The sequence below is a fragment of the Lathyrus oleraceus genome, chromosome 6 (genome assembly GCF_024323335.1).
Source record: "Lathyrus oleraceus cultivar Zhongwan6 chromosome 6, CAAS_Psat_ZW6_1.0, whole genome shotgun sequence".
Classification (NCBI taxonomy): Eukaryota; Viridiplantae; Streptophyta; class Magnoliopsida; order Fabales; family Fabaceae; genus Lathyrus; species Lathyrus oleraceus.
In genome coordinates, this window is record NC_066584.1 from 12,362,975 (window position 1) to 12,435,063 (window position 72,089).

General features: G+C 37.7%; 1 protein-coding gene across 1 annotated transcript; it reads right to left on the bottom strand.

Moving 5' to 3' along the window:
- Positions 1–24,597: 24,597 nt before the first annotated feature.
- Positions 24,598–25,395, bottom strand: LOC127097024 (MFP1 attachment factor 1). Its single transcript, XM_051035540.1, has one exon. The coding sequence runs from the start codon at positions 25,310–25,312 to the stop codon at positions 24,905–24,907; it is 408 nt and encodes a 135-aa protein (XP_050891497.1). The 5' UTR covers positions 25,313–25,395; the 3' UTR covers positions 24,598–24,904.
- Positions 25,396–72,089: the final 46,694 nt, after the last annotated feature.

Here is a 72,089-nt window from a genome sequence, read left to right on the forward strand (position 1 = left end):
TCCACCCTGAGAAACATTCTGCCCCTGACACTCCCACTGGGGGACGCGACGGCCTTCAGGCTCGCTGAGGAGGCACCGATCTCGGATCAGTCAGGGAGCCCACACTCTCAACCCACTGGGGGGAGATACGACTTGCTTGACAGGGATGTCGGTCGACTTGTCGAACACTGGTATTCATCATCCACCCACAGTGTCGACTTTCCTCTTTTAATAATTTCCCAGACTCATCTGGATTTTTCTGCTCCATCATCTTGCATTCCCGACTCGCCCGTACTTCACGGAGATCGAACTCCTGGAATTCCTACATTCTTTCCAATCTTCAGACTTTGAAGAGTCTTCTTGATTAACTTTCCAGGATCGTCGTCGTAATTCTGGCATGGTATTCTCACCATTCGTCTATCCCTTGCCCCTGATCAGGTTCTGCAGGGGTTTCTTGTCAAAAGGGTTCACATTACCACCGGCAAGTGAATGAAGATATCTAACAGCACCTGCACAAGAGATTGTTAGATAAAAACGTGCCCCAGGCGTTCCAATATTTCAACACTTAGGTCACTCAAACTTCCGAACAAGATTTCCAGATTTCAACCTCATAAGCATGCATCGGAAGGGACCTCTATGTTTCAAAATGCAAATATTCTTATCAACATAAACGGATGTTTTCGTAATCAAAGCGGTAATGACACAAAAACAAAATTTATTTGACTGAACACACACTTATTGACTGAAACAAAAAGGTGGCTCGGAACTGAGCAACACACACAGGAAGCAAACCCTGTAAAGAGGTGATTGCATACAAAAAGGAAAAAATCTATCCTAATGGCAATGTGAAACCGTGATCTCATCGGGTTCCAACTCGGTCACACCTCATATGTCCTCAAGATTTACCGCACTTTCTGTTTGCTGAACAAGACGCTTCCGATTGATCTCTGTCGGAGATTATCCAAGTGTATCTTCCAATATTTCAAACGATCATGCTGGACGCAGTTGTTCGTTCAATCCCTCTTTTGCCTGGACCGCCCTTTCGGGTTTCAGTCCACTGGGATACCCTTTTTTGCCCAAGTCGCCCTTGCGGGGTTTTCAACTTGCCGGGTGTACAAATTCTTTTCATTTTTATATCCCTAATTTTTGCCCGAACCTCTCTCTTTTTCTTTGGTTCGCCGGGATGCCCTTTTTTTGCCTGGACTCTTTTATTCTTTTTTGTCCAGCGGGTCTCTTTCACGAAGTATTTTTTAACTGCGTTCGCATTCATAGGGAATGGAAAATCCTCATCATCCGTGGTCGTCAACAACATGGCCTGGTCTGAGAAAACCTCCTTAACCACGAATGGACACTCATAACTGTTTATCCATTTGCCCCACGATCGTCTTGAGGAGGAAGGATTTTTTTCAACACCACATCTCTTCCATTCTACCCACGAGGTCGCACTTCTCGGTTAACAACACGCTTCATTTACTGGGTACAACTGCCCCATGACAAGTAACTGTCAGCCTCTTTTCTCAATCAGGCTCAACGTGTCATACCGAGTCCTCATCCACTCGCCCTTTTCTAACTTCTCGTCCGTCCGGACTCTCCACAATGAGATCTAGCCTCCCGCAGGCAATATCACTTCCATCCCATACTAAATGAGGAAGGCGTTGCCCCAGTAGATGCACGTACCGAAGTATGACACTCAGGATACCAACTTCGTACTCAGCCACCGTCGTTGGTGCATTCCAAATGTTATCGGGGAAGCACTAGCTCACTCACTTTAAACTCCCCATCAGACGTCAGAATCTGTTCGGATTCAGGGTCAGGCCCCTCCTCCGGGATCGGTCACTCTCAATCTTTTAATTTGAGTACCTCGAGATGTCCTCATCAGGGAACTCAGACTTCCTTGGTTGATAATCACCAATGGGTTGCCGGGCGAGATGATCATACAGTACACTTACCTTGATTGCTTTCTAGGAGGTATACTGAATATCGTATTCAGTCAACATCACTTGCCCTCTCGCAACCTGTCCGGTTCATGCTAACTTCTCAAGCACATACTCGATCAGATCCATTTTGGACATCCACAAGGTGGTATGAACCAGCATACTGTCTCAGTCGGCGAGCAGCCTATGCCAAAGTACATCAAGTTTTCTCGAGCAGTGAGTGTATTGTTTCACAGTCGATAAACTTTTTGCTTAGGTAAATTGCATACTTTTTTCGACAAGACCCGTCATGCTGACCCATACACACCTCATAAACCTCTCGAGGGCTATCAAGTACCAGATTAACACTTGTTTCTTCCACGGAATGTCTCAGAATCAGAGGTTCCTGCTACTCATTTTTTATCTTTCCACGCCCCTTGGCAGCCATCATTCTACCTGACCATTTGATTTCTTTCCCCCCTTTTTTTTTTTTTTTTTTGGTTCAGGCGTTTTTTTTTTTTTTTTTTGCAGTAGGATTGACCTCGATTCCTCTTATCTACTCGCAATAAGCCTCGGCAGCTTACCGGACAGCACTCCACAAGTGCACTCATTCGAACTCAACAGTATGAGTTATCTCAACCGGTCAAACATCTTGATCAAGTCCACCGGATGCCCCTCTTCTGCTTGAGACTTTGTCATCATGTCATCAACATGGCATTTGCTTTCACGATGAATCCTATACTGAAACAAAGTCACCCTTGACCTGTGATACTTGGCACCGGCCTTCTCGATATTGAACGACATCACCTTATATCAAGAAGGTGCCCCTTGTGTGATGGACATGGTTTACTCCATATCATCCGGCAGCAATTCAATCTGGTCTTGGCCAAGAAGCCATCCATGAAGGTAAACTGAGCATTATAATCAACCGACAATCGTTGTGACGTATCGGGAATTCATTTCTCGAACTAGCTCTGCTCACGTCTCAGCAGTCCATACACATTCTCATCTTTCAGCACCGGTTTCCGCTTCACTGGAGGACAGTCTTCTCTTAAGGGTAGCTTGTGCCCCACAACATTGGTATTCCACCCTGGTGTATCCTGATACAACCAGGCATCCACCTGCTCTTCTAACAGGGCTACCATTCTGTTCTCGACTTGCCTCTGAAGCGGCCTCAACTTTCACTTTCCCTTCTGACCTCGGCGGTACTTGGGATGACAATCTTGACTCGCTCCTCGTGCGGTTGAACCACCTTCTCCTCTTGTTTCGACAACCTGGCTAATCCCTAGCAGATCACAATCTTCTTCGCCATCTTCTTTGGCATGATAAATCGGATGGTCGAAGTCATACAGAGGTGTAACCAAATTGTTATCGACGAGATCAGGAGGATAAACACTTTTGAGATCGGAACGAGACAAGTTCAAAAGAAAAATGAAAAAACATTGCCATTTATTTGTTTTTAAAACTGCAAAAAGTGAAAAATAGGGAACATCGCTTTTAATCACAAAAACATCTATTTATTACTGATGCGAAATGTTGCACAATGAAACACATGAGATGGCCCTTACAATGGACCATCACGTTTCGGGCAAAACGTATGGCTTTCATGCAAACAAAAAATTGAAAAACAAAAATACTACTCTTCAGGATGGGTGACAGTGATGCTTTTGGAGTCCTTCCAGTTTCCTGGTACGCACGACCTTATCCACAACTCGAGCTCGCGGTCACAGTCGATCTCTCCACTCACTGAACAAGCGTGATCAGGATCCATCATTCCTGCACTGACAAAGGGGTACGGTGGACGACATCTTCTGTTTGGTCTAGACGACTCTTGATCCGGCTGATAACCGACCCCAAACATGTCTGTTTTGACCACAATGTCAATGATCCTTCCCCAACCTTGGGCCTCTCTACTCTTCACCACTTCCAGAGCTTGTTTATAAAAAGAAATGGACAACTTCTTCTCTTTCTCAGCAACAAGGGCATTCTCCATCTGGACGGTCTTAACTGCCAGACTGGGCGCTTTACATCTTACATCGTCCATTTCTACTTTCTTCATCTTCTGGGTCGTGTCTTTCATCAATACACACCCCTCTGTGGTGACGGTCGCACAACAAATATCAACAACAGGGAAAGCTCCATCCTTCATCAGAGATTTTGGGACCACAGACATTGGAACCTTTAACTGATTCTCCTCAGCCACTTCCATTCCTCTCTTGTTCTTTTTCACCATCTTTACCTTTGCGGGACCCTGCCTGGGTACGGGGTTGACATCCTCATTCATTATCTGGGCCAAGCTGATAGCCTTGGAGTCCACCATATCTTGGACGATATGCTTAAAAGCTCTACAACCCTCAATGTTGTGTCCGGGTGCCCCAGAGTGAAACTCACACTTGGCACTCTCATCATAGTTTGCAGGCATCCGCTGCCGTTCTATAGGAATCAAAATCCTCGGCCGGACTAACCCCAAATCCCTCAACCTCTTGAACAGAAGGGTATAAGCCACCGGTGGCTCCTCAAACTGACGATCCTCCTTCTTCTTCTTCACCTGGCTCTCAGCTCTCGGTGCCTCCTGTTGAGGTGGCAGTTGTTGCTGTTGAGCAGGTGGATTACTGACAGGGGTGGTTACAGTGGCAGCATAAGGGTGATAACGATCTTTACTACGTTCTTTCTTTGCTGGCACACCAACTGGCTCAACCTCCTTCTTGAATGGACCACCGTCGGAGGGTTTCTTTGCTACAATACCAGAAGGTTTGTTCACGTCGGAGGACGGAGCCTTCCCCTGAACTTTCTCCATTATCAGCCACTTCTCAATCTTTTCCAATCTCTCAGACATGGCTTTCTGCCCCAAGGCAAGCCCTTGCACAATACTGAACAAGTCCCTCATCATCTCTTTCAGTTCAAGGATGTCGGCGTTGGGAAGATCCATCAGCTTGGATTTGTTGAGTTTGGCAGGATGTCTGAGCAGACGGGCTATGCGCACCGGTTGGATACTAAAACCTACAAAACAGCAAATGGGTTAGTATGACTCACACATGCGATGTCTGTCCGTACTAGGAATATTCTGTCCTTTGATTCCGGTTTCATCGAGACAGATAAAATTTTATCAACAACATTCTGACATCTAGATGTCTCTCAACCTGAGTCTCAATTAAAAATAATGGACCCTGAGCACGGACAGACATGAGTTGAATGCAGATGAATGTGAAATGATATGATGCAAATGCATGAATGCAGGCCACTGTGCCACCAAGTCATCTATAGACCCATTAGGTCTCTGAACCAGTCACAGTTATCTGAAGGACTAGGTCACCATAAATCCAACTTGGGGAGTTCCGAAATAAACGGAACCGGAGATTACATCATTATCTTCACAGGAACATCCACTGAATGGATGACAAACGGATCCTCTGAACAAGTACTCTCAACTCAACCCGGGGCTCCGAAATAAACGGAACCCGCTGATAAACCACGGACAGAACTATGGCGTCCCGGAAATAAATGTCCACAATTTACAGTCACCATCAGTACCAAGAGTCACCAACAAGTCACCAACAACCAGCAACTGTACCTGTAATGATCATCGAAACTTCCCCACTCACGAGTGTCGTCTAGGCCAGGGTAAGGTCGAGAGAAACGCAGCATAAATAACCTTTCGCAGAGTACCGTCATATACACACCTGAAGTATGCAACGACAATATCCCACCAGGGTCTGAACTGCTCGTGATATCAATGTTCCGCTAAGTGGCGCAATACCACCCGTTTCCCATGAATCACTCTACTCCTAGGTATCCTAGATTTCACTCATGGCCTGGGTATTGGGCCTTTTACCTCGAGTAATCCCACCCCAAATAGAGAGACACAACACAACCAGCAGATGAATATGAACGAATGCAAACATTAATGCAAACAATAAATGCAAACGATAAATGCACATATATACAAATGAATGCAATAAATAACAGCACAAAGCAACCAAAACCCTAACCTAGAGAGCGCTAGGAGAGACTCGCTTAGGGAAGATGGACCAGCACAGGTCAACTTCTCTCAGTCCCCAGCAGAGTCGCCAGCTGTCGCATTACGCGAAAAACCGGCGGGAAAACAAGAACAAAGCCGCCACCGTGCGTTATTTATCCCAAAAGAGGGAAAGGAAACGCTCAGAGTAAACCTGGAAAAAGCATGGTCTCGCGACCAAAGAGAATGGGATCGGGAGTCGGTTATGCGAAGGGAAGGTATTAGCACCCCTACGCATCCGTCGTACTCGACGGGATCCACGCACAATCGGAAGGAAAATGGTTGCTAAAACACTGCTCAAACACACACACACTGGCTGGAAGAGACACAAGAAAACAAACAAGACTGACTCGGCAGGATATCGCACCCTGGGCCTACTTAGTCTATCAGGCATAGACATCAGAGTCGAAGTAGTTCGGACTGGGGAAACGACACATGCTCGCTAGGATATTGCATCCTATGCATACGTATCTCCTTGGACGAAGGAGAATCAGAGCATTCGTAGCTCGGCTAACACGCACACAAACAAACAAAGGCAAAGGCAAACGTGGAGCCTGAATGCCAATCACTGGACTTACATCAGCATCCGAACCAAACACACACAAAGAGTGTGGAGACACAAAGGTTAAAAAGAAAAGAAAAGGCGCCCGGAGAGATCAGCTCAATCTCCTGCCTACGTACCTCATCTGGTATGAGGATCAGGGCGACGTAGTTCCCCTACGGAGGGACACAGGACTAGCCTAACCAGATAACAGAGAGAGACACAACTAGGGAGACTACGACTCGAGCCTAGATGTTATCATGCAAATTCATCCCTAAGTTAAGGTTTCTAGCTAACTTGCACAGGAAGCAAGCCTATCCTAAACATGACTTGCACAGGAAGCAAGCCAAACCAAACCTAACTTGCACAGGAAACAAGCTAAAGCAAACACACAAGCACAAGTAGCACACACTATATACAAGCAATGGGCTCAATCAAGGTTAGGTTTTAGTCGAGGGGTCATATCAACCTCAACAAACAAACCATTGTAACAGGGTAGTGTTAGCTCTTAACCCTAACATTGAGAGTTAGGGTGAAGATGATGAAAGGTGAGTGAAGATGAGACTTCACAGCTCTTATCCCTGGCCTGGGAGAGCTTAAGACAAGAATGTGTGGGTTCAGAAAGTGGGAACCCTTCTACACATATGACACCGACTCAACTGTACAACTGTACAAGATCTTGGGTTAGTACCTGCAATGCATCAACACAGTGGTGTGAGCAAAGCAGATGACACACAGAATAACAGGGGATGGATTACACATCCCTTGTGTCTGCCAATGCCTCTTCACTTAGGAGGTCTTTGAGTATGTGCAAGGACAAAAGTAAACAGTCACAAACATTGCCTCTTAAGGAGGACTTCAGACAGGTGCCTGGCCAAGTAACAGGCCAGGTCTTCCAAACTACATGGAGTAAGGAAATTATACCTCAATGCAAATTGCTATCAAGCAAAGCAAAGCAAAGTTATCAAAGAACTACTAGCAACTAATGTACCTGAAATCAGTCAAACACAATTAGTATACCAGACACAAAGTCAAAACAAACAGCATAAACCAAACAGATAAACACAGTCAGTCATATGTGCAAAGCACAAGCTCAAGGCAAGTGAGCTAGGCAACCTACAAAACAAACAAGTTAGTTCATGATAAGCAATCAAACTCAATCTACTTGTATTGATCTCTTTGAAGCATTTGTTGCTTAACCTGAAAAACCAAACTTAAACATGAGTAACAAGACCACTAGGACAAGCCTAGGGTCAAAAGGAGATAGCAAATTTAAAACAGCAAGGGACAAGTGTCCAAAGTCAAGGCAAATCAATCAAGAAACAAACCCAAGTGGTTTCACATTCATATCATTCATCATCATCATTTCACAAACAAATTAGGTCAAAGCATGGCATATAGAACCTCAAAGAAGTCAACAGAATGACTCAACTCAAATCCAATCACAAACATTTCAATAAATCCTCAAATAAATCATGATCAAACATAATCTACAACATGATAGGCATACCAAATTTCAGCCTATTTGGATCAAAGGAAGTAGGTCAATGAAAATCAGAAAGTCAAAGCAAGTTCAAGCATTCTCATACAAAGCATCAAAACATGCACCAACTTCAATTAATCATAAAACAGAACCAATACATGATAAATGAATGGGACTAAAGCCATGATGTACTTCAAGATGTTCACAATGCACATGTCAAATTTCAAGTTCATCCAATTAAGCATGAGAATTTGACAAATCATATGGCATCATGTGTCACAAAAGTCAACAATTTGGTCAAACAGGGGAGAAATTATCAATAAAATAGGAAATGCTTTCAAAAATTCCAGAAAACTTCACACACATTCTTAACATCCATAAGCATGTTCATGCAAAAAATCAGACCATTTTGAGTTCATTAGGCATGGTAATTAAAATCATGAAGTTGGACATGCATGGTGTGACACAAATTGTCACACCCCTATTCAAAAAATCATATCTCCACAACCAGCAATGATAAAATCACAAACTCTACACCAAGATCACCATGAACATGTCTAGTTTAAGCACAAAAAATTTGGGAAGCATTGGATAAAGTATCATCATTTCACAAGCAATTTGGTAAGACATGCACAAAATGGACAACATGAGCAAACCCTAGCACATTTTAAAATTCACACGTGCAAAAAAATCTGGAAAAAATATCATAAAAAACTAGAGATCAAGAGAGGCAATCCCCAAAAAATCCCATGAAAATTGGATTAAAATTGAGTGACTTATGAATTTTGGAAGATAGCCATGCAAAATGAAATAAAAATTGAAATAAGAAATGATTTAAATAAATATTAAAACCGGCCGTGGCATTTTCGTAAATATTTGATCCCTTAAGTGAAACGCAGCGTTTCACTTAAGGATATGCCGCGTCCTGATTGGTTCATGGCAATGGCACAGTAACTCTCATGCAAAGCGAAAATCAAAACAGCCAAACACGAGCAACAGAATTCTGGGCAATGCACAATTAGGGTTTATGAGCTACAGTGTCGTGTTCATCATTTGGATGAACAAAATTCCCAGAAATTGGAATCCAGCACATCAATCAAACCGTCTCAACATGCTCATCATCAATCCAACATTCATTTTCACTAAATCATACTAACAAGGATGAATCGAGCAGAATAACATCTAAGCAACAAATTTCAATTCAACAGATCTCTCTTAATACTCAACCATTTTCCATGATTTAAAGTCCAGTGTAACCAGCATGAAAGGACCTTTCTAAAGCATAGCATGATTTTGAAAATAAAGAGATTCGAAATCTTACTTGATTTGGAGCACAGTGATGATACAGCGGTTGTTTGGTTATGATGAGCTGAAACAGATGCACAAGGAGGTTCCAGATGATGAATGGAGAATGAATTTTAGCTCAACAACCTTTGAAACAGCTCCAATCAAAATCTGCCATGGATGAAGCTTCAATGCAACAGTGATGGATTTGGCTTTACAGTTGGAATATGATGCTTGCAATGGCCCCAACAATGATGGTATATGATGGCACAAAGCACAGAAGCACGAATCCTTTGATAATTTTTCAGAAAAGTTCAAGTGGAAAAATGAGAGTTTTTTGAGAGCAAATGAGTTTTTGATCCGTTTTGGCAAAGTGTGCTAAGGTTTTTCAGACTGAAAATGAAGTATGTATACTCTGTTTAACATTCCTTAAGCTTGGTTAGTGGAAATGATAATCACAATTTGGTTAAATGAGTGTTTTGCCAATTTTACTAAAAACCAACCAATTTGCATGGGGTGCATGGCTAATGGACGAAAATGGGCCTTAAACAAATTCCAAATATGATTTCTGAACCTTTGTAATTGGCATAATGCATTGGAAATGAATTATTTGAAAGTCCATTTTTCAACTCACCTTTTTTTAATTCATGCCACTTGAAAAAGGCCATTTTGATTGGAAGATTTTTGATGAATTGTGATGAAAGATTTGGATAGAGCACATCAAATATGACTTGTAGCAAAAAACCCCACCCAATTTGGCCAAATGGTTTGGAAGTTATGGCCTTTTGAAGTTCAAAAATTCTTGAGAATGATTTGATCATAACTTGCCAACCACAAATGAGAAATGAGTGTTCTTGGACTTTTTGGAAAGGTGAGAGCAAGTTCTTCAACTTTCATGTTGGACAAAATTTCATTTGAAGCTTGTATGATGAAGTAAATTTGAGGAGAAAAACTTTCTATTTTTGGCAGTTTCCAATTACAGGTCACCTGCCATTTTAGGAAACTTTTTGTCTGACTTTATTTTCTCCAATCTTGATCTTTGAAATGACAAATGAGCCTTGTATGGACATGAATGAACCCTTTCAAACCATCTCCCACCTTGAAATCCATAAAATCAAGCACAGTTGACCACAGTTGGCCATAGTTGACTTTCTAGGGTTTCTGGTTGACTGGCCAATGACTGATGACTTCTGAGCACCCAAACCTTGACCAAACCACTTCCATGGGACCCCTAGGTCATGTGAACATGTTGGACCAACCCTAGGGCCTTGTCTCAATGAAAATTGCACTTGCTTGCTTGATTGACTGATCTCCTGACCAGTTTGACCTAATTTTGCCAGTTGAACTTGCACTTGGGCAAAGGACAATGCAATGCTATGCAGTGGACTATGTTATGTTAATGAACTAATATGAGAATGTATGTACAAAAGGTAGGTGCAAATTTGAGGTGCTACAGCTGCCCCTATTCAATCAACTGGGAACCCGAACGGATGAGAGCAACGGCTGTCAGACTTTCAGGGTAAACAGGGATTGAATACCAAGAACCGTAGAATTTGCACACTGCTGGGATTCACCAATGAAAACGTCCACTGGGATCTGATATTTATTACTGGGTATTATTTTTTTGGTTTTTTTTTCAAAGGATACGGCCACATCCAGACATCACAACGACGATGAATGGGAAAAGAAATCACAACTAGATGCCAACGGACAACTAGGAAAAACTCAACGTTTACCAAGACCAACGGAGAGGTAATCAGATATTAATGAATGACTGGAAGAGATACAACCATACGTCAACGGACGAAAATGGGAAAAAACTCAACGTTTACCGAAACCAACGGAGAGGTAAGCCAACTGGGGACGACCAGGAAAAACTCGACGTTTACCAAAACCAACGGAGAGGTAAGCAACTGGGGACGACCAGGAAAAACTCGACGTTTACCAAAACCAACGGAGAGGTAAGCAACTGGGGACGACCAGGAAAAACTCGACGTTTATCGAAACCAACGGAGAGGTAACCAGACATTTACTAATGAATGGGAGGACTCGACCAGACATCAACGGATGAATGGGAGAAAATTCGACGTTTACCGACATCGGAAGATGATGTTTACTGACACCAAAAAAAGATCGACCAGACATTTACTGATGAATGGGAAGACTCGACGTTTACTGACATCGAAAGATGATGTTTACAGACACCAAAAAAAGATCGACCAGACATTTACTGATGAATGGGAAAAAGAGAAATACAACCAGACGTCAACGGATGAATGGGAAAAACTCGACGTTTATCGACACCAACGGAGAGGAGGACTCTGAGGGGAATCATCTGGTATTACCAAATGATCTGCGGGGAATAATCAACTATACGTTATCGGACGCATAGGAAAAACTCGACGTTTGTCGACACCAACGGAGAGGAGGAAACTCTTCTGAGGAGAGTGAACACAACCGAATCATCAACGGATGATCGGGAAAAACTCGACGTTTATCGACACCAACGGAGAGGAGGATTCTTCACTAGGGAAGGAGGACGACGTTACGAACATCGAAAGATGATGTTTACAGACATCAAAAGCAGACCAGACACTTACGCATGACTGGGAAAGCACCGAAAGATGGTGTTTACCGACACCAAAGAAGACCAGACACTTACGCATGACTGGAAATCACCGAAAAATGGTGTTTACCGACACCAAAGAAGACCAGACACTTACGCATGACTGGAAATCACCGAAAGATGGTGTTTACCGACACCAAAGAAATAACACACGCGGGTGCTGACGGGATACTGACATCCACAAGGTGACAGGGCAAGGCTGAACACTTGCAGGGGGTCTCACTGGGGGAGAAGTAGGCTTTCCTTTAACCAACGGATGAGGAAATAAACCTCTGTGGGGATTAATCCTGAACGCCGTCAGGAGCAACTGTAGCAAACGTGCCGTACAGGTTGAACAAAAATCCGCCTCTACCGAGGATACGGTCTGATGGTTTTGAACACATGAATGCATATGTTTGAATTTTTCTATGGCGTAATGCTCCATATAAAATGGAAATGCTACGCATTTTTGAAGATGCAATGATTACTATATGCCAAATGCAAATGAACCCTGTCTGGGGGAGCCAAACTGATCAAAAACTCCAACTCTGCGTGGAGACTCTGCTTGAAGAATACTCTGCGGGGAGAGCCTCATCCGGGAATGCTTTGCGGAGAAAGCAACGACTTCTCACTCATGCTGGAGAAACACGACCGTTGCATAATGCATTGGAAATGAATTATTTGAAAGTCCATTTTTCAACTCACCTCTTTTTTAATTCATGCCACTTGAAAAAGGCCATTTTGATTGGAAGATTTTTGGTGAATTGTGATGAAAGATTTGGATAGAGCACATCAAATATGACTTGTAGCAAAAAACCCCACCCAATTTGGCCAAATGGTTTGGAAGTTATGGCCTTTTGAAGTTCAAAAATTCTTGAGAATGATTTGATCATAACTTGCCAACCACAAATGAGAAATGAGTGTTCTTGGACTTTTTGGAAAGGTGAGAGCAAGTTCTTCAACTTTCATGTTGGACAAAATTTCATTTGAAGCTTGTATGATGAAGTAAATTTGAGGAGAAAAACTTTCTATTTTTGGCAGTTTCCAATTACAGGTCACCTGCCATTTTAGGAAACTTTTTGTCTGACTTTATTTTCTCCAATCTTGATCTTTGAAATGACAAATGAGCCTTGTATGGACATGAATGAACCCTTTCAAACCATCTCCTACCTTGAAATCCATAAAATCAAGCACAGTTGACCACAGTTGACCATAGTTGACTTTCTAGGGTTTCTGGTTGACTGGCCAATGACTGATGACTTCTGAGCACCCAAACCTTGACCAAACCACTTCCAAGGGACCCCTAGGTCATGTGAACATGTTGGACCAACCCTAGGGCCTTGTCTCAATGAAAATTGCACTTGCTTGCTTGATTGACTGATCTCCTGACCAGTTTGACCTAATTTTGCCAGTTGAACTTGCACTTGGGCAAAGGACAATGCAATGCTATGCAGTGGACTATGTTATGTTAATGACCTAATATGAGAATGTATGTACAAAATGTAGGTGCAAATTTGAGGTGCTACAATGAGTGAGACTCAAACCTGGGTTTGTAACTAGGTGAATGAACTAGAAAGATAACTTAGGTTATGGTAAATAGCTTAGGTTATGATACTTGAATGTAAGATGTGCCTAGGTGTGCATCCATGAGCGAGTAGTCGCTAGAGTCGAGTCGTGCCATCCATGAGAATCTTGGCGGCTTAGATGGGGAACGATGTCATAGTTATGATTCAACAATTTATATGAAACATTTTATATTATATTATAATTATGATATAATCACATGGAACTGTGAGACTAATCGCGTATTCATAAATAACCTCTATTCGTGCTTGGCCTGAGTTCAAGACTTATATAGAGTGGTAACCGGGCAGGAAGAATCAGTGAGACCTATGATTGTAACTCTATTAAGAGTATTCCACACAGTGGAGGCTAAGAGCGTTGTTGGACATATCTGATGGATTGTGTATTCATTCAGTGAAGGTTAGGACTATTGTTGGCCATATCTAGTGGAAAGGGATTTTGTGCATTCCATTCAGTGGAGGCTAGGAGTATCATTGACCATATCTGATGAATTGTGTATCTATTCAGTCGAGGCTAGGATTATCGTTGGCCATATCTGATGGATTGACTATCACCACACAATGGAGGCTAAGAGTATCGATGGCCATATATGGTAGATAGTATATTCTACATGGTGGAGGATAAGTACTGTCGTTGGCCATATCCGGTGGTCGGTGTGTCCGTGCAGTGGAGGTCTAGTATATCTTTGACCATATCTGACAGATGGATTAGTAGATCCTTGTGATCGGTTTGGGATAATTACTCTTGTGTTACAGTTTGCATTCTCGACTGGTGATTCGTTGAGTTTTGTGAACTCATGTTGTGTGTTCGATAAGAAGCGTAATTTCCCTTAGACGCCTAAGTCCTTGTTCTATTGTGTAAGTGTACACAAGTAGGAAGAAGATGAAAGGCTTAAGTAAAGAATCGATAAGAGGTCCCTTTAGATCCGAGTGGGCTTGTAGGATAGGGGAACTCACTGAGATTATCATCTCACCCCACTATTGTTGTTGTATTTCAGGTAGTTGTTTGCAGGTTACAGGAAAAGACAAGGTTATCAGATGATGTTTCGAAGACTTTGTTATCATGATCTTACATTGTGGATTATGTGCAATGAGGATCTTGTACATAGACCTTAGTTATAGTTTAGCCACTATTGTATGTCATGTGTCATGCCTTGTATTTTACGTTATAGACATGTATATAATGATGTCATTAGACGCTTTTGTTGTATCAGTATCAATTAATATTTCATATAATATATTTTCTAGATGTATATTATACGGGGGTTACATTTTAAACATAATATGTTATGTAGCTTAGTTGACAGAAGGTTTTGCCTATGTCTTTTAGGTCATCGGTTCAAATCATGCCTACTTCAAGTTTATTTTTGAAGTTCTAAGTTTATTTAATTTCTCAAATTAATTTTCAAATACTATGTTTAATGTCCAAAAAAATTAATTAATTTCATTATTGTAAAAAAATATTTCAAAAAATATATATTTTTTAATTTTATTTGTAAAGTACAATTATTTTTTACTAAATAATATTTTAATATTAATTTATCATTTTATTTTCTATCCTAATCATTATTACCAATATTAATTAATATTTATTTTTTAGTTTTTTTTATCATTTTCATCGATGTCACGTTATCGCCACCTCTACGAATCTCAATGGAGAATTAAAAAAATCCAAAAAATGTTAAACATTGGGATAAAAAAATGATTTGTTTTTAAAAGGGACTAAAAAGTTATCATAATACATTTAAACCTATATTTTATTTCTAAAATATAGAGTTTTCTCCACATTTTTTATTTCGACAATGGGAGAGAAGTATACTTTCAGGGGGAGTAGAGTATACTCTCTACTTAATTGATGGAGAATTTTATCACTCCAAACACATATGTGTTATTTCTTTTACATGCATTGTCATCATCAAAAAGGGGGAGAATGTGGATTTATGTGCTTGCAGGTATAAAGTTGAAAATTTCGTAGAAGATCCATATGAAGTGTTGATAACGACAACGATGATTAAAGTCGATGACAATAGATTTCAACCTTGATGACGGTGATCTAACTAAAAAAACACCTCATGCTTCATCAACAAAAAGAAACTTAAGATCTATGTGCTTGTGTGACCAGAAGAAATCTAGCAAAGAATCTTGAAGCCTCTAACTAAGTTTGAAAGCTTGTCACGTCATGTTTGTTTGGTTGTCTAAGTGACTAAAGTATTGTAAAAGTAAGGAAGTAGTTTAGAAATATTAAGACAACTCACACGTACACACACCTAAAAACTTCTTTTCAAAATGTTTTATCTTGAAAATCATTTTCTAAACCAAGTCAAGATATTAAAAAGATGTCCAAATCTTTTCCAAATTATTTTTGAACTAACCAATCAATTGGTAAGTTGTGTCAGTCGATTGACAAAACTTTTATGAGCCATCAAATCAATTAGGGCATTAAGTCGTTCGATTGGAGAAGTGTTAATCGACTAACCAATCAATTATTAATGACTTGCAACGATTCTATATCCAATATTTCTTATTTGTGCTTGCTAATCAAATAAAAATAGGTCGGCCAATTGATTGGAGCTTTGTACCAATCGATTGGCTCATTAATTCCACCCATGGATTTTTTTTAGTTTATTCGAACTCTTATATAAAGGAGGTTCACCTCCTCTTCATTTTACACCATTTTCAACGATTTACATTTTCCTTGGTATTTATCTCTCTAATTTTTCACTCCATCTCTCTCCAGAAAATATATATATTTCACCTAAAATTGTCTTAGTGCTTGTGAGTGAAACTTTGTTTGTGAGGAAGAGTTTTATAAGTGGTTGTGTTGTTTGTTTAATTTTTGGGAGTGCAATACTCTTGAGAAGATTGAGTTTGATTCGTGAGATAAACCAGACATAAAATATTTGTTGTGGTTTATTGAGCTTTGCTGGAAAAACTTCTGCTTTGGTTATTGAGATCAGTCTGAAAATCTCTAAGAAGGTTCTAGTTTAGCCTGTGGTAAAAGTTATTTGTGGTTGGGGATAAGCCTATAAAAACTCTCAAGATTATCTTGTATAAAGTTTTGTGAGCTTAACCTTCAAAGGCTCAAAGTTTATAGTCAAACTCTCAAGAAGACATTTTGGGGATATGACTAGGCTAACATTCGGCCAAACCTATATAAATCTTTGGTGCAATCTCTTTAAACATATCCTTTTAATTTCTTATATTTACTTTTCATTTATTTTTGTTGCAATTTACAAAAAAGAAATTACTAACACAGTCTTAATTGAGAAAAGTATAAAATTAATCACGAAGTTTGATCAAAAGATATGTAATATCAAAGATATGTAATCAAAATATAAAGATTGTAAATGTGAGATTAATAAATTCGTGAAACTCATGTTTCAAAGGTTCAAGGAGTTCCTAAGACACGAAAAACAAACTTCAAGACTGCATAATCAAAGTTAAGAAAGTTCATTGTCCAATCCTACATATCATCAATGCGGAGAGAAAGGGCACAAAATACCAAATTTCTCTCAAAACCAGAATCAGAGAAGATCCAAGAAACCACAAAAAGAAGTTATGAGAGTCTGCATATCTTGGGATGTCAATGATGATAAGGAAGAAGTAAACCTTTGTCTCACGACAAATCGTCAAGACGATGAGGTAATCTCTCACTTTTCGTATCAATATTGATTTGGTATTGGTAAGAAGCTAACAAAAGAAACAAGTAAATTAGAACAAATCATATCTACCTCCAAAGACGTTATCTTTTCCCTTGAATTGAAGAATAAAAATATGCCAGAAGAAATAGAAAGTCTTAAGGAGAAACAATATGATTTAATCCAAAACTCTTCCTCATCTCATAAAGTCTTAGACGAATCTATCAAGCGTGATCAATGTGATATTTTGAAAAGTAAAATTGAAGATATTCAAAACACACTTGATAAATTCACTAAAGGGAGAGACAACTTGAATCTTTTGTTAGGTAACCAAAAGACGTCCTACAATAAATATGTTCTTGGAAACGAACCTAAGAACAATAGTAAAATTTTTAGTAATATTTGCATTGCCCAACAAAAATCTAAACGCAAAACCCTAAATGAAATTACTGCAACAAAGACGACCACATTGTCATATTTTATTTTTATAAAAAAAGTGTCATGTTAGTAAAGAAGGACATCTTCCTTCATACTTTTTTAAAGAGCATGTGAAATTAAAAATAGAAAGATATTGTCTCATAATATGTATTCCGCTAACATTAAAGGACCTAAAAATATTTGGGAATCAAAGGTAGAAAAGTCAACTTGTGATGTAGATGATGATACCAACAGTTGTTATTCAAGCTACACAAGTGAAGAAATAAATATGTTCTATTGTCCTACCCCTACGAGGGAAGAAATTTATTTGCCTAATAACAACAAGACAAGTTGATGTCGCCATCAAAATTCCTGATTTCGAGATGGTACTCGAAGCAATCTAAAATGGTGACACAAGATGGATCATATGGCATTCATCGAGTCAACATTGATGTTCCTGCATGTTAGACGATAGTACCGATCTAGAAGGGGGAGTTGAATAGATCAGGTATTTAAAAATTTACGTTTTCTAAAATTGTTTTTAAAGGTTGCGAAAGCTCCCTAGACCACGATTGTCTAAATGATTTGTTACTGGAAAGATCGGATATGCGTGAAACCTAATGTAATGACTAAGATAAACCTAATCAACAACAATCTTAATCAATCAATCAAATACACAAATTCTTGATATAGCTACCACCAATGATGAATTAAAACAATGAGAAAACAAGCAAAATATGGATAAACTTGTGTGAAGTTAATTTTAGCAAACACTTGGTGTGCACACTACACCAAGTCTTAATTTCACTAGAATTGATTGTGCGGAATTTTCCTTAGTTACAACCAAAGTGATTGCAACAATTGCTCAAATAGCTTTAGTGCACAACAATTAAGTGAGATGAAGTTTCCAATTAGTTCCAAACAAGATTCAATTTATGCAAAAATCGAAGAGTTAGAGAAAGAGAGAACAACACCAAATTTGTTTAGGTAGTTTCCCTTTCGTCCTCGCTTCGGGTACGTCTGCCCCTAATTCTAAAACTAAAATTGAGATATTTATTATCAATTGCAAAGTTTATACAAGAGAAGAAATAATCACCACCAAGCAAACCTAAGTGTTGTTGTAGATCATATTCACTTCTCTCCCCTTATTGCAAGAACTTCAAGTTCTCCATAACTCTAGCTCGACTGATTTCGATTGCGATACGCTTGAACCCAAACATATCTTCACAATCCTCCGATTACGGTTACTCATTAGAATGAACCTACTATTCTTCAAACCTTTCACCCGACTGAATCTATGAAGCAAAGATTTGTGCAAAAAACCCCAAATCTTAGAGGACAAAACCCTAAGATTTTATTCAATAAAAACCCACTAAAAACCTCTACCCAAACCAAGACACACAATCCTATTTGGACGTTATCACCACAACAATGCACTATGATCAACAAAAAATGTTATGTGTAGTTGTTGAAACATGTAATGAAGAATGAAGATGAAGAGTAACTCTAGTGTATATCTTTCACTTTTCTTGTTATTTTCCTGAAAATGAGACTCAAGAATATATATATATATATATATATATATATATATATATATATATATATATATATTATATATATATATATATATATATATATATATATATATATATATATATATATATATATATATATATATATGATGTATGGACCAAGTGAAAAACACAGCAGAAATTTTAGCAAAAATACACAGCATAAAAATGAGTGAAATCAGCGACCACTCGATCTGTTCACACTGGGGACTCGACCTGTTCAGACCTGCAGCAACACACTTCAAATAAAACATGTTATGAGTCGACTCATCTTGTTTTTCCATAAATGAGTCAACTCAAAGACTCGACCTGTTCAGACCCGCAGCTATACAATTCAAATAAAATAGGTTACGAGTCGAGCCAAACAGGAGATGAGTCGACTCATCTTGTTTTTTCAGAAATGAGTCGACTCAAAGACTCGACCTGTTTAGACCCGTGAGTTACAAAGAAAATGACATGCATGAATGAGTCGACCGCTCCAAAGCATGAGTCGACTCAAAGATTTTAAATGGTCAAAAATGAATTTTTAAGATGTATTTTGGTCAATCCAAATCATTCTCTTATGGACCTAAGGTACCAACAATGATCAAGTTCAATATTGACATATACGAGATGCTCCTATATGCATAGACATATTGAATTGATACTTTGAGCATGTCAAAGTACACATTATGAGCTAATAAAAGGTTTGACATCATTAAAACAAGGGCTAAGAACCTTTGCCCTCACACTGCAGCCTTAAGGTGTTTAGCACGATGAATCTATTGTAATTCAGTATCTTCTCATCTTACAAATTACATACTTGGTGTTTTTTTATGACCGTTACAATTGATGTTTTGATCAATATGACTTCATCCCCATTTTTTGCCAATGTATTTGCGAGAAGTTTCTGTTTTTATGAATGTGTGCAGGTCATTGTGAAAACTAACTTGCCAGAATTGCTTGTCAAGCCGACTTGCGAAATTAAACTCACCAGAACGTTGTTCTCTCAATCATTTCATTTACTTACTCCTTTTTTATCATTTCGTACTTCCGTATTTGACAAATGCTTGTTTCACAATGCATTGTCTGATTTGTTTTTTAGCCAAAACTCGATGCCGACAATTAAAGCTAAACAAGGCTGACTACGCTGAACAAATATCGCCATCATCGAAGCTTTAGCCAATGCTGATCCGAGTGTCTCCTATAATTTCAAATCCCTAACAAAGCTCGGGTTAGAGAGGAGTCATTATGTAGGGTGCTCGACAGAATGCCCGAGTGAAAACTAGAACAATTCCTCTTTATGATTTGAAGAACATAATAGATTTTTTGCTTTTACAGTCGTCGTCGGAAAGGATTGATGGATGTTATAGACAATGGTGAGGGTTGTCGATGCTATAGATTAATATTGAATACTATATGTTCATAGACAATGGTGCACTGCAGAAGACTATATAGATAGAATAGCCTTTCTTGCTTTTCAAGTCGGCAGAAATAAATCATTGATAGCAGACATGGTGAGTAACAATAGTTTAATTGGTTCGATTTCACCTTTCATAAGGAACTTAACAAACGTGAAAACACTTGAATTGTATCATAACAAGTTGCATGATGTTTTGCCTAAAGAGATTGGGATGCTTGGAATGATGGAAACTTTGTATCTTGATGATAATCAATTTTCGGGGAATATACTTAATGAGATTGGTAATTGCTCTCAAATTTGAAAATGGTTAATTTTTTTGGTAACCATTTTTGGTGGAAGAATTCTGATTACTATTGGAAGATTGAAAGATGATGAACATAACATATATTGTTCCTATTTCTTCCATTCAATCAATATTTCATGTATCTTTCAACGTATTATTATGCAAGAAGACAGATAAAATGATAGCAACGCATGTATATGAAGTAGAAACATCAGTGCCAGCCTTTGGGGTGAAGAAGATGCATGGAGAAATTCTATCTTAATATACCATTGTTCAGAGTTGCCTCATTACCTCATTAGGGATTCTCGCAAAAAAGAGGCTTATAAGTCGAGGAATTTTTCCCGCTAGTAGGTTAGTTTGTTGAGTTAAGCTCTCCATTATTGAAATGCGAGTTTCAACATTGGAAAACTTCCATAAAATTCCTTTAGTTATAAAGGAACTCAATTACTGGGTAAGCAATGCCAAAAATGACATGAACAAGTCAATGTAGAAAAATACAAATAAGGAGATCACAATTAAAATAAATGAATGGAGTACTGTCAATAGCTCACTACACTTTCTGCCTCAATTGAGAAGCATATGGAAATTCTAACTAAATCTTTAAAGAGTTACTCCTATGTTGCTTGATAGTTCATACAGTAGCAATAGGTGTTTTCATCCCTTTTCTTATCATTGGAACAATCTTCCATCATAAAGTTGAAGGATGTTTAGAAAACTATCCAAAGAAGATTTATGCCCAAAGTGTGCTGACGCGGGAAGCCGTAGGGCTTCTCCAATCCCTTACATAATTGGACCATTGTTTGGAATAGTGCAAAAAAAACCTCATTTGCATGATACTCTGAATCTTGCATGATACTCTGAATCTGATGGTAAAAGTTAAAAGATGGTAAAAGTTAAAAGATGGCTGAACGCCCAAAAAGAGGTGAGATGTGTCACATCTTGAATATCAAAATACGAGTTGTCAAAGCTAAATTTGAAAACACCGTTTTATCAAGCAAGATCATCGAAAAAACCAAGAGACTTGTCATATGAAACTCTATGTTTTACTTAAATATTTTTGTTGTTGGATAAGGCGAATTAATTTCTCAGTCGTTTGTAGCTAATGACCCGTTTATAAATTAATATAGGCAAAGGGTGTCTCTCATTTCCCATGCGAGGGAGGGAGACACCTACTCTTTTATAATTCTTAAAAATTATGCAAGGTAGTTGTCGGAAGAAACTATATCTTATCGAAAAGCTCAAATTTTCAGTAAGAAGGCATCAGGTACTATGACCAAAAGAAACCAAGTTGTCACACGAATTAAGTAATCAGAAGTTGAAGAAGAGGAGTCGGTTGACCTTGTCGGAACAACCATCAGATGCAAAGTTTGACATCACATTCTGAGTATTATGAATTATTTGTGCTTTTAAACATTTTTATGTAGTTCACCAGGTACAAAGTTCGAACAAAAGACTTACTCTCCAACAAAAGTAGAGAAAGACGATGACCTTCATTTAGAGTGTTTAACCAAAGACCTCCACATGGGGCAAGTCGGTCATGTTAATTAAAACCTCTTACCAGATCGAAAGGCAGTGTAAATGAGAATCCTCTAGTCGGGTCGTGTTAATTAAAACCTCTTACCAAGTCAAAAGTTCGTGTAAATGAGAAACTTTTGGCTGAGTTATGTTAATAAAATCTCTAACCTAAGTAAACAACAATGTAAATGATAACCTCTGGTCAGGTTAAGTTAATAAAACCTCTTGCCAGGTTAAGTTAATAAAATCTCTGACCTTAAATAATCGGCCATGTAAATGATAAATCTCTAGTCGAGTTAAATTTATAAAACCTCTGACCTTAAGTAATCGGTCACGTAAATGATAAACCTATGGTCAGGTTAAGTTAATAAAACTTCTTACCTTAAGTAATCGGACACGTAAATGATAAATTTATGGTCGAGTTAAGTTAATGAAACCTCTGACCTTAAACTAAATAAGAACCTTTGGCAAATCGGTCAAGTAAATAGAAACCTATGATCAGGTTATGTAAATTGAAACCTCTAACCTTAAACGAAAGCCTAAGTTAATATACGTCTGACATCCCGATCAAGCTAACATACTTCTGACCTTAAGTTGTTTGACTAACTTAGCCCTAGCCAAACGCCGATATGATCCACCCAGGGATTAACCGGTATGTGCTTAATGATGACAAGACCTATCAATCAGTAAAGTTTGGCTCGCTGTGACTTCAAACCTACACGGTACAAACGTCGGTTAAAGAAAAGCTAGAGTCCGCTTGGAGCCGGCCATTCTACTTGATTCTCATTCAAACAAATCAATTGTTATCAAAGAGATAAAGCCCATTAAGGCTATATAGCAATCCTAAAAGGAATAAACATGGTCACAACTAAATTTGACGAGGGCTCGAATACTATTGTTAAAGGATATAGAAAGCGTCCAAAAATTACAAAATGCATCCTCAAAGATGACTAATGACAATGTGATTGCGAGTAAATGAGAACGAACTATGACTTTAGTCACACCAAAGACTCTCTAGGGATCGGATCCCGGCACACCGAGTTCTCTAAAGAATGAAACAAGATTTAAATCGAGATTTGTCAACCTATATACATATAAGGATTTGGTTATTATTGGTAGTCGAAAGCCCACATGGGCCATTAGGAAAATCCTTTTTAAAACCTCTTTTCAAAAGTACCATGATTATAGAAGAACTCGTACATATTACATTTGGTGAATTAATCCTTAGTAGGTAGAAGTATAGGTTTTTACTTTTGTAGGTACCTCTTTAAATAACATCATTAAAAGATGACAATCAAGGGAAAGAAAAAGTTCAAAGTCCAAATGGAGAGATTCAAGTTAAATAAGTCAATTTAAGAGAATCAATGTCTAACTAAATAATAGAGGACCATTAAGAACCATCTGGTTCAGAATGTTAATGGAGATCCTTCTAAGGAAATTACATCTCTTAACACTCCCTTAGCAAGGTAGGTTAACCATATGGCTTTTGTTTTACAAATTGAGATAAAGAAAATTGATGAAATTATCATCGAAGAACATTGGTCTCCTGCTATGCAAGAAAAATTAAATCAATTTGAGAGAAACATTTAGGAACTCGTTCCTGAAGCTAATTGAGTGATTGGAACCTTATTGAATCTTTTGCAACAAGCTTGATATTTTTGGAAATGTTCTAAGAAGTAAATAAAACTTGTTACAAAAGGTTACAATCAATGGGGAGACATAGATCTCAATGAAACTTATGTCACTATAACTCGATTAGAAGCCATAATGACATTTCTAACTTTCTCATACATTATGTAAAATCTTACGGATGGAGGTAAAGAGTGCACTCTTGAGCTATAACAACCATAAAGAGGCGTATGTTGATAATTTTTTGAATTTTACAAAACTCTTCTTACTCATGAAAAGGGGTCTATATGATTTCAAACCATCTCCTTAAACTTAGTTTGAGATTCTAAATAATTTTCCGTTTGAATATAAGTTTCTAAAAAGGAAAAATGATACAACATTTTTCAAACCAAACATTATCTTCGTATGCATGGTTCGGTCTATTCGATACTACTAATAAATCCTTGAACAAAGATGTTTCTGAAATGTTCTGGGTTAAAATCGAAAGATAAGATTATATAATTCGTGCGATCAAGATTCAATGGCTATTAACGTTCTGACCACATGAATGCGGCTTTTTGGTCGACTGCATGGATTCAATTTCCTATTTTTCAAACAATAACTTCTCTTATACGCTAAAAATAACTTTCTATTCTAAATATGTTCATATAATCTATTAAGAACATGTCATATTTTCATAAACTCATATCTCCAATAAACCAGAACTAAAAAGAAATCAACATCACTAAGCACTGAAATATTTCACATCAAAGGTAAATCATCATAATGAGAACGAACAAATGGATTACACTTAGCATTCAATTTGATTTGGATGCAACAAATGTAGAACACAATAAGCACAATGGCACAAAAAATGCTATGAAAGTAGAACAAATACCATATTTCACACAAATTGGCTACTGGAGTATAACTCTACATACTCTGATTTCTCCAATTCTACAAAATGCAGATAAACGAATATTAGCAACATTGGAATCAAAGCATAACAGTAATACGAATCCTTTAACAATCAAACGATATAATGGTGAAATGAACGGTGTGATCAATTAAGAGTCCGAAAGAGCGACCGAGTGTCCGGCGGGGGAAGCAGTGACGGAGGTAGCATAACTGTCATCGGCGACATGAGATCTAGTTTTAACGGTTTCGATCATGCGTCTACTGATCTCTTTCGAGTATACCTCGAGGATCTGAATACTGTGGTCGTCGGGGGAAGAGGAAGCATCCGCGACGGAGAAGGCCTCGGCCTCGATCTGGCTTGCGGCGACGGAGGATTCGTCAAGCGACAATGTGCCGTAGCGTTTAGAGAGGACTGAGGGAGTGGAGAAGGTTTCGATCAAGCGGTTTATGACGGCCTCGCGAGTGCGTTGTGTGGGAGGCCATATAGTGAAGGAGGCGGAAAAGTTCGGTAGCGGTGGCGGAGCCTCCGTTGAGGGCGGTGTACCGGGTGAGGACATGGTGAGAAAGAGGGGAATTTGAAATTAATTGTAATTGTTATTCTTTTAGATTTTGTAGAGAAGGGAGGGGGAAGTGAAACGGTTTAAGTTTATTTATTTATTTATTTATTTATTTGGTGACATTAGTTTGGTGAGTGGGCTTTGGTTATGGGTTGCCTTACAAGCAAGAGTCTAGGGAATGGTCTAGAAGCTTCACTAGGAGTTTGAGACCTATGTTAACATTTTGAAAGATCATTATAATACATTGTCAAGATTATTTATACACATTACAAAAAACTTCTTTATAAACGACATTTGAAGCTACATTGATATTGTCTCTATTATCATATCTTTAAATCATACATTGATTTTATTATGAAATTATAATCTATAATTGATGATTGACAATATGGGAATACAAAAAAAAAAAAGGAAAAGATAATCTTGCATCGCATCAAAATGGTGTCAAAGACAATGTAGGTATAAATATTACTATTTGATATGACTTTTGTTTCCACGACATATTTACCCATCTTTAAAATTATAAGTCAAGTTTTATTACAAAGTCCTAAAGATTTGTCTATATTTAATATCAGCATTACTGACGAATTAACCTTGAGTCTCAATTTATGGTTTGGAAATTCCGAAGAAGTAATTGTGTTTAAAGTTTCTATAATGTGGACATCATCAACTGCATCACTATCTAAATTTTTCGTGTATGTAGTATCATAATTGAGATATATTTTCCCTTCACCAAGAAGCAGATTCAACATAATCATTGATCATGTCAACAATGGTATTTTTAAGAGCTAAAGTAGCCTTATTTTGAAAGATAGATATATCATCAATGTTATCTTTAGGTTTTGGATATATGGCTTCGACAATTCTTACAAAAGAATTGTTGATAAGAAACAAAAATATGTTAAATCGTAGACATTTATTAACTTATTGTTTACCGGTGTTTTTGGTAAACAATCACGAGTTTGAAAGTCTATGAGATTAACTCGAAAAATCTCCAAAGTAATTTGCGCAAATAATTTGAGTAAACGTGCGTGCGTGTGAGTTGAATGCAGCGTAACAGAAGACTTTAAATGAAGTTAAGTTATGATAAATGATAAGGTAAAATGCAGTAAATAACATTAAATAAAGCAAAGGAAAAGGTACATGTTTCGTTTAAGGATTCAAAAAAGCTTAAGAAAAAAAGGGTGGACGCAGACGCATACCATGTAGTTTAGTCGACTGTTCCTTTTTGATGGAATAAGGGTTTATGTCCACTGTCCTTCTCAAGATTCTTGACACATATTTGTCAATTGTCCTTTTTGAGGTTTTGGATATGTTTCCCAGCGACCTGGGTCTTGGGGTTATATCCTTAAGTCCTCTAAATCATGTCTCGCGGTGTCGACAACTCGGTCGATCCCTCATCGTTAGTTTGTCGACGAGTTACCATTAATGTTTCTTTAGAGACACTTTATTAATGTTTTCCCATAGTAAGCGTATTTTTATTGATATTCTTTGTTAACTTACTAGTAGCTGAAAATCCAAGTGCAACAGATGCCCCCAAAAATGTCAATGTCGACCCATGTCTGAGGGGAGAAAAGTGGAATTGTTTTAATTACTCTATCAATGTTCATATTATATGGCACATCACCTCAATCATGTTTGTTGTCAGTCATTATGACTAATTTTTCTACCAACACACACGTCAAAGACATACGTGTAAATTCATTATGACTACCTCTTATTCCCTATGGAGACTAAGTGAAATGGAAATGCTCTAACTTCAATTTTACTTTCCTCGTGGCTTTAAATGCCATTTGTCGAATCAACCACCATGTGGCCGATCTTTTCTTTGACAAAATTGAATTGTTTCTTGATCCGCTATTTAAACGTGTTTGTTCAAACACTTTCTAACTTCCTATTTCTGCAGCTTACCTCATGGAACTACAAAACCATAATTTTTCCTTCTTTCTAACGCCCTTACTTTAGCAAAGCCCATATCCTTCAATGGTACTTCTTGTACAACTGGCATGCGGGCCTTGCAGTCAAGATTGAGCTTCATATCATCGTGGAAGAGCATGCCTACGTACCGAAGCCTCTCTTGGAAACAGAACGCAGATAAACCTAGTATCGCTCTGCCTTCATCCCCTACGTGTTTGCTGGTAAAGTGCATACATTTATATGCCCCTTGCCAAAATATATTAAGAAGCCCCAACTGCTACAGGATTATTTCTGTATATATCGTCGATATGAACCACTGGTGTTCATTGATGAACCTTTGAAGTTCAACTACTTCAAGAACCGGGTCTTCTAATCTTCTAGATTTTCATATCCCAAAACTTTTCGTCCCCTTTTCATTTCTACTTAACTTTTGGTTTAAGATTCCATACGCATATCCATGATATCATAGTACATCCATTTGCATTGAGAAACGCAAAATCATATATTCAAGGGCCTTGATTACACAAAGCATGGAAGAGAGGTTGGGTCCCCAAGCTAGAATTCATTTGGATGGCCATGCTTGTATTGGAACCATTCATCTTGTTTGTATTTATCATGGAGCATAGGAGAAACCTTAATTCATTGGTGTTGGAATCATTCATTTATGTGTGCATTCAAGATTGAGGTTCATCTGATTCATCTGGTCATTCATGGAGGTTTAGCTGGTTTGTTCAACAATGCATTAGAGATCTACTTATTCATGATCCCAATGCCTTGATCAAGGGTCATTCATTCAAGTTGGTGCATTTTTTGCTTGGTTAAGTTTCAATTGGTTGGTTTTACTTGATTTGGTACTAAGCCTAGTAGCATGGCATATTTTATCTGGTTTAAAGGCATTGTGTTATTGAGTCAAGTCCATTTTCATTCATCATATCAGTTCATTACAGTCTATCAAGTCCATAATCATTCCAGATCATATCAGTTCATTTCATTTTCATTCAAAGTCAAATCAAATATCCAATTCCATTCACCATTTGTTCTTTTCATCACAAATGTTCATTCTTTACAAAAAATTCATTTTTGGCCAATTTTGTTACAATTGACTTTTGGTCAACAATTGACTTTTTGGTCAATCAGTTGAGCAAAGTCAATTGACCCACCCTTGACTCCCTAAAACCTATTTCTATCATTCTACCAAGTCTCGTCACTAAAATATTTGTTTCATTGGTTTTCTTCATTTTTAAGAGGCTTGGTCCATTTCTAGGTCAGACCAACAAACGGACCACCTTTTGGACCAAGGAACCAGGTCCATGACCAGGTCCAAAACCTTGTCAGACCACCAAAATAGACCAACATTTGGACCTACATGAACCTTTTCCATTTTTAACCATTTTCACTGATAAACCATTTGTTAAGCCATTCAATATATTTTCTATTTCATTATGCATTTCAAAAATTCATTCATTCAAATTTCCAAACATTTCATACATTAATCCAATATTACAATACACCATTACATTCAGTTTCCACATCCACATTTCAATACAATTCATAATTACAACCAAATTACAAGAAAACTACAACATGAGCAAAAATCCATAGCATTCCATCAAGCAATTCTTGCATCCAAACCAAGCATCTTAGTCCAAACAAAGATTAACCTACAAGGTGCATAAGAGATCGTTCATTTTTTTCATTACAAAGCAAACCACTTGTAACAACATATCAAAAACCAAAACAATTAACAACCATTTTGGATCTCCTAACAAACCTCTTATTCCAACTAATTTATTTCCCAACCGAATTGAATTAACCAATTCTCATAACCTCTTAACTAAATTCTCTTCAACCGAAAAAAACTAACTTAACAACCTATAAACAACCGTTTCTCAACTCTAAATCATGCTCTCAACAAAAAAAAACGGAATTTCCTAACCACCCTCAAACCAACCTTTACTACCACCCTCCAAAAACCTATAACAGAAAAATTGGGAATTTAAAACAAGAGTAGAAGGGTAACAATTGAGGATTAAAAACAAGAGCAGAAGCATAACACTTGGAAGAAGCTTCAAACAAAAGCGTAACAAGGAAGAGCAAAACCAACGACACACCCTTCAATTCACTTTCACTCTCCATCCATTCACCGGAGAACTTCGAGAAATCAATTTCAACGATCTTCATCATTCATCATACATCCTCATCACGAAATCAAATTCAACACTCTTCATCTCAATTCAGCAACAATGTTTCGGAATAGCACGACTCACAACACGCATATAACAACAACGAGGCAAATTGAAGAATAAATATAAGTGCAACGCATAAGCGAAAGAAGAGGATCAAAAAGAAAATTACATGGTGCATCAAATCCGGTAGGTTATTTCTTATTTCCTTTCCGCACGCAAACGATTTCAATTTTGGTTCCGAATTGGAAGGAGAAGTCAGATTCTTGCTTGTTCGTTGATGTTCGCGTGAGATCATAGCGATATCTTGAAATGATTTCTTTAAACAATTCCTTGGTGATTTCGCGTTAATGGTGATGGTGCGTGGTTGGCGGGGATGGATTTTCTTCAGTGAAATTTTCACTGGATGGAGTGCAGTAGAAATCCCCACCTTCCAATTATCTTTTCAATTAACTAATTGCATGCTTTTATAATAAGCAAGGGTTGATATTTCACTGGAAATTAATTTCACGGGAGAGTAATTATTCCCGATTGATGCGCAAGCTGATTCTGTTCGTTCGAAGTGAGATCTTCAGCAATTCACACTTTTGAGCTTGTGTGTGTTCCTTCGTGAGGGAAAGTTTTACCTCGTACCCCTGCAATTGTACCCATACCCCTACAATTAAATTTTTTAGACCAAAATACCCTCATATAAATAGGGTATATTTTTCAGAAATGGATTTTTTTCATTTGCGCCTGAAGAATTCCGGAAGAACTTTTTTGGCCTTCTAAACCGGAACACTGAGAGTAAGTCTTTTGGTTCACAAAACATACACCGGAACACTTCTTCAAAGACTTTCGGTTCGCTGCAGTTTTGGGATATTGAACCAGAACTCTTTAAGAAAGTCTTCCGGTTTGTAAGAGTATATACCGGAACTCTTTCTTAAAGACTTCCGGTTTGCATGAACTAAATCAGAACTCTTTTAAGAAGTGTTCCGGTAGTCAACCAATTTTCTTCCACACCAAAACTCTTTTAAGAAGTTTTTCAGTGCATTTTTTTTTTGTTATAATATTTTTTTATAGTGGTTCGAAGACGAGGTGCAGATGGTAGGATTCCAGACCGCAGTTTAGGCCGGGGCGCATCTTCATCTGCAGCAGAGCCGAATGGATATTCATGAGGACCGTACGATACATCTCTTTTGGTAAAGTACGAGCATCATGTTGCTCGCCATTTATTGTTTGGTGAGGTAAATAAACGGGATATATTTGAAATTGAATAATATTTGAATATTTTATAATATGTGTTTTAATTGTTTTTAGGAAAGAGGTCCGAAGAAAGAGTTAAAGGTTGTTGGACACGGACTAAAGCTGACATCGAGGGTTCCACTAGCTCTTCCACAACAGGTGGAGAGTTGGGTATCTAGGTTTGGGTTATCTTCACTTTAGAGAACTAGTTTGAACAAGATAGACACAAATCTGGTATTTGCATTTGTGGAAATATGGCATCTAGAGACATCTTCATTTCACATGCCGTTTGATGAAATGAGCATTACTTTGGATGACGTCTCATGTCTGCTTCACTTGCCCATCAGGGGTATCTTCTAGAGTCCTCAAGATGTCACTGAAGAGGTTGTTGTTGAACTTATTGTTGACTACTTAGGAGTGTCACATGGTGAGGCACAATCACATGTTCGTAGTTGTAGGAGTTCTTATTATAAATTGGAGTGGTTATACGATTTATTCATACAGCATAGAGCTGCTTCTAGCTGGGCATATGCGACTAGAGCATATTTGTTGATGTTTGTGGGTTCCACAATTTTTGCCGACAAGACCTTTACACTTGTCGAGGCACGATATCTCCTATTGTTTACGGACTTAGATAGATGTTCGAGATATAGTTGGGAAGCAGTTGCACTGGTTACCCTAAACAGATACCTTGGAGATGCGCCCATGTTCAGTTGCAAGCAGCTCGGTGGATACCCTACTCTCCTACAGGTATATAATTTAATTTTGTTTATTAAGTGTTGGATTCATTTTATAAAGTATGTTGACTTAATTTATTTTGTTTATTATGTTTTTATTTGGTAACAGTGCTGGATTCACGAGTACTTTCCAACTGTTAGAAAAAGAGGAGAGAATTGGAAACCAGCAGATAATTATGGTCTTCCTCGAGCGATGAGATGGTCCTATAGGCAAGGAGTCCTAAAGATGGATGATTTACGACCTATTTTGGACGAGCTGACACCTGCCGACGTCATACGGCGTCCATTTGAGGATCATAGAGGATGGCGTCAGTTTGATGGGTTATGTCTGTACAGGGGGTGTTTGAAGTGGGGTGACACAGTTGTTTCATACTTGTCTGACAGATGTTTACGTCAGTTCGGGTACAAGCAGTATGTTCCATCCCCACCTCTTGATTGTATGATGGCGACTGATACTGATATTGATTGGATCGGTTACCATCAGAGCGTTATTGTTATGATCCGTCTAACTACCCTAGCCACCACTCCATCTGATATAGAAGATGGTTATCTGGAGTGGTATTATTATGTTTCGCATCCACGTTTGGTCCCTCCCCATCGGGACGAACCCAGAGAGGTACCAGTTCTTGTTTATGACGCAGGACCATCTGAGCCTAATTGGGCTTGTGTATCTACATTGATTCATCGTTATCTGAGACAGGTTAATGCCGAAGAGGAAGATCCACATTTTGCTGATTAATTTGAAGCTTTGCATATTTCTCATTCACATTGATCTATGTATTAAGTTTTAGAACTGAATATAATAAACATAATATAATATTCATGTTTTGATTACATATTCATTCTAATATAGGCGTAAGTAATTTCCGATGTTGTAGACGTCCTACAAATCCTAACATCCAAGACGTTGTTGCTTGACAATGAAACTTCTTCCAATCTAATGTTACCGGTGGCAACGGAAACCCCTCTTTCATGTTAACCTGATGACAATAATTAAAACATATATTTAATAAAGTGAAATAATTAAAACATTAAGTCATATAAAATCAAATACGTATCTGAACCCAATGATTTTGGTTAACAAAACCAATGCAATAAATGGAGATATTTGGTGAATGTGAACTTGTCATAGGAAAGAAAGTCATGCACGGATGTAACACCTCAAAATTTGCCCTCCTCTCTTGGGACTAGCATTAACATATTACATATCATTTTTTGGTCATTAGGCATTGCATATTGCATATCATGTGGTTACATTGTGCAAGCCATTCTCCTAAGTCTTGATCAGAAGATGGAGAAGTCAAAGTGCAAGCCTAGGGTTTATTGACTGATCATTAGCCATCTGAGGATTGGGCTGTGAATTAGGGTTTCATGATTCTCAATGGACATTGATCTTCATCTTGATTGCAATGATACATCATCATCATGATTGGATGTCATCAGGAGATTGAAGGAGATTCCTTGAGATTAGGGTTTTGACCACTGGTCAACCCTAATCAGTTGCATTGGGCCAATCAGGGTTTAATCAGGAGATGGGGTTTGTGATGGTTATGGGGTTCATTATTTGATTATATGGAGATAATTGAGGCTAGGGTTTCACCCTTGAGCCATTTCAGTTGGAGATTGGGGCTCAGATTGATCAATGCATTGCCAATTTCATCTGTCAATTGAAAAGTCAACTGTGGTCAACTGTACATGATCTGATGGATTTGGAGGTGGAAATGAGTTGGATACACTTCATTCATATTGGGACAAGTGTTATTTGATATCTCAAAGCTCAAGAATGAAGAAAATCAAGTCAGGACAAAAACTGCCAAAAATAGAAAGTGACTTGTAATGGAAGTTTCCAAAAATGGAAAGTTTTTGACCTCAAGACCACGTGTCCAAGGAAGCTTCAAATGAAAATTTGTTCAACATGAAAGTTGTAGATCTTGTTCTCACCTTTCCAAAAAGTCCAAGAACTTGAAAATCCCATGTATGGTTGGAAAGTTATGGCTCAGTGAAATTCAAAAATGACCCATAATCAGGAGGCCATAATTTCCACATGGTGTGTCCAAATTGCAAGTTCTTTATATGCACAAACTCCATTTGACATTTACTTTCATGGTGCATAATTGGATTTTTCCAAAAGTGGTCAATGCAAAAAGTCAATTTTCAACTGGACAGTTAAAGTGGACCAAGGGCAAAATTGTCCAACTTTCAAAATAATTGGAATTTTTGAGTGGAGATTTTTGCAACACCTCATGAATGGTATTTAAAATTTGTTGGAATCATCATTTCATGGCAAAGGCTTGTAATTTGAGGTTTGGCTTGAAAAATGGAAATTGCAAAAGTGAACATAAGCTACCACATAGTGAAATTGAGAATGGCCTATCCAATGAGCATGAGACAAATGGAGACAGCTCACACATGTCATTTGGAAGGTGTGTGAGCTGTCAAATAGGTGGCATTGAGATGGCAAGTGAAATTCCCATTTTGCCCTCACTTGGAAATTACCATTTTCACTAATACACTCCATTTGGTTAATGACATGATTAAACTTGGTTTAAGCACACATATATAAGCCTAATCACTTTCTAACCATAACAGAATTTCATTTCACCAAAATTCAGATCTAAAACTCTTCATTCTCTCAAGTTTTGCTCAAGAACACAAAAACTTCAAATCCATCAAACCTCCTCATTTCTTGATCAAATGCAGAAATTCTTGTGGTGTTGATCTTAAATCCTCGAATACTCCATCTGTTTTTGGTTTTCCTCATCGATTATCCATTGAACACAACTGTCCACGTGAAGCATCTCCCATGGCAAATCGAGTTCTTGAGCACTAGGAGCAAAATCGAGTGAATCCAAGCTTCGTATCTCCTTTCCACTAGCCTATACAACATCTGTTTGGAGCTAAAACGCACGAAGAACGCTCGATACTACACTGCCATTCCAGGTTTTGAGTTTTTTCGAATTGCAAGATTTTGTGAATTGTTAGATGCGTTCTGTAGAGTGTTGATCGTAGATTCCAATGATGTGAGTAGTTTAGCAAATGATGAACCATAGCTTACGAAATCTGGAAATTAAGTTTTGAGGACAAACCCTAGGTTGCTCGATTCAGATGATTTAGGAACTTTTAGGTGGAATTAAGTTGATATTCGTGTTCTATGTTCTTAGACGGTTCGAACGGATATACGCATGTCCATTTTCGTTGAGTTTTGGTGTTCGTCATGTTTATGAGATTTCTGGAAAATTCGAAGTGAAGTGATGAAGTTAAGGTGTTTGATCTGAAAAACTGTTTGAATTTTCAAATTGGCTGTTTCCCGCTCCCGCCATCACTATTTACAAAACTGCCATTGTGTAATTCCATTTAATTTGATTAATTCTAAAAAAATCATTAACACCTTTAAAAATTCATAAAAAATCATAGAAAATTCAGAAAAATATGAGAATTTTTCCTTTGACTTCCTTGTTGACTGTAGATTATTTTTGACCTATTGGTCAAAGTTGTGCATGGTAGAATTATTGTTTGATTTAGGCTTGTTTCACATGTACTCATTTTTGATACCTTTGGCCAATTCCATTGTGAAATGCTCATAGTGTAAAATAAATTCTTGAAAATTTTTGTGAGGATTGTGGACTGGATGATGTTCATTTATATGTAAATTTCATGAGTTTTTGATACCTGGTCATTGAGATACAAATTTTGGAACTTAGGTGTGACAATGTGTGTCACACCTCTTGATGTCAACTTGCTGGATTTATTTGAGTGACTTATACTTGTTGAATTAATGTGAGATTTTGCATGATGGTTGATTAACATGTTAAGATGCTATGTGAATTTTTGTGGAATTTTATGTGGCATTTTCAAATTGTTTGGTATTTTTCATCTCTGGTGGTTGAAATTGCAAGTTCATGTGACATAGGTTGGCAAATCTTTTGTGAAATGCTCATATGGTATTGTATGATCATGAAATTTGATATGCTTGTAATAGACACATGATGTGACATCCCTGTTTTGGTCTCATCCATTTCTTTTTTGTTTTCATTGAGTTATGAATTTTTGAAGTGGAAGCATGTGTTGATGTTGTGATTTGGAGCCCATAATTGTGTCTGTTTTTGTTGATTTTCATTGACATGGTTCTATTTGCCCAATTAAGCTGAAATTTGGTGTGCCATACCTGGATTAGGTCATGTTTAGTTGTAATTTATTTGAGAATTTTTGAAGTTGTTTTGATGTGGATTTGAATGCAATAGTTCTATTTGCATGTTTGGTGCTTCATTTGAACTAATTTGCCTTGTTTTGTGCATAACATGAACATGATGAATGATATAAACATGAGACTAATGGTGTTTGCTCTTGTTTGATATTAATTTGACTTTGGTTGGTGAATACTTTGCTGTTTAGGAATTTTTCTTGCCTTTGGACCCTAGGCTTAGCCTAGTGGTCTTGTTGCTAATATTTGCTTGATTTTTCAGGATCAAAAGCATAATGCACATGGAGAATGATCCAAGTTAAATGCAATTGATGTTGTTTGATGTTTGTACACTAATATAACATTGTTTTGTAGGTTGTGAAGTTTGGGATTGAGCTTTGAACTTGCTTTGTTGTGCATTGATCTGTATAGATTAACTGGTTAAACTTTTGCTGTTTAGTTTTGTCTGTCTGAGTACTAACTGTGTTTGACTGTTTCCAGGTACTTTTAGTTGCTCAGTTCCTTGTGAACTTTTGCTTTGCTTTGCTTAAGCAACTTGCATTGAGGTATAACTTCCTAACTTCATGTAGTCTGGAGACCCGGCTGTTACCGGGTCGGGCAAATGTCTGAAGTCCTCCTTAAGAGGCAATGATTGTGGTTGTTTATTTTTCGTGCCAAGCAGGTGAAAGTCCTTTAATCAAGGCAATTGGTGGAAGTTAGGGATAAGCAATCTATCCCCCACTATTCTGTGAGTCTTCTCCTTGCTCCCATTACATGGTTGTAGCATTGAGATCACAAGCCCAAGATCTTGTGCAGTGCACATTGTGTCAGAGTCTCTGAGTATAGAAGGGTTCCCCCATTCTGGACCCATGCTCATTTGTCAGAAGCTCTCCCTGGTCAGGGATAAGAGCTGTGAGGTATGATCCTCACTTCATCCTTTCATCTGCTTCACCTTAGCCTCGTAATGGCAAGGTTAAGAGCAAACCCAGCCCGTACAGACGACTCGCTTCGGCAGTCAAACCTATTGTGTGAGCCACTTGTTTGGTTATAGTGCGTGCTGTGTGGATATCTGTTTGAGATGCTTGTTCTCATTTGATGTATGCTTGAATTATGCTGTATGCTTGTGTGCTTACTTCTTTCCTGGATAGGGGTAGTTTGCTTATGCAAGTAGGATAGAAACCTGAACTTAGGGTGACTTTGCATGACAACATCTAGGCTCGAGTCGTAGTCTCCCTAGTGTCGTGTCTTCCCCTGGTTTCTGGTTAGCAATTTAGTCCCTTTCAGGGGAACTACATCGCCCTGATCCTTGTTCCAGACGAGGTATGTAGGCAGGTGGTCGTGCGAGACCACTCCGGGCAACCTTTTTCTTTTTTGCGTGCGTTTACTTGTTATCTGACTGTGTGTTTGGCTTGGATGCCGACGTAAGTCCATTGATTGGCAGTCGGGCTCCCCGTTTGCCGATTTATGCGTGTTTTGGTTCGGATGCTGACGTAATTCCATCAAGTGGTTGTCGGGCTCCATGTTTGCCACCCTTGCTTGTTTGTATGTTTTGTGTTGTTTGGCGTGCGTAAGCCGAACTACAGTGGCTCTGATTCTTGTTCCAGACAAGATATGTAGGCATAAGGTGCGATACCTTATCGAGCCCGTTTCTCCTAACCCCACCTGCGTTTCCCGTGTGTGTGTATGATGTTTAGCAACCTATTCTTTATTCTAGGACGTGGATCCCGTCGAGTACGACGGACGTGAGGGGTGCTAATACCTTCCCCTCGCGTAACCGACTCCCTTACCCTTTCTCTTTGGTCGCGAGACCATTTCCTTTCCAGGTTTCTCTGAGCGTTTCCTTTCCCTATCTTGGGATAAATAACGCGCAGTGGCGGCTCTGTGTGTGTGTTTTTATTTTAGCTCGCCGGTTGATTTTTCGCAGGATGCGACAGCTGGCGACTCTGCTGGGGAATAGCGAGATGTAGACCTGTGCTGGTCCATCTTCCCTAAGCGAGTCTCTCCTAGCGTGCTAGGATTGGTTTGGGTTGCTTATTGTGTTTTATTTATTGCATTTATTATTCTAACCAGTGTGTATCTATATTTGCATTAATGTCTGCATGCATCATACTATCATGTTGTTGCCGTCCTCTGTGCAGGTGATTCCTCTGTGTGGGGTGGGTGTTCTGAGTGGGGCTAAAACCCAGGCCCGAGTATACACCTAGGACTAGTGTGGTCTCATGTCGCCTCTTTCATGTTAAGTCAACATGTGCCTGGCGGCGTGATGTACCACAAGCCGGACGAGGCTCATTTGGTAGTGCTCATCTCTGTGGATATTCCGCTTTGTTTGAGTTACTCCATCTGGGTTATTGACTCTGGTGACCGATCATTTCCCGGATCTTTGGTTTAGACGATCTTAAGGGAGCTACAATGGCACACCCGAAAGGGCAAACCCATTGAGTATCTCTGCCCGATTGTCGAGACTATTATCCGCTTTAGGATAACCTGTTTAGAATTTACCTGTGAGGGGAGGGTTGATTCTTTCAGATGCATGTTCAGATGGTGACTCAGATGGTGACTTTTTGTTCCGTGGGTCTTATTTATAAGTCGGATTTATGGCCGTTTATTTCAGAGACGCCGGAGTGCTGTCCGAGATTTATCAGTGGGGATCCGTTTATTTCAGGATTCCCCGGGCCGAGTTATTTATCAGTGGGGATCCGTTTATTTCAGGATTCCCCGGGCCGATTCAGAGATTGTGTGATGGGTCTGCTCAGAGACTGATGATGATGATGATGATGTATCTGTCTTCCGTTTATTTCGGAACCCGTGGGTCAGATTGGTTACATTTCTCCTCAGATGGTAATGATCAGTCCAGAGGCCAGATTCAGTACAGAGGATCAGATGACTTGGAGGATGGCACAATGCATTGCATACATCTGCATCATTCTCATTTTGCATTCATCTGCATCAAACTCACGTCTAGTCATATGGGGAGTATTATTGATTGAGAATCTGGTTGAGAGACATCTTGAATTTCAGAATATGGATGTCAAAATGTTGTCTGTCTCGATGAAATCAGAATCAAAGGACAGAAGCTTCCTCATATGGATAGACGTTGCATTCATGCATATTAACCTGTTTGCTGTTTTGCAGGAATCATTGCTCGCGCTCGTAGAGTCATCCCTTTGCACTCAACCCGTCCTCACAGATACTTCACCAGACGCAATACTCCTCGACTGATGGATCTCCCAAACACAGATATCCTCGAGCTGAAGGACAAGATGACTGAGCTGATCAACATCATGCAGGGTTTTGCAGTTGATCAGAAAGCTTTGGCTGACAAAGTTGAAAAGCTCGAGCGGGCTTCAGCGGTGAACAGTGGGGTTAATCTGGATGGTGTCTCCAACCAGGGGCTGGGCGGATCCAGAGACGGCGGAAAGAGGACAACCATTGGTGTGGTGAATAATGCTGGTGCTGGTGGCCAACCGGGGCAGAATCTGAAGGATAATTTTGTGCCTCCATTCTATGGGTTTGATGAAGTCCAGGAGGAAGACAGGGAGGCTGACCAGTTTTCAATGCAGAATGAACCGTTTGTTCCCTATAGTGCTCCGCCTCAGAACAAGGAGATCCAGCTGCTGGCTGAGAAGGTAAAGGCTCTGGAAAGCCACGCCACTCCGGGGTTTGTCAACATGTCCAACATGGGGCTGGTTGAGGGGATTGTGATCCCACAAAAATTCAAGGCGCCCGCATTTGACAAATACAATGGGAGTTCCTGCCCGGAAACTCACCTCCAAGCTTTCGTCCGCAAGATCTCTGCATACACAATAGATCAAAAACTATGGATGTACTTCTTCCAGGACAGTCTGTCTGGAGGATCTCTGGAGTGGTATACCAAGCTGAAATCTGCTGACATCAAGAGTTGGCAAGATCTTGGAGATGCGTTCTTTAAACAGTATCAGTTCAATGCTGATATGGCCCCGAGTCGTACCCAGCTGCAGGGTATGTCTCAGAAAAATAACGAGGGGTTTAAAGAATATGCCCAAAGATGGAGGGAGTTGGCTGCCAGAGTGCAACCTCCTCTAGTGGACAGAGAGATGTCTGATCTCTTCATGGGTACCCTGCAGGGGGTTTTTGCCGAAAGAATGGTGGGCTGTCCGGTAACCAACTTTGCTGACATTGTGGTGGCAGGGGAGAGAATCGAAAGTTGGCTGAGAATGGGGAAGATACAAGGTAATGCTTCGTCATCAGGGTCGAAGAAGCCATTCGGAAATGGCCAAAAGAAAAATGAGGGTAATACCAGTGCGGTCTACGCTCAGAGAGGACCCAGTAGGGATCGTTACTTCCAGCACACCGCTGCGGTAACTATTCCTGCTGACAATCAGCCTGCACAACAGCAACAGCAGCGTCAGCCATTTCAGCAGAGGTCTCAGAGGGTAGGCTATCCAGTCAGGAGGAGGATGAGTGATTGGCATTTTGACAGGCCGCCTGTGACATACTCTGTCCTATTGAAAAAGTTGAAAGATATGGGGCTGGTACAGTTGAGGACTTTGGCACCTATGGGACCTGATCAAAGGCCAGCCAATTTTGATGAAAATGTCAAATGTGAATTCCATTCGGGTGCTCCCGGGCACAGTGTAGAGGACTGCAAAGCTTTTAAGCACGTAGTCCAAGACCTGGTGGATTCAAAAGCAATCAACTTCGCTCCATCTCCCAACGTTAATGCCAATCCCATGCCGGCACATGGTCAGGCGATGGTGAGTGCAGTTGCTGCAGATTCGGATCACGCCTGTAGGATGGGTGAAGAGACTGATGGTAACTGCAAGTTTGATGGTTGGATAAAGCCGTGCGCACCAGGGATGGGAGTCCAGAACTGGAAGGCCTAAAAAAGATCATCACTGACACTCATTTGGAAGAGTAATGTTTCTTGTTTTCAGTTTTATTTGCATGAAAGCCATATGTGCTGCCCGACACGTAATGGTCCATTGTAAGGGCCACCTCATGTTTAAATTTGCATTTTCTGCATCATTAATAAATGGATGTTTTTCAGTCAAAAAGCGGTGTTCCCTGTTTTTCATTTATTTTTGCAGTTTAAAAACAAATAAAAATGGCAATGTTTTCATTTTTCCTTTTTGATTTGTCTCGTCCCAAAGTCGAAAAATAATTCTCCGGATCTCGTTGATAACAATTTGGTTACACCTCATATGACTTCGACAATTCAATCTATCATGCCGAAGAAGAATACGAAGAAGATTGTGATCTGCTGGAATTAGCCAGGTTGTTGAAACAAGAGGAGAAGTTGACTCATCCGCACGTGAAGCGGGTTGAGATTGTTATTCCAAGCACCGCCGAGGTCAGAAAGGAAGCAAAAATTAGGGCCGCTTCAGGGGCAAGTCGAAAGCAGAATGGTAGCCCGGTTGAAAGAGCATGTGGATGCCTTCACCTGGTCATGTCAGGGTATGCCAGAGTCGGATATTGGTGTCGTTGCGCACAAGCTATCGTGGAAAGAAGACTGTCCTCTAAAGGAGCAGAACGCCGGTGCTACTTATCAGAGAGCCAGGGTGACTTTGTTTCATGATATGATTCATCATGAGATCAAATGCTATGTTATGACATGATAGCAAAGTCCCAAATAAGAGAGGGGCATCTGGCTGACCGGGGCAAGTCGGTGGACCAGTTGAGACAATTCAAACCGAGGTTGAATTCGAGTAAGTGCACTTTCAGAGTGCGGGCCGGTAAGCTGTGGGGTTCGTTGTAAGGGAGGAATCGAGGTTCATCCTGCTAAAAAAATAATAATAATAAGAAATGCCTGAACCGAGAATGGAAATAGAGGTTCGTGGTCTCCTGGGTAGATTGAACTACCTATCATGGTTCACATCTCACCTAACAGCCACGTGGGAGCCCATTCAAGAAAAAAAAGAGATCAAACGGTCAGGTGAAATAATGATTGCCAAGGGGCATTGAAAGAATAAAAAAAAAATAATAAGGAGCAGGAGCCTCTGATTCTGATGCCTCCCTATGGAGAGAGACTGTTAATCTGTACTTGACAGCCTTCGAGGGGTCTACGAGGTGTATTGGGTCAGCATGACGCGTCTTGTCGAAAAGAGCATGCAATTTACCTAAGCAAAAAGTTTACCGACTGTGAAACAATACATTCACTGTTCGAGAAAACTTGATGAACTTTGGCATAGGCTGCTCGCCGACTGAGACAGTTTATGCTGGTTCATACTACTTTGTGGATTTCCGAGATGGATCCGATCAAGTATGGGTTTGAGAATCCAGCATCGACCGGACGGGTTGTGAAAAGGCAAAAGAATATTGACTGATCAGTATACTCTCAGAAAGCAATCAAGGGGTGTATTGTCTGATTACATGGCCCAGCAACTCGTGGAGGATGATCAACCGATGAAGTTTGAGTTCCCTGATGAGGACATCTTGAGGTGCTCTAATCGAAAGATTGAGAGTGACTGATCCCGGAGGAGGGGCCTGACCCCGAATCCGAACGGATTCTGATGTCTGATGGGGAGGTTAAGGTGAATGAGCTTTTGTTGCCCGGACAACGTTTGAATGCACCGACGGTGTGGTTGTGCAGAAAATGGTGGTAACCTACAGAGACTGGCATGAGATGTTGCCGTTTGCATTGCATGGGTATCGAACGTCGGTGCGCACATCTACTGGGGCAACTCCTTTCTCGTTAGTATATGGGATGGAAGCCGTATTACCTGTTGAGGTCCAGATTCCCTCTTTGAGAGTCCTGATGGACGTGAAGTTGCAAGAGGCTGAATGGGTAAGGACCCGGTATGAAGAGTTGAGCCTGATTGAGGAAAAGGGGCTAGCAGCCATCTGTCATGGGCAGTTATACCAGCAACGGATAAAGCGTGCTTTTGACAAGAAGGTGCGACCTCGGGTATATCACGTAGGTGATATGGTGCTGAAAAGGATCCTTCCTCCTCAAAACGATCGAAGGGGCAAATGGACACCGAATTATGAAGGTCCATTCGTGGTCAAGAAGGTTTTCTCTGGCGGAGCCTTGTTGTTAACGACCATGGATGAAGAGGATTTTCCATCCCCTATGAATGCGGACGCAGTTAAAAAATACTTCGTATAATTGACCCGCTGGACGGAAAGAACAAAATAGTCCAGGCAAAAATGGGCATCCCGGCGAACCAAAAACAGAAAGAAAGGTTCGGGCAAAAATTAGGGATAAAAAGAAAAACTGTACACCTGGCAAGTCGAAAACCTGAGAAGGCGACTTGGGCAAAAATGGGTATCCCGGTGGACTGAAAACCCGGAAGGGCGGTCCAGGCAAAAGAGGGATTGAAACGAATAACTGCGTCTAGCATGATCGTTTTCGCTTTGGTTAAGGCATCATGGATAATACCCGGTAAGGATCAGTCAGAATCGTCTTGTTCAGAAGGCAGAAAGCATGGAGAGTCTGAGGACATATGGGGTGTAACCGAGTTGGAACTCGATGAGATCACGGGTTTCACGTTGCCATTAGGATAGATTTTTCCTTTTGAACGCAATTACCTCTTTTCAGGAATTGCTTCCTTTGTATTGCTCAACTTGAGCCACACACTTTTTCAATCAATAAAATGCATATTCAGTCAAATAATTTTGTTTTTGTTTTTCATTACCGCTTTGATTGCAAAAACATCCAGATATTTTTGATAAAGAATCTTGCATTTTAAGACATACAGGTTCCTTCCAATGCATGTTTATAAGATTGAAGGCTTGAAATCTTATTTGGAAGGTTGAGTGACCCAAGTGTTGAAATCTTGACACGCCTGGGGCACGGTTTTATCTAATGATCTGTTTTGCAGGAACTGTTGGATATTTTCACTCACTTGCAGGTTGTGATGTGGAAGCTTTGTAATAGATCCCCGCAGAGTTTGACCAGAAATGAATGAATGGGTAGAGAAGCGATGAGAGACGTCGAGACGTCCGACGACCTTTGGAATTAACCAAGAAGACTCTTCAAAGTCCGAAGATTGAAATTTCTGTATAATTCCAGGAGTACGTTCTCGTCGAGCGCGGAACGATTTGGAATACAAGATGATGGAGCAGAAAAGGTCCAGACAAGTCTGGGAATTCTCAAAAATGGAAAGCTGATATGAGTATTGGTGGTGGATACCGTGGTTCGACGAGTCGATGGGTGTGGTACCAACTTTTCTCATTTCCCGGCTAGGTCCCCAAGCAGAATCATAGGACTAGCTCCCCAGCAGATACAAGGTCTGTGGACTTCTCCAGCCGAGTCAGGATGGTTGTCCCCGACGGGTTTACAACGGTGTTTCCTCAGCAGCCAGGCCCGAAGATTGTTATCCCCGAGTGGAGCGGGTTTCAATGAAATATATCTCCAGCAGTGTTCATCCTACCTGTGGATTGGACAAGTTTCCGTAGCGGACGGATGGATTTTTGCATGCCCAGCTGAGCTGATTCTACCTATGGATTGCATGGGTGTCCCCAGCGGAGTGGCATTTGTTTCCCTAGCAGGGTCAGGATGGTTGCCCCGCAGGTGATAGAGTGATGCATCCCCAGATGAGTCTGGAGATTGCTATTTCCCCAGCGGAGTATCTGTGAGCATTTCCCCAGTAAAGTCAGCAGGTATCTGTGAGGGTTTTCCCGAAGCGGAGTCAGGATTGATATCCCTAGCAAGTCAAGACTGTTGTATCCCCGCAGAGCGTTGGTGGTAATTATCCCCAGCGGTTTCTCGAGTGGATTGGGTGCAAAGGAGGTTCTTCCCCAGCAAGGGTTACCTTTTCCCAGCAGCAGTGTTATTCCCCAGCAGGGTGGAAATCGGAGCGGTGACGAGTTCCTCAGCGGAGTGTCTCGTATTCCCCAGAAGAGTCCCTTGAGGGGGATACTTTTTTTTATGCATTCATCATGAAAAAATAACATGGCATATTGCATAGAAAAATAATAATCGCGTAGCATTTCCATGTTTATGGAGCATTACACAGAAAAAAAATCGATCATTCATCATTGCAAGCATAAGTTAGTCTCAAACCGTGGTTACTATTCGAGAAGTGGTTTTGCCCAAAGGTGAAGAGGTGTTACTCCGAGGAGTTCAGCATCGTGATTGAATCGAAGATATTCCCCAGTAGTGCGATACTGGAAGAGTAATTGTTTTCCGTCAAGCCGAGATGGGAAATGTTTGGCGTTCAGCGCAATTCAAGCCGTGGTTACCGCTTGGAGTCTTTATTTCGCCTGAGGGTGAAGGTGTTACTCTGTGGAGTTTAGCATCATGACGTCAGATCAGCAACGTTCCCCAGTAGTGCGATATTGGAGGAAATGTTTCCGTCGGACAGAGATGGAAATAAAATCAGAGGACGTTACGCGATCAGCGCAATTCAAGCCGTGGTTACCGCTTGAGGATTGGTTTTATCAGACAGTGAAGGTGTTACTCCGAGGAGTCTAGCATCATGGTTTTAATCAAGGATATTCCCCAGTAGTACGATACTGGAGGGTAAGTTTCTGTCGAGCAGAGATGGGAATGTTAATCAAGAAAGTTTCGGGGTCCAAAAAGAAAAACAAGAAAGAAGATGATCCCCAGCTAAACGCGAAGTGTTTGTCTGCCAGGGTTGAATAGAGAGCAGTCGGCTCAGGGCTTGTCATCCTCAGCATGGGTCGTTGTGGCACTCCAGCCAGTTTCCGATTTCCAGATCGAAGAGGTTCTCAACAGTCAGGGCGAAGAACTTGTGGCACTCCGGCCAGTTTCCGATTTCCAGATCGAAGAAGTTTCCGATTTCCAGATCGAAGAGGTTCTCCACAATCAGGGCGAAGAACTTGCGGCAATCAGGCCAATGTTCCGATTTTCAGATCGAAGAAGTTTCCAACGATCAGGTTGAAGTACTTTATCCGGTGTTCAGACCGAGGCGGTAGTCAGACCGATTTGGCGTTCAGGCCAATGTTCCGATTTTCAGATCGAAGAAGTTTCCGACGATCAGGTCGAAGTACTTTTTCCGGTGTTCAGACCGAGGCGGTATCCAGACCGAAGTGGCGTCCAGGCCGATTTTCCGATTTTCAGATCGAAGAAGTTTCCGACGATCAGGTTGAAGTACTTATGGCATTCAGGCCAATTTTCCGGTGTTCAGACCGAGGCGGTATCCAGACCGAAGTGGCAGTCAGGCCAGTTTTCCGGTGTTCAGACCGAGGTGGTATTCAGGCCAGTTTTCCGGTATCCAGACCGAAGTGGTATCCAGACCGAAGAGGTGTCCAGACCAAAGTGGTGTTCAGGCCAAGAAAATGAAAAAAGAAGAAAAAATTCGGGGTCCAAGAAAATCAAAAAGAAATAACAATCCCGAGCGGATGTGTGGTGATCAGACCATGGTTATCCCTGTGTTACCATTTATTTTGGTATCCAGGTCGGCGTTGCTTTTTCGGTGATCAGGCCGACTTTCTCCGTTCCAGACGGATTTTCGTTTCAAGATTGAGTTTCTTCGCCGATGCTGACAGGCGTTGTTAATTATATCCTATCAGAGTGCAAATTGTTCGTCTGTTCTTGGTATTCAATCACTCTTCATCCTGATCATCTGAAAGCCGAGGCTATTCATATCGACAGGTTCACAGTGGATTGAATAGGGGCAGTTGTAACACCTCAAAATTTGCCCTCCTCTCTTGGGACTAGCATTAACATATTACATATCATTTTTTGGTCATTAGGCATTGCATATTGCATATCATGTGGTTACATTGTGCAAGCCATTCTCCTAAGTCTTGATCAGAAGATGGAGAAGTCAAAGTGCAAGCCTAGGGTTTATTGACTAATCATTAGCCATCTGAGGATTGGGCTGTGAATTAGGGTTTCATGATTCTCAATGGACATTGATCTTCATCTTGATTGCAATGATACATCATCATCATGATTGGATGTCATCAGGAGATTGAAGGAGATTCCTTGAGATTAGGGTTTTGACCACTGGTCAACCCTAATCAGTTGCATTGGGCCAATCAGGGTTTAATCAGGAGATGGGGTTTGTGATGGTTATGGGGTTCATTATTTGATTATATGGAGATAATTGAGGCTAGGGTTTCACCCTTGAGCCATTTCAGTTGGAGATTGGGGCTCAGATTGATCAATGCATTGCCAATTTCATCTGTCAGTTGAAAAGTCAACTGTGGTCAACTGTACATGATCTGATGGATTTGGAGGTGGAAATGAGTTGGATACACTTCATTCATATTGGGACAAGTGTTATTTGATATCTCAAAGCTCAAGAATGAAGAAAATCAAGTCAGGACAAAAACTGCCAAAAATAGAAAGTGACTTGTAATGGAAGTTTCCAAAAATGGAAAGTTTTTGACCTCAAGACCACGTGTCCAAGGAAGCTTCAAATGAAAATTTGTTCAACATGAAAGTTGTAGATCTTGTTCTCACCTTTCCAAAAAGTCCAAGAACTTGAAAATCCCATGTATGGTTGGAAAGTTATGGCTCAGTGAAATTCAAAAATGACCCATAATCAGGAGGCCATAATTTCCACATGGTGTGTCCAAATTGCAAGTTCTTTATATGCACAAACTCCATTTGACATGTACTTTCATGGTGCATAATTGGATTTTTCCAAAAGTGGTCAATGCAAAAAGTCAATTTTCAACTGGACAGTTAAAGTGGACCAAGGGCAAAATTGTCCAACTTTTAAAATAATTGGAATTTTTGAGTGGGGATTTTTGCAACACCTCATGAATGGTATTTAAAATTTGTTGGAATCATCATTTCATGGCAAAGGCTTGTAATTTGAGGTTTGGCTTGAAAAATGGAAATTGCAAAAGTGAACATAAGCTACCACATAGTGAAATTGAGAATGGCCTATCCAATGAGCATGAGACAAATGGAGACAACTCACACATGTCATTTGGAAGGTGTGTGAGCTGTCAAATAGGTGGCATTGAGCTGGCAAGTGAAATTCCCATTTTGCCCTCACTTGGAAATTACCATTTTCACTAATACACTCCATTTGGTTAATGACATGATTAAACTTGGTTTAAGCACACATATATAAGCCTAATCACTTTCTAACCATAACAGAATTTCATTTCACCAAAATTCAGATCTAAAACTCTTCATTCTCTCAAGTTTTGCTCAAGAACACAAAAACTTCAAATCCATCAAACCTCCTCATTTCTTGATCAAATGCAGAAATTCTTGTGGTGTTGATCTTAAATCCTCGAATACTCCATCTGTTTTTGGTTTTCCTCATCGATTATCCATTGAACACAACTGTCCACGTGAAGCATCTCCCATGGCAAATCGAGTTCTTGAGCACTAGGAGCAAAATCGAGTGAATCCAAGCTTCGTATCTCCTTTCCACTAGCCTATACAACATCTGTTTGGAGCTAAAACGCACGAAGAACGCTCGATACTACACTGCCATTCCAGGTTTTGAGTTTTTTCGAATTGCAAGATTTTGTGAATTGTTAGATGCGTTCTGTAGAGTGTTGATCGTAGATTCCAATGATGTGAGTAGTTTAGCAAATGATGAACCATAGCTTACGAAATCTGGAAATTAAGTTTTGAGGACAAACCCTAGGTTGCTCGATTCAGATGATTTAGGAACTTTTAGGTGGAATTAAGTTGATATTCGTGTTCTATGTTCTTAGACGGTTCGAACGGATATACGCATGTCCATTTTCGTTGAGTTTTGGTGTTCGTCATGTTTATGAGATTTCTGGAAAATTCGAAGTGAAGTGATGAAGTTAAGGTGTTTGATCTGAAAAACTGTTTGAATTTTCAAATTGGCTGTTTCCCGCTCCCGCCATCACTATTTACAAAACTGCCATTGTGTAATTCCATTTAATTTGATTAATTCTAAAAAAATCATTAACACCTTTAAAAATTCATAAAAAATCATAGAAAATTCAGAAAAATATGAGAATTTTTCCTTTGACTTCCTTGTTGACTGTAGATTATTTTTGACCTATTGGTCAAAGTTGTGCATGGTAGAATTATTGTTTGATTTAGGCTTGTTTCACATGTACTCATTTTTGATACCTTTGGCCAATTCCATTGTGAAATGCTCATAGTGTAAAATAAATTCTTGAAAATTTTTGTGAGGATTGTGGACTGGATGATGTTCATTTATATGTAAATTTCATGAGTTTTTGATACCTGGTCATTGAGATACAAATTTTGGAACTTAGGTGTGACAATGTGTGTCACACCTCTTGATGTCAACTTGCTGGATTTATTTGAGTGACTTATACTTGTTGAATTAATGTGAGATTTTGCATGATGGTTGATTAACATGTTAAGATGCTATGTGAATTTTTGTGGAATTTTATGTGGCATTTTCAAATTGTTTGGTATTTTTCATCTCTGGTGGTTGAAATTGCAAGTTCATGTGACATAGGTTGGCAAATCTTTTGTGAAATGCTCATATGGTATTGTATGATCATGAAATTTGATATGCTTGTAATAGACACATGATGTGACATCCCTGTTTTGGTCTCATCCATTTCTTTTTTGTTTTCATTGAGTTATGAATTTTTGAAGTGGAAGCATGTGTTGATGTTGTGATTTGGAGCCCATAATTGTGTCTGTTTTTGTTGATTTTCATTGACATGGTTCTATTTGCCCAATTAAGCTGAAATTTGGTGTGCCATACCTGGATTAGGTCCTGTTTAGTTGTAATTTATTTGAGAATTTTTGAAGTTGTTTTGATGTGGATTTGAATGCAATAGTTCTATTTGCATGTTTGGTGCTTCATTTGAACTAATTTGCCTTGTTTTGTGCATAACATGAACATGATGAATGATATAAACATGAGACTAATGGTGTTTGCTCTTGTTTGATATTAATTTGACTTTGGTTGGTGAATACTTTGCTGTTTAGGAATTTTTCTTGCCTTTGGACCCTAGGCTTAGCCTAGTGGTCTTGTTGCTAATATTTGCTTGATTTTTCAGGATCAAAAGCATAATGCACATGGAGAATGATCCAAGTTAAATGCAATTGATGTTGTTTGATGTTTGTACACTAATATAACATTGTTTTGTAGGTTGTGAAGTTTGGGATTGAGCTTTGAACTTGCTTTGTTGTGCATTGATCTGTATAGATTAACTGGTTAAACTTTTGCTGTTTAGTTTTGTCTGTCTGAGTACTAACTGTGTTTGACTGTTTCCAGGTACTTTTAGTTGCTCAGTTCCTTGTGAACTTTTGCTTTGCTTTGCTTAAGCAACTTGCATTGAGGTATAACTTCCTAACTTCATGTAGTCTGGAGACCCGGCTGTTACCGGGCCGGGCAAATGTCTGAAGTCCTCCTTAAGAGGCAATGATTGTGGTTGTTTATTTTTCGTGCCAAGCAGGTGAAAGTCCTTTAATCAAGGCAATTGGTGGAAGTTAGGGATAAGCAATCTATCCCCCACTATTCTGTGAGTCTTCTCCTTGCTCCCATTACATGGTTGTAGCATTGAGATCACAAGCCCAAGATCTTGTGCAGTGCACATTGTGTCAGAGTCTCTGAGTATAGAAGGGTTCCCCCATTCTGGACCCATGCTCATTTGTCAGAAGCTCTCCCTGGTCAGGGATAAGAGCTGTGAGGTCTGATCCTCACTTCATCCTTTCATCTGCTTCACCTTAGCCTCGTAATGGCAAGGTTAAGAGCAAACCCAGCCCGTACAGACGACTCGCTTCGGCAGTCAAACCTATTGTGTGAGCCACTTGTTTGGTTATAGTGCGTGCTGTGTGGATATCTGTTTGAGATGCTTGTTCTCATTTGATGTATGCTTGAATTATGCTGTATGCTTGTGTGCTTACTTCTTTCCTGGATAGGGGTAGTTTGCTTATGCAAGTAGGATAGAAACCTGAACTTAGGGTGACTTTGCATGACAACATCTAGGCTCGAGTCGTAGTCTCCCTAGTGTCGTGTCTTCCCCTGGTTTCTGGTTAGCAATTTAGTCCCTTTCAGGGGAACTACATCGCCCTGATCCTTGTTCCAGACGAGGTATGTAGGCAGGTGGTCGTGCGAGACCACTCCGGGCAACCTTTTTCTTTTTTGCGTGCGTTTACTTGTTATCTGACTGTGTGTTTGGCTTGGATGCCGACGTAAGTCCATTGATTGGCAGTCGGGCTCCCCATTTGCCGATTTATGCGTGTTTTGGTTCGGATGCTGACGTAATTCCATCAAGTGGTTGTCGGGCTCCATGTTTGCCACCCTTGCTTGTTTGTATGTTTTGTGTTGTTTGGCGTGCGTAAGCCGAACTACAGTGACTCTGATTCTTGTTCCAGACAAGATATGTAGGCATAAGGTGCGATACCTTATCGAGCCCGTTTCTCCTAACCCCACCTGCGTTTCCCGTGTGTGTGTGTGATGTTTAGCAACCTATTCTTTATTCTAGGACGTGGATCCCGTCGAGTACGACGGACGTGAGGGGTGCTAATACCTTCCCCTCGCGTAACCGACTCCCTTACCCTTTCTCTTTGGTCGCGAGACCATTTCCTTTCCAGGTTTCTCTGAGCGTTTCCTTTCCCTATCTTGGGATAAATAACGCGCAATGGCGGCTCTGTGTGTGTTTTTATTTTAGCTCGCCGGTTGATTTTTCGCAGGATGCGACAACGGATTGCCTAAACAGACAAGTACAACATTATAGCAATTCATAAAAAATAAAAAAATAAAAAATAAAAAAATAAAAAAAAAATCAAACCGGAAGTCTTCAAAGAAGAGTTTCGGAATATACAAAAATAATACTGGAAGACTTCAATAAAGAGTTCCGGTATGTGTCACTTTGTTAACCGAAACTCTTTCAATAAGTGTTCCAGAACGTTTTTTTTAAAAGAACTGGAGCTCTTTCAATAAGTCTTCCAGTTTACTGTTTGTAGTGTTCCAGATGTCTTTGTCAAAGTCTTCCGGTTTGAAAAAAATACATATCGGAAGTCTTTTTCCAGGAGTTCCGGTACGATGGTGGAATGTGTAATTTTCTGAAGTATCAACTGAATGGTAAAAATGAAATGGTAAATTGGTTAAAACTAGTTAAGGGTAAAATTGGTATTTTTAAAAAATTGTTGGGGTATGAGTCTAAACGTAGGGGTATGAAGTAAAATTTCCTTCTTGAGGCCATGGTAATGTTCACGTGTGGAATCCGGGTTTGGTGTTTTGAGATTGAGCCTATGGCCCAAGTATTCCTTGTTCTTGATCCACCTCCTTCATTTAATTCTTACCCCTAGCCCAATACACAATCCTTTAAATTATTTTAGTTTTTTTTATTGATTAATCGTGTTTCTGACCTTTGTTAATCTTGTTAGAATTAGGATAATTCTTGATTTTTTTAAATTAGGATTATCATTAGATATGATTAATTAGGTTTAATTAGGAATTGTAGTTTAATTAGATTGATTAGATTTAATTATATTTTTGTTCTTAATTTGATTTTGATTTTTTAGAAGCTAACTCAATTGTTGATTAATCTTGTCATGAGTAGCATAATTTTTCATTAGGTTTTGTTAATACTTTTTTTTTCATTTTGTTCATGATTGATTAATATGCTTAATTGTTGATTTTTATCATGATTCTCTATTAGGATCATTTTCATTCAATTTGACATTTGCATTGTGATTATCATGTTAATTAGTAGATTAGATTTCACATTTTGATTTAGATTGTTAATTTGCCTTTGGTTAATTTGAGTTCCTAATCCATGTTTAGGTTGATTTTTTATCATTAGATTTAATGTTCATTTTAATTGTCCATTTAATGGTTTCATTGATTTGTGATCATCTTATGGAAACTGAAAATGCCATTTCAATTTGTATGATGTATGCCTTGTGTATATCATTTCATTCACCGTGATCATGTGGTTAGTCTTTGATTATTTATCCATGATTAATCCATTTCCATTTGAATTAATCAATGCCATTGAACATGTTTACTTTGATGCATTGCTTTCATTTACTTGATTCTATACTAACTCCATTTTCTTATGTGATTACCATGACCATTGAGACTTCAAGTTGGATCTAAGTTACTTTTCTATTATGATCATTAATCATCATTTTTCTTGTATTGTTTAAGGACACAATGCCACTTGATTGTTTTAGGCATGGTGTTTGGGTTGTAACTTGTTTGATTTTCATCCTTACCTTTTGTATTATTTGGTACCATCCCCCCATTCTGGGTCACATGTCCCCCCTTTCCCATGAAAGTGTAATAGTTTAGGGTTTATTTTCTTTTATTGCTTTTTATGCATGCTAACTAAAAAAATAAAACCAAATGATAAAAATACAATTTTCAAAAGACAAAAGCACATTTTATCTAACGTCAAGTGTTTTCCAAATCAAACTCACTCCATAAAAATGTGAGTGTTTGATCCAACATCAAGTACCTCATCATCATCATTCATCTCATAGCATATATTCTCAACCTACTTCTTATCCATATCTCCATTATTCACACACTTTTTCACAATAAATGTCAAACACTTGATCCAACGTCAAGTTCCTTTTTTCAAAATCTCTTCTCAATAAACTAGAAAGAAAAAATGGGGGTGTATGTACTTGTACACAACATTCAAGTACTTGGGTTGTCATATGTACTTAGCTTATGACCCGACGCTTGACTTCCATTCAAAACATCTAACAATAAAATGAGTTCAATCCTATGCTCTCAGAGAGAAAAATAGTGGTTAGAATGTCACTATTCTCTCAACTCCCGAGTATTCTGATTGTTGGTCATATTTAGTCAAGGGTTAGATACTTGTATCCCTCTAAGTACCAATGATTAAACTCTCTAAATCATTTCACAAATCAAAACTTCATTTGGAATAAAATGAGTGGTTAGGATGCAATTGTCCTCTCAACTCCCAAGTATTCAGATTTTTGGTCGTACTTATCCAATGGTTAGATGCTTGTCGCCAAGTCTAAAATCAACTCCAACCAATCAAATCAAGTTTCTGCCTTAGGGCATCTTGAAAAACCTTTTCAGAAAGGGCTTGTTACTTTCGTTCTACCGTGAACAAAGCTTAAGCCTCCATGCATGAGCAAGTAACGTTTAATTGCTAGAGTATGATCCAAGTGCATCCATTCTATCACAAATAAACAAACACTTATTGCTCTCATGTTCGAGCATACAAGCAAGTTAATTGTAGGACATGAATATTAACATTGTTCATTAAAAACAACCAAACAAATACTCTATTTTGTGATCGGAACTACGGAGCTTTGACTTCCTTATTGAACGAATGAGGATACGTAGGCACAAGGGTTCGAAACCTTGGCGAGCACACTAATTTAAAAATTATTTTCATTTCCCACCTTATCATCATCTTATTCCCCGATAGCAAGTAACATTCAAATAAACAACATCCATATGCATTGATACAAGCATAGTGGTTCCATTGAGTACGATGGATGTGAGGGGTGTTAATACCTTCCCCTTACATTACAGACTTCTAAATTCGCTCTTGGTTGCAAAGACCATTCTCTTTGGGGTTTTATTGTTATTTCCCCTTTCCTTTGGAATAAATAAAATTAGGTGGCGACTCTGTATTTTTCATTGCGCGATATCCGCCACCTGAGGATGTTGAGTATATTAAGTGGCTGGTTAGGGTTAAAACGAAGAACACCCACTATTGGAAATATTTAGGGATTTATGATCTAATTCAGCTATCCATGGTGAGTCTCTCTTACATTCCTCATATGCTAATTGCTTCCATGTATTTCTGGGATAGTTCCACCAACACTTTTCAACTATCTTGCAGGATGATAACTTCTACTTTCTTCGATATAGCTGCTATAACCAATTTGCATCCAACTGGGATGGACTTCGATCCTGCAAAGGTTACCAGAACTGATCCTCCCTCCTCCTTCTCTAGATCAGCTTATAATTCTTTTATAGAGGATCATCGAAGGGCAACCCATGGCATTTTTGCGCACGAACATACCATATTTCTTACTTACTGTTGTTGAGGTATGTATTTTGCACTCGATCTGTTCAGGTGGCTAAATAATATGTGCCCCTTGCAACCCATCTCTATGAAGGCAGGAAACTATGCATGAGCCAACTAATTCTCATGGGGGTTTACGAGTCTCTGGCTTTGGCTGTCGCTGATATGGTAGGACCAGAAAATCCTGACAGCCTACAAATAGGCAGACCTATATGGCTTCTACAGCTGTGGCTAAATGCCACTTTTGAATCTTCCCTGAAGTCAGAATTTCCTCCTAAATCGAAGGCGGGAATTGAATGTCCTCGCCTAACTAAGCTTACCCCGAACAACGGGAAGGATGTCTCTCCAAAAATCTTTGAAGATTACTTCCAGATGTTTTATCGGTGTAAAACTTTCACTGAGTTGATGACCCCATTTGTCGGTCGTCAGTGCGTCCTGAATGGTTTAGGAAACCTTATCCCAACCAATCTCGTGAGAGCAAGATGAGATTGAAAGGGTTTTATATGCCTGCTTCAATACCACCATTTTATTGACGAGGTTTACCACTATAACGGTCGATTTGAGGGTGGCTCCTTACCAACCTAACTTGGTGGCTAGGAAATTTGGGTTGAGCCATCTGCTCCCTAAGTGTCTTATCCTTAGTGCCAAAACCTTCTTTTGTATGCTTGATACTGCTACTGAGAGGTGGCTCAAAGGCAATCGTTCATTCTACAAAAAGAAAAAAGTTTTCTTACATGCTTTTGACTACACTATTTCTTATCACTGTACTCGAGAGTTTGAAGAATGGTGGACACAACATTGGTCCCTTGTGTTTGACCAAACAATGATTGCACAACGTCTAGTTAATGCCTTTTATTTCCTAAGAGAAAAAGGTATGTCCGCCGAGACCATTCAAACGTTTTTTCTTTTTACCCTGTTTTTTATCCTTTCAAGCTAACATATGCTATTTGCTTCACAAATATTCCCAAATATCCAAGCATTTCTACCAATGGCTCTCTAGGAGCCAACATTTCACGAGTTGCAAGGGTAAGTTCTTAACCCTTCAAATAAATTCTTCTATCCCAGGCCTTTCGAACTTGAAAGTGCTTATTTAGGAAAGGATGGTGGTTGAACCCTTTACCTCTGGAGGATGTTACACTTGGGAGATTCAGACGATATAAACCCTAAGTCTTTTGATGATGATGCTTTGGTCTAAGCCTTGAATTTATTTCTCATTATGATGTAATCCATTTCTCATCCTGTCCAATTTTGTCCGTCTCCCCAGAAAGAAAGTGAATTCAACATTAGTGAAGGCGAAGAAAGGGCTTCGATTCAACATTAGGTAACTCAAGTCAGTTTTACTAGGCCCAACGGTGGATGCCAATTGTATTTGCTAAAAGTATAATACGTGGCAATCCCTAATGATTAAGGATTATAAGAGGCTTTAGGGTTTGTTGTAGGGTTAGATCTAGCTCACGTAGGAAAATGGGAAGCTTTGTATATCTAATTTTTGTGTGAATGTCGGATTGTCCCCCTAAACTGCAAGGTTGAGATTTTATAATTATGCTTGGGCTTGGATGTAAGACCCCTTGGAAATAGTAACTACCACTAAAAGGATGTGGGAGTGTGTCGTTAATTATATGTTCTTCAAAATAACGTAATTAACCTCTCTATGACTTATCCCGCCCCGTTATAGACTAGGGACATGTCAATTCTCCACTTCTCCGTAATGGACGGTTTATTCTAAAGGAGGGTGACATATCTAATAAATGAGTGATTGATCTAAAGAATGGAAAAGACGAGGTGATGCCTCAATTACCTCTCATGTCGATGCCTCACTTGCCTCTCATGTCGCCCTTTGAGAATCTTTTACTAATATACTAGAATGATTATCAATCTAGAAGTAATGTAAGTAGAAATCATATATATATATATATATATATATATATATATATATATATATATATATATATATATATATATATATATAACTATGATTAGTAGATTAAAAGATGTATATTAGAACCTAACTAGGGTGATAAATAGATGCGAGTGAATTCTCTTTAGTTTGATTGAAGAGAAATAGAGAAATAAAATCTTAATAAAAATGAAGGGTTGCTGAGATTCTAGTCGGGAAGTTTTCCACTACTCAATCCTTTATAAATACACAAAGGAGATAATCCTCTTCCTCATTAGATATATCCATATATTTTAACACTATTGTCCTAAAATAAATAAATAAGTGTCACATTTAAAAAAATTATATATCATAAAATATTTGTCATTTTATCTTATCAATACAATTTTAATTTTAATTTTCTAATTATAACCTCTAATTAATGCATAATTAATGCATTTAATTTATTGTTTTCTCACTTTATATTAATACTAATTTGAATATATCAATAATTGATGAGGATAATTTGATAAAATTATTATTCTCTCTTATTTATTATATTTTTTTAATCAATGTGAAAATGTCAAAGTTAACAGTTATTTTGGGACAGATAGAATAGTATTTTAATAAAAATATTTGTTAATTGTATTTAGTTATGATTAATATTTTATTATATACATTAATTATTTACTAAACATGATTAATTACTTATTAAAACAGTATTAGTTATTTAATTTTTTTTCAAAATCTGATATTAAATTTTTGCTTCAAAACGAGTAGTAGTATTTAACTCTTTTCAAGCATGAGTCAAAGAAAAAGTTTTCTGTTGAAAGAGTTGTATGAACTGACTTCAAAGTCATGTCTACTGTTTAGTTAGGATATAATAACCATTCTGCAGAAGCTGTTGAGTGTTATAGTAACACTAACTAGCTGCACAAGAATTTATCAAAGCAAATCACTATTTGCTAGTACTTCAATTTCCTTTTCTTTTTGTCATTCTATCTTTTCTTTCCTATCTTCTGCTATTATATTCGGGCATGCAACTACAGTGAGATACCTCACTGCCATTACTATCATATAAAACTACTTCATTACTTTAGAATTTATATAACATAATCTCATACTACAAAACAAAAATACAAACACAATAAATTTAAAATAGCTGTCATATTTATATATATATTTTTAAAATAGTATCAATTCTTTTACATTAATACATATAGTAATATAAAAAAAAATTATCGTTGGATATTAAATAATAAATGACACGTTTCTACCGGAATATTTATATAGAAATATTAATTATTCAATGAATTTGATAGAGATGAATATATGTTAAATATTTGAGCATTCATATAAATTGTATTTGCAGAAATTATAAACTTGCAAAGTAGCCTAAACTTATAAGAAAACAACTTCCTTGAAACAATACCTCTACACATTCAGATTTTCTCATTTACAAAACTTGTCACACTTGATAAATACACATTTGTATTGACAATGAGATTTGACATAATCATAAAGAGTCACACTATTTTTGGCAAACTTACTGTCAATCCAAACATGCCCTAACGATTATGAAGAGGGTCTGATGCATTAGGAACTCTCCTCATCTGAGAGAAGTAAACAGAAAATGGTTGATGCTGCTTCTGCTTCTTCTGTGTCTTAGTTCTTTGTTGCTCAACGATTGAAGAGTCTTCATTTTCTTCTCCACATACTAAGAAAGTAATAAGCAAAACAAAAACAATAACCTTTTGAAAGTGCATTTTGGTTTCTTCAAAGGAGAAGATGGTGTGGATGAAGATGATGATGAGGTGGTGACACAAATGTATAGAAATATAAAAAGTTGGAAAGAAAGAAGCACATATGATGAAAAAGCTAATAGGCTTTGTTTGTTTGTTTGTTTGAGCAGTGTAGAAGGAAAAAGGTGATACAGTGTTTTTCATTACTGCAAACATGGGGCACATTCAACGAGACCCCTTTTTCATACTTTTACTTTTATTTATTCTTTGTGTTTCACGAGAAACTTTTTTTTTTATGGAAACCAAAAATTGTTGGAAAGCTCTAAAAATAAAGAAATTTTGAAACTATCCATTTTCTTTATAAAGGCAAATTCTATACTATAAATGAATAAAGTAATATATACAAATTGGAGCTATGTCTGACCTTGACCTAAGCAATAGAAGAAAAACAAAGAAGATGAGGTTGGATGATCAATCTCCTATAGTTAGAAGATGAGATATAATCTCTTCAACTCAAAGTTGAAGATTCATGACTCCTTTTATAATATTTTATATATAAAATGTGTTATAGAGTTTATCAAGATTTCTAATTATGTGTCTTTTTTTTCTAGACAAGTAAATGCTCTCTCTTTATCATGTCGCCTTAAATTTGTGTAATTAATAGTATATCGTTTTGTACTATCTCTTTTAAATTATTGTCCTTTTATCATGCCCATGCCTATATTTTCTACTCCTGTTTGGTCATATATATATATATATATATATATATATATATATATATATAATATTTTTTAAATTTATTGAATAATATGTATTTGATTTATATATTATTCATTAGTTATATATATTTAAAAAATAAAAATAAAATTATACTCTTACTTTCCTAGCATAGTTTTTACCATAACCTATATCCGAGCACAATTTTACCATAACCTATATCCGAGCACAATTTCACCTAAACATCTAATGATTGAATATATTTTTATATAAAAAACGTATAGTTTTAAAAGTATCTATAACTTTGAAATTTTAAAGTATTTTTGAATGTTCAGTGGATGTTTTTTAATATAAATGTATATAAAATATATATAATATAAATCAATTTATATTTAGTTTACATTTATATAAATTAATTTATTTAAAATTTAATTTAATTACCATAATCTTAAATACTCACTTACTCTTATTCATGATGCTAAAAGAGACTTGATTAGTTGAATATGTTCATTTTGCCTATTCTTTTGAGAGTGCACAAAATTTTAGTAGCATATTCTCTAATATATCAATTTTTTTATATATATTTCAAACACAATCATCAATAAGATTTTTTGTAATTTTTAGACGAAACAAGATTTTAAACATGTCCATTTACTTCACTCTCATTTTTTTAAAGGATAAATCAAGGCCGCCCTAATTTTTTTCATGTGACAAATCAAAATTTTAGGACATGCACAACTATATTCATCATATCTGATCCATTTCTTTTTCAAACTTTTGTAAAAAGATATTGTTTCTCACTCCTCCTATTAATAAGATGTTTATTGACAATTTTGTTCAAAAATATCTTACCACTTTACACGGTCATAGGGAAATTGTTAGCTTTTTTTTTCCCTTTTTATAAATACTAATTTATGAATTAAATTAACAATGTCATGGATCTAAATTGGTACTAGTACTTACTTCACTTTTTATTTTCAATCTACTGTTGCACAGAATCTGACTTTATTGTATCTTTTAGTTTCCCCAAAATAAGGGTCATTCCAAGATCAAAATATAGCCAATGTGTATTTAGATTTTGGCTCATGTGCTTTTTTCTTTATTACTTTGTCTTCACATTACTTGTCTGATTTGTAAAGGCAACAAGTTTTACTCACTATACCTATTTCTGCTATCTAGCTGCAGGAGGACCCAGTAATCAACACATTGTTACCTAAATATGAGTAAGTTATAGTCTTCAACTCCCAAGTATCTTTTGTATCTCAGCTTTTTCATTTTTTGGGTTTTGGTTTTGCTTAGGGTAACACCCTAATATGTCCCTGTCTCACCTCATAGATCATTCATAATTGCTTTCTTATTCTTCCAATGACTTTTGTTTTGAATCATGCACATATCAGAATCGAATTCTTATGTTTGATGTTATTGCATAACTATCGATTAAACTGATTTAACGAGAGAATATATATTTTTACTGTCAACCTTAAATAAAATTAAATATATTATTTGATCATCAATTGTTTAAGTCAAAATACTACTAATCAACTTATCAAATTGTAAATGGCTTGATTAAAGTGTAGTTTTATTTTTATAAATGAGTGGTCATGTCTGTCATGCGTGAGACTAATCAACTACCAAATGCCTGAATAAATGGCTTGATTGTGGATATACTAATTTAACATTAAAAGACCAATGGGTATTGTACACTTTTAGTTTATCCTGTGCTTCCGTCACAGCTAGTCTTCTTTTTTCAACACACATTTGAACAGTTTAAACCTCAATAAGCATTTTTTTCCGGTTATATTAATTATGGGTGTGTATGTGTTTGGTTCTTCAATACAAAAATATAAATTATGGGTGTGTATCTGTTTGGTTCTTCAATACATAAATTATGGGTGTGTATCTGTTTGGTTCTTCAATACAAAAATGATTTTAAGTGAAATAATTTTATAAAATTTATTTTCTTTTAAATAAATTAGGATATTTAATATGTTAGTGGTCTTTGTAAATAATTTAAAATTAATGAATATTTTTTTTAAAGTTTTCCGTCCCTATTTTTTGGTATCTACCGTCTATTTGAATATATGTTAGATGACAATTTTTTAATTTTTTTAAAAATAGTGTTGAATAATGAGTAAAAGAATAATGAATGAAAGAATAAATTTAATAATTTTATAAAATCATCCTTAATTGTTATTTGTAACAAATACATTGTCTTAAATGCATAGTGAGATTCAAGAATTTGAGAATAATGCAGACAATATTAATTATAGGTAAGATTGATACAAATGAATTAATGTTGCAATGAAAAAGTAAATAGACACTTATTTTGAGATAAATTTTCTAAGTTAAAAATACATTTATTTTGAGACAGATGGAGAATTAGTCTAATATGAGGTAAAAATATGATATTTTCATTGGAAAAAAAAAAACCTAACATTTATCTCTCCTTTTCATGTGAAAGTATTTCTCTCTTCTTCAATTGAATGTAATGCGTCAAAGGTTTTCTATTCCTCTTATCTTCTTCAAGCGAATGTTTTCAGTTGGTCCAATTTGTCTATTGTAGCACTAACCGATTCGTTTGGATTTGTTCATTGTAGTGTTACAATGGACAAATTGGACCAACTAGAAACATTTGCTTGAAGAAGATAAGAGGAATAAAAATCCTTTGACACATGACATTCACTTGAAGAAGAGAGAGATATTTTCAATCGAAGAAGAGAGATAGATGTTTGAGTTTTTCTTTCAATGAAAACATCTTATGTTTATCTCATATTAGACAAATAGTTTCTAACTATGTGGCTCTTCATTATTTAGTAATATTTATAGAAAAAAATAAAAAAATTGTCACATAATCATCCACGTAAGCTTTTATTAAGTCAAATAGACGGTACAGATAAAAAATAAAGATGAAATTTTTTATGAGGATCATTCTTTGAAGAAAAATATTATAGGGACTAAAACTAGATTCTGAGTTATTTGTAGAGACTAAAAACATATTTAACTGGATAATTTAAATATAAAAATATTTATATTTAAATATATTTATTTGGAAATTGGGAGAATAGTATATTTAAGTTTAAAAATCAATTTTTATAATCACACTTAATTTTTTTAAAAATGAAAGTGTAGTGTAAAAGTACAAGCACAAATGTAACCTTACTAAAGAGGGTTAATAAAGTCTCAGTTTAACGATGAGTGATTTGTGTATGAATTGCTTGTTATCCTCCTTTAATGATCATGAGTTTATGTTCGACTTTTAAATATTTTGTGCCTTTAAGACTAATCAAGGATCATCAAGGCTATTGTTCCCTAGATTGAACGAGACTAAATAATGTTCATTAAGGACATGGTTCCATTACCTAAACATGACCTATCATACTTATTAATTTGCCTTGAATGTAGTTCCCCAAACACGAGTCACGTAGGGGTGAAACGCTTTAAGAGACCCCTTAAGAGATTAGATACTACATATTCCCTTAAGTCTGAGTCGCTTATGGGTGAGATGTGTTAGAAGGATGGTTAAGAGATCGAATGTGACATAGTCCTCTAAGCATGAGTCGCGTAGGGGTGTGATGCTTTGAAAGACTAATCAATTTGTCATGGACGACCTTCTTATAATGGTCAAATTTGATAAACTATGGTAGAATTGGGTTAGTGACCGTCAAATTTGCATTACTTTTAAACTTAATTCTAATTTTCGATCGTTTCCATTTATCGTATGCTTACAAACTATTCTGAATCAGAACTATAATTACGTGGGAATCGAAGAGATGGACTTCTGATACGATGTTGTAGATCTTTTATGCGGTTGAACATGGGGGTGTACCTTCAAGGTTAATACTCCAACGCCCAAGTCAGTGAATGAATCTAAAAAGGGGTAGAGAGAAGAATCAAATTTGTGTATGTGTATGTGTGTGCGTGTACTTTCATCCTTACGCGTGTGGATATGTATATAGCTTGATCGAAGACTATTGGGCCCTATTACGAAGTAGCGGATAAGCCCTCCTTATTTGGTCCTTTGATCGACCCAAAAAGTTTCCATAAGGCTTGTTGTGGGATATTGAAACAGAAGTCTTCCAGAATCTGTGTTAACCTAATATTGTTCCTTTTTGGATTGACTGCATTATCCAAAACAACATAGTATGTTCAAGCTGTTATGTAAAGAAAGAACACATGTGGCAAAAAATGTCCCAAGCATGTGTGTAAAGTTATTTTTGTGAAGAAAGAATGTGTGTGGGAACAGATGTCCCAAGATATGTGCAACATTTGGCCTTTGTCAGCAAATTAATGTTGTAAGAGTTTTGCGTGTTATTTTTTTGTTGGTTTAATCAGATTTGTTGCTATATTTTAGCAATGTATTTATATATATATGTTTGGTTAAATTGGACGTGATCAAAACAAATTTAAATGAAGATTTAAATTTGAATTAAAAAAAATAAATCATATCTTTTGTCGGAGACTTTTGTGGAACAAATCAAATCCAACTAAATCTTTTATATTTTTGTACGAGATCAAAGTTGCTTATGCCCATTGGAAAAAGCCCAAAAGAAGAGTTGTATTTAAAGAGACATATTCCATCTTTGAAGAAGACGAGCACGTATTGAATATACCTAGTGTTAGGGTTTTATTTGAGTCATTTGTTTGTGTTTCTTGTACACAACGCTAGCACCCTCATTCATAACATAAGGTATAGTCTTAGTTTGTGTAGTTGAGATGTAATTCAACATTCTATAAGTTGTTTGTTGAAGGAAAATCACTTGGGATTAGTGATTGAAAGAAAGTGAGAGGGGTTCTCATATTTACCGGAAGACCTAAGTAGAAAGTCGCTAGGATTAGGAAGAGGCATTGAATAAGATGGGGTTGTTGTTCCTATAACACTAATTGTATTATTTCAAGATAGTGAATTTACTTTCTTGGGTAGAGTTCCCCAAGACGTAGGTGTGGTTTCACCAAACTGGGTTAACATATTTGTGTGTTCCTTTGTTGCTTTTCTGCTCCATCATATTGTTTATCAATTGTGTGTTAATTATGGTGTAAGATGTTGAATACCCCTACTTAAGCATCTGGTCCAACATATGTCCATTTAAGAACAAAATTCACCTAATAATATTGATTTGAGTGTGGATGAGATTTGATGTATTCAACTATTGGATAGTGGGGAACATGTGCATTAAATGCCTTTCTCATTATTAAAAATGTTGTGTGTGACCTTTAAACATGTAACCCTGGGCTAACAGCGTAGGGTGTGGCGCTTATTTATAGGATGTTTGAATGCACTTGATTATTGTGGTGTTCCCGAGGTATGACCTTGATTCTTGTTTCATGTCTCCCAATTTTTCTCTCATTTGAACTGTTACTTGTTAGGTTTACCCTTTCCTATATAAGGGCCAATTGACTTTCTAATGGACTTTCTCTCTTTACTAATTGAAGTACACTTTGGTTTTGAGAAACGAAAACTTCTAATAATCTTTGGTTATGGTGCCCTCATTCCTTGTCAAAGTGACGTATCCTTTGATTTTTCATCAACCTTTGCTTCTTTTGCTTGCATTTGTATCTTTGACTCATGTTTCTCTCAGGTACCATTTTCAACCCTTGACTCTTATTTCATATTTTTTTATTCCTTTATCTTTGTCATGGCCTATATGAATGACCAACCTGCTAATTCGGGATGTAGCTCCATTAAGGGCGATCCTTCACCATATGTGGGGGCAGAAACCCCAAATAACTTAAACGCCACTTCTCCGATGCATATTCGCTCTGACTCGAGTCCTATGATTATTTTGGATAGTTTTGAATACAATGGTGCTTCTAGTAAATCTTCTTTTGACGATGCTTTTTCTGATGAGTCTTCTAGCATTTTTTATGAGAGTGTTGGGAAATATTTTAGTGATGTTTGATTTGATAATGTTATTTTTGCTTCTCAAGAGGTCACTGACAGCTTCTTCCCCCCGTTTGTCACTTATGCGCGGTAGAGACTTCCCCTCGAAATGAGAGAATACTTAAGCACTTTATTAAGTCATACATAATTACATAAGGTCGGGATCCCAAGGAGGTCGAGATGAAGGTTCAAATCAAACTTTGAAATTTGAATATTGTGTTTGGATGGTGTTTCTCGTCAATTGATTGGCAGACATGTTTTCTATCCCAGGAGCCAATAAGTTGAATCAATATCATTGGGTAAATTGTGTATATCTACTTCCATCTCTTGATTGGGCGGTCATACTTGTAAATTCTGATAAGAGGATGTGTAGTTACTTTGACGGTTATTCCATCCTCTTTTACAAGTGATTATTCACTCAACTAAATTTTAGACTGCCTTTTAATGAACTCAAAGTATGAGCGTTGAGACATTTGAAGACTACACCCTCTCAATTGCACCCCTGATGATTGGGCTTTAGTGAAAGTGTTCTAGTTTTGGTACAAATTTTGGGGTTGGAAGTAGTCCCTAAACCTTTTTAACCACCTTTTTTCTGTGGGGGTATACCTTTCTGAATAACCTTCTAAATCAAGGGTTGATTTTTCTATGGGAAGACGTCAAAAAATTGTGACTACTCCAAGAATTGGGAAGACTTTAAAGACATTTTATTTTTGGTTCGCCCTCGAATTTGGGAGGCTCATGTTGTCTTCTACAATATCTTCAAGGGAAAGTATTTGGTGCCTGATTTTTCCTAGGTGGGAATGATTTGTTGTGATGACCGAATTCAAAAATGGTAGGCTTATAACCACTTTAGTCAAGAATTCCTCACTTATAATGTTTCTCTAGATTCTCTAACCCTTGAGGAAATATTAATGAAGGAAAACATGGCGTCCTTCTGGAAGAGATTAGATTATGATGAAGGAGTTAACCCTTTAAATGTAAAGCCCTTTTATGCTAGAAAAATGGTTTATTGGCATTCGAGCTATAGTGGACGATATTGATGTTCATAAGAGGAGAAAACTCTTTGGTGAGGAGAGAAAACTGTCATTGATGTGTATTTTATTTACGTGTTCTTAGTTTATAAACACTGATTTTTTCTATTTTCCTTTTGCAAATAAAATGGCTTCGAGTGGTATGGATGCGCTAAAAGGTCTTTTCAAATGGAAGAAAGCTCGGTTAAGAATCGGGGTAATCACATATTCTCCCTCTGCTCCTTATTCCACTCTTATGGGGGGACTATTAGAGAAACTTTTGGGGCACATTGGAGTTTTGCCTTCGATTTTATCTTCTCATGCCTTCTTTGGTCAGGACCACACTTCTTCCATTGGCACGGATAAAGGGCAGGACAACCATGTTGGACGAGAATATGGAGATGAGACAGTCTAGAAGAGGGGGTTGAACATACCTATCTCCTTAAAAACTAATTTAAAAAACAATTACTTCTACGAAATCATAGTAAAAGCACAAACGCAGAAACATCGTGAATGGATTCAAAATCATATGTTTTCTTATTATCATAAAGATAATAATTCAATTAATATTATCAACTCTAGGGAACTTAAAGTTTCTTTGACAAGCAATTTAAATCCAATGAGTTAGAGTTGATATAGTCCATATTAAAGGAATGAATGTTCAATGAATAAAATGCATAACAGGTCTACACTTGATAAAGCAAAAAAGTAAGACCTAATTCTAGATGACGTTTTAATGGTGAACAATACCTAACATAAATGATAATATGTAGAAAATTAAAAGAGATAATGAGAGAAAATGTACATTGAATATATAGTGGTTTGACAATTCATCCTTGTTATGTCTACTCTACTCTTCAATGATTTTTACCATCGGAAATGGTAACGTATTCCATTATTTTTAAAGATAAAGATAAAAAAAATGGTACAATGAATTAGTATCAATTCGAATACTAAACATCGCAATGTTTTAGCCAACACAGGTCTAAAACAAAAATCCCTCATGTTGATGCAAATTATTCAACTGCTAACATTGAAGATCTTCAATGATTTTGATCCAACAAACTTGATAGCCATAATAAAATGCTACAAGCTTCAATTCTGCAGCACCATTTACTCAGATCCAACAAAGACTTATCTGGGTGATTGTTCTATCAATGAATAAGGACAACTTCCAACTTTGTTATGTGCAAACTTTTACTCAGATCCACCATAGTCTTCATTGGGGTATGAAAAAAACTCTTCTCTTGCTTTATAAACACCAACTAACAATGTGAGCAAAAAATGATCATTTTTATCCTTATACAAACAACAAAGTTTCACACACATAAAACATCAGATTCTCTAATGTACCTTAATTTATCCCTCACACTCAATCTTTAGAGTTGAGCACCACAATAATAGTTTTTTGGTATAAGGTTGAAGATGATAAATAGTATCTAAAGCATCTCACGCAATACAACTACATACTTCTTAGACTCTCAATATTCTAGGAATTTTAACATTCTAGGAATTTTTTTCACAAGGTTGAATCATGGAGATGTGTGTTTGTGAATGAAGAAATCTTTCCATGGTTTCTCTCAAGATTATTTACAAAGAAGGATTGTTTCTTTATGAATTTTTTGGGTACACAAAACAGAAAGATTCAATAGCTTATCAAATATTTTCTATTTTCTTGACATCACTTGATGCTCAAGGTTTTTTCAATGTGATCATCTCATCACTTGACATTACAATTTTGACATCGTCGTGAAAGGAGACAAGCAAAATGGTTTTAATAGGTGCTAGAGATAAGACACAAAAATATGGGGAAAGAACAACGTGATTTGATTAAAATCGTTAGTTTTTGTAATTTGAATCAAAGAAAGAATGAAATGAATCAAAGGTAGTAAAGTGAAAAAAATTATTGTTATTTGAATCATGTCTGGATATGTGATTCAAGTCAAGCAAAGTGTGATTCAAATCACACTTAGTTTTAAATAAAATTAGATGACCATGATTTGAATCAACATCCTTGTGATTCGAGTTAGGAAGTATTGTGATTCAAATCACATACTTCTCTGATTTAAATCAAACTAACAAAGACAAATTCTTCACTTCTGATCGGAAAAATAGCAAGTGTACTATTTTTACCGATGTAGTAATAAGGAGTTTTATTTCCAAGTATCGATCTCAAGGATTGCGTAGGAAATACTTATTTTAATTTGATTCTATCAGAACAAAAAGATAATGGTTTGGTTGTTTTGGAATTTATAATAGTAAACACAAAAATAGTAAAAATAATTGATTAAGATAAAAGATGCTAGGGTGAGTGGTTGAGTTAACCGGTTATGAATTCAGTCCCGATTTCCTTAATACATATGAAACATTCAATCACCTAACCTCAGAATGTTCTTACTTAAGTCCTTAAGGAAGAAACTATTAAACTACCAATTCTTACTCAAATGTCCATTCAATTAATCTTTGGTTTTAATCATACAAAATATCAAGGTTTACGGTGATTTACGAAAGTTACTAGTCCTAGATGATGCATTCATAAACCCAATTGTGTGAAAACCCTACCAATCACAATCCTGTTATTGGAAGTCATAGATTAATTTGTATTTGTCCGATACAAAAGCATAATAACATCACACAATTGAATTGAAATACGTAACATAGTAATCAAGAAATCATTGGTTCAACTTCATAGCATACGATAAAATCAGGACCACCCCCCTAGCATCAGGGGGTTTAGCCTCTCATAGTACTTAAAGAACTCATAAAGTAAAGATTAGACATTACAAAGAATTAGGAGAGTTTGATCTTCAATGGTTGCTACCCTTGAATCTCGCCGTCTTCAAATCCGTCGTATTCGCTATCTTCTTCAATGCAATGCTTTCGTTCGTCTGTCAAAAGGTCCTTCTTCTTTCTCTTCCAAGCCTTCTTATAGCTTCAGATGCATCTCCTCCAAGCAAAAGGTCCAAACTACCCTTAATGACCAGAATAGGTTCACAAAGCAAAAGTTTAGGTTTCCAAGCCGCGCCCAACAACACGGGCCGTGTGTGTACACACGGGTGCCCGTGTGTGCTCTCCAAAATGATTATTTTCAGATTAAGTTACAGGGGCATCAACACGGGCCGTGTTCCTACACACGGGTGCCCGTGTTAACTCTCTGTTTTTCTGCCTGTCCAACAACACGGGCAGTGTTGTGGCACACAGGTGCCCGTGTTGAACTGCTGTCCAACAACACGGGCAATGTTGTGGCACACGGGTGCCCGTGTTAATGCATTGTTTTAAACAACACGGTCGTGTGTCACCACACGGGTGCCCGTGTTGATCTCTGTTTTTCTTCTCCCATTTTGCTCTGCCTGATCAACAACACGGGTAGTGTTGTGGCACACGGGTGCCCGTGTTGACCTGCTGTTTCTTCATATTTTTGCCTTTCTGGGTATCCATAACTTCACCATTATTGCTTTTAAACCTGTGCAATGACCTGTAACAATGACACTACCGAACGAAGCATAAACGAGATCTTTTTGACATAAACTTGTAATCGAATGCAATGTGATACCAAACCAACAAAACATGATAAATGACGCTGAAGCAACTAAAAACAACCAAAAATCTTACCAAAGTGATGAAAATATGTCGGATTAACGGTGGGAATTCAATGGAAATGGTGACCGATCAACTTCCAAGCAAGTTCAAGGTTTAAACAACTAGTCTGATTCGAATTAAGCCTTTAAAAAATCTTGATTTAAGAATTTTAACTTGAGTTTCAAGTAACACTCAATCTCTTGACTTATATTAAATTGTAAAAGGCTAAAAACACATTTTTACGAGTCCAATTCTAATAGAGTAAATGGGAGATGTCTCAAGGTAAATGTCTAACAAACATAGGATAACAATCAATTTCTACCTAGTGATCAATTTTTACTTGGTAAATCCTAATTCCACAAGGTAGGAATCAATTTCCTTATTCCATACCCTTGGTGCCTATTTCATGCCATAAAAGGGATTTATGCAGTTTGTACACCATCCTTTCCTTCCCTTCCTTCACAAAACTTGGAGGTTGTGTAACATATACATCTTCATCCAATGGCACATTTAGAAAAGCATATTTCACATCAAGGTGATATGACAACCACTATTTCTTCCAGGCCAAGGCAACAACTAACCTGATTGTTTCCAATCTTGCAACAAAAGCATATCATTCTGAGTAGCCGAGACCTATTTTTTAAAAAATACTCTTGCTACTAGCCTTGCTTTATACTTAGCAATTAAGCCATCAGGATTGTGCTTCAGCTTATAGACCCTTTTTACCTCAATTTATTTGGTGTTAGCTGGTAATTTAACAAGTTGCCATGTATGATTCCTTTATATGGTTGTCAATTCTTCAATCATTTCCTTTTCCATTCATTATGCAGGGATTCATCGTGGTTGATGAGTTCTGCATCAGCTAACAATGCAAAGTGAACTAGATCACCATCATTTGTGACGTCATTTTTAGTAATGACTTCACAATATTGTAAACTTGTTGGAGGCGTTCTTGTCCTTTGAGACCTTTTATTCACTTTAGGGACATTTTCAATTAGGTCATCTAGTGGAACACCATCTGAGTCTACTTTTCTTCTTTTTCTTCCAACCCTGAGTTCAACAAAGGTTTGTTACTTGTGACATTTGATGTCCAATTCTAATAACACCAAAACAGACTGCATATTTGACTCGACTTGCACATGTTTTATTGTCGTTTTGCTTTCATTTATAGTATTATATTGGTATTTTGTATGGATTTCAGGTACTTAACCATGTGAGAGCCGTACGTGAAGAAACGAGGCAAATCGGATGAAAAATTGTGAAAAGGGCGTGTTTTGCACTCATAGCGTCCAGCATGGCATTTGCCATGGAGGTAGCCATGATGTGGCTGACGTGTCCCATGACCCAACGGTCACAAAGACCAAGTCTCTGCGTTTTATGAAGGTGGAGTTTGCCATAAGGGGTATAGCGGTCGCCATCCCCTATAAAACCGAAGCGGTCAAATGGTTGAAGCATTCTTCCCCATTACCCCCTTTTTTTCTCTCACACGAATTCGACAGCTTTGACTTAGTCTCCAAGGCCTTGTAGCATTATAAATAGTTGTTGAAACTCACTTTTGAGATCATCCAAGCTTAGTGCAACATAAGCCATATAATTCATCATTTGAAAGTTCTAACTCTCCACATTGGGGGGTTATTGAATTTGTTCTTGTATTAAGTTTGGAGCATTTACATTTTAGCAGTCAATCTTGCCAACATTATTTTCGAATTCAAGTTTTCCTTCAATTTATTCTTGTACCAGATTCAAGACTCCGTTTTGAGCAGGTTTTTATTATTATCAGTATTATTTATTTCTTTTGTTATTTATTTTGCATGCTTGTTATTTTCTTGCCTTACTTTAATTTCGAAGTTTAATTTATTCCATTGCACGTTTGTAATTTTAATTGAATCGCCTGATATGTTTTAATTCTAATTTTTAATCCATCGCTTTATTGTTTACTATGACCATGTCCATCTAATCTATTAGTGCTGGAATGTGAGGACCGTCGATCGACGGTACTCAATCTGTTATTTCCTTAGGATTACTTTTGGGGTTGTTTTGGTTTTATTTCAATTTTCTGTTAAAAAATTTGATTCAGCCGCTACGAAAGTAGGACCGCAAATACACCGGGTAAGATTGAAATTTGTATGGTACTTAAGATAAAAAAAATTAAGTTTTTTATTAATAAACACCACGAGAGTACTTTGTTAATTAATTAGGAGAGTTTGATATTTCTAGAAAGTGATTTTAAGATTATTCTCAGACACGTTTAAAGTTAAATTTTCCAACCAAACCCACATTTTAACTAAGTAAAAGAATCTAATTTCTAAAAAAGGTTTTCACTACTTTAACGTAAAACGCATCGAACATGCGAGAGCGGACAGTATAATTTAGAGAGTAAAACCCGATTCCGAACACGCGAGAGCGACAATTCCTTTTTGATTAATTATTTTTCAAGGAAGAAAATATTGCCACGTAAGTAGTTCTACTTAGGAATAATAAGAGTACTATTGATCGATGAGAGTCACATTCCAGTATTACATCTATGAATTCATTCTAGTCTATTATTTTCACTTTGTTGTTCCTATTCTAATTCTTTTACAATAACCTTAGATAAACACTGTAGCAATAGAAAACTATAGATTGACCATTAGGTCTTTGTGGATTCGACAATCTTTTATATTACTCTGGTACACTTCGTATACTTGCGGAAAGTACCCATCAAGTTTTTGGCATCGTTGTCAGAGACCAATTACGTCAAATATCGAAACCATGTTGTTATACCGTCTAGATTAAGGCATCCTATTTTTTCAGTCAATGCGAAGGACTCGCAGTACCAGAACTTTAGAAGACCCAGTAGCTGAACCAGAAAGATACACATGTGCACGACTTTTGCTCCAACGAATCAA

Bases quoted from the DNA above. Each gene is read 5' to 3' on its own strand.
- LOC127097024 (XM_051035540.1), bottom strand. From the start codon at position 25,312: ATGTCCTCACCCGGTACACCGCCCTCAACGGAGGCTCCGCCACCGCTA.